This window comes from Gordionus sp. m RMFG-2023, chromosome 2, assembly GCF_954871325.1.
Source record: "Gordionus sp. m RMFG-2023 chromosome 2, tfGorSpeb1-WG-v2, whole genome shotgun sequence".
In the NCBI taxonomy this organism is placed as follows: Eukaryota; Metazoa; Nematomorpha; class Gordioida; order Chordodea; family Parachordodidae; genus Gordionus; species Gordionus sp. m RMFG-2023.
Genome location: NC_088776.1, coordinates 14,985,457 through 15,057,545, shown reverse-complemented (window position 1 = coordinate 15,057,545; position 72,089 = coordinate 14,985,457). Strand labels below are relative to the sequence as shown.

The 72,089-nt window shown below is 26.2% G+C and overlaps 3 protein-coding genes and 3 long non-coding RNA genes across 7 annotated transcripts; 2 read left to right on the top strand and 4 right to left on the bottom strand.

Annotated features, from left to right (window-relative positions):
• The first annotated feature begins 13,221 nt into the window (after positions 1-13,221).
• LOC135923860 (lambda-crystallin-like) lies at positions 13,222-45,728 on the top strand. Its single transcript, XM_065458842.1, has 6 exons — positions 13,222-13,329; positions 37,998-38,259; positions 41,732-41,893; positions 44,351-44,545; positions 45,196-45,301; positions 45,406-45,728. Exons 1-6 carry the CDS (start codon positions 13,292-13,294, stop codon positions 45,609-45,611), a joined length of 969 nt encoding a protein of 322 aa, XP_065314914.1. The 5' UTR covers positions 13,222-13,291; the 3' UTR covers positions 45,612-45,728.
• On the bottom strand, positions 31,717-32,983 carry LOC135924952 (uncharacterized). Its single transcript, XR_010571461.1, has 4 exons — positions 32,841-32,983; positions 32,626-32,717; positions 32,083-32,284; positions 31,717-32,034 (listed from the first exon to the last, which is right to left on the bottom strand). It is a non-coding gene; the product is annotated as an uncharacterized LOC135924952 (long non-coding RNA).
• Positions 45,729-53,003: 7,275 nt separating the features above from the next.
• On the bottom strand, positions 53,004-53,550 carry LOC135924905 (uncharacterized). The gene is made up of 3 exons (XR_010571440.1): positions 53,523-53,550; positions 53,313-53,467; positions 53,004-53,210 (listed from the first exon to the last, which is right to left on the bottom strand). It is a non-coding gene; the product is annotated as an uncharacterized LOC135924905 (long non-coding RNA).
• Positions 53,551-53,569: 19 nt separating this feature from the next.
• On the bottom strand, positions 53,570-54,075 carry LOC135924904 (uncharacterized). Its single transcript, XR_010571439.1, has 3 exons — positions 53,962-54,075; positions 53,818-53,920; positions 53,570-53,777 (listed from the first exon to the last, which is right to left on the bottom strand). It is a non-coding gene; the product is annotated as an uncharacterized LOC135924904 (long non-coding RNA).
• A 46-nt stretch (positions 54,076-54,121) lies between these two features.
• Positions 54,122-55,180, bottom strand: LOC135924927 (uncharacterized). Its single transcript, XM_065460064.1, has 6 exons — positions 55,171-55,180; positions 55,006-55,074; positions 54,841-54,909; positions 54,676-54,744; positions 54,511-54,579; positions 54,122-54,451 (listed from the first exon to the last, which is right to left on the bottom strand). Exons 2-6 carry the CDS (start codon positions 55,024-55,026, stop codon positions 54,140-54,142), a joined length of 540 nt encoding a protein of 179 aa, XP_065316136.1. The 5' UTR covers positions 55,027-55,074; positions 55,171-55,180; the 3' UTR covers positions 54,122-54,139.
• A 1,983-nt stretch (positions 55,181-57,163) lies between these two features.
• On the top strand, positions 57,164-70,970 carry LOC135925363 (dihydrolipoyllysine-residue acetyltransferase component of pyruvate dehydrogenase complex-like). Of its 2 annotated transcripts, XM_065460635.1 has the most exons (11): positions 57,164-57,250; positions 57,759-57,994; positions 58,191-58,380; positions 61,272-61,420; positions 62,949-63,110; positions 67,263-67,348; positions 67,797-67,937; positions 68,579-68,660; positions 68,715-68,795; positions 70,221-70,360; positions 70,617-70,970. In XM_065460635.1, the coding sequence occupies exons 2-11, from the start codon at positions 57,818-57,820 to the stop codon at positions 70,744-70,746; spliced, it is 1,338 nt and encodes a 445-aa protein (XP_065316707.1). In that variant the 5' UTR covers positions 57,164-57,250; positions 57,759-57,817; the 3' UTR covers positions 70,747-70,970. The 2 variants fall into 2 exon arrangements, with proteins under 2 accessions (XP_065316707.1, XP_065316708.1); XM_065460636.1 differs by lacking the exon at positions 70,221-70,360 and having other exon boundaries at positions 70,617-70,735.
• Positions 70,971-72,089: the final 1,119 nt, after the last annotated feature.

Sequence of the window (72,089 nt, the reverse complement as noted above, 5' to 3'; positions counted from 1 at the left end):
GCTAAAGACTTGTTTTTTATCTAAAACCCGTACTTTAATTTGCGATAAAAAAAGTATCTAAGAATGGAATGAAAATTGATATTTATATCAATTTAATCAACATTTATATTACATCAATTGCTTAGGTGCTAGACGAGGTTTAATTATTAGTGTTATTTCACAAGATTTAGCTTTCGATTCAACGTCTAGATAAATATTATGAAAATATTAATCTACATTCATTCTTAAATATGAACCAAATTTAAATTTGGTTTTACAAAGTAGTGTGGTATATATAATGTTGTTAAACGGCTCGTTTTGAACCGATTTTTAAAAACGGCTAACTCAATATTTTCGCAAGAAAAATATTGACTAAGCCTCGAAATTTCGATACTATATATCCCTTTGCTCCTTCTATTAACAAAATTTTCAGGCTTGAGTAATATTTTTCTGGATAAAATACTGTGTTAGACGTTTTTAAAAATCGGCTTAAAACGAGCCGTATAACAACACTAGATAGGAAAATAATTTATTAATGCAACTAGCAGCAAACATAAGCTCTGATTGATATTGCAAAATTTTAACGGGGGAGGGGGGGGGGGGTAAAATTTTTATTAGCTTATATTGATATTTATGAAAACAGTCAAATATGCTGGGGGGGGGGTGATCAATTTCTAATTAATAAACGCCAAGAAAATTTGTTAGCAGAGTTTTCGAACCAATCAATAAAATTTGGTAAAATTTTGGTTTGTGGTGAGTCATAATTATCATTGGTTATCTTTTATTTATTTATCTGTCATATGATTGGTTAAATTTTAATTATTTTATTTTTTAAATATTTTTTTGCTCAATCTAGTATATCCACTTTTTGGTAAAAAAATTTTATTATTAATTTTATGCATTTTTTTGTAAAAAAATTTATATTTTTTTAATTTTAAGCATATATTTTGATCAACGTTTTTTGAAACTAAATAAAAATTGCACTGGTTAAAATTTAAATAAAGGGCAGGGTAAATCGGGTAAAAAATCTTTATGTATTATAAAGATGTCTAGCACATTTTAATTTAGATACCTATTCCAATTGTTTTTCTTACTTATATTGCATACTGTTATAAATTATAAATTTTTTAACAGATGCTTTTTTCTTAATAAGTTTTTCTCTAATTACATATTATTGAGAATACAATTATATACTTCGTTCTGGAACGCCATCTGAATCAATATTTCAACCAAATCCAATAATTTGCAATATTTGGCCTTAGCCCACGTTGGCCACTCTAAAAATACTCCAGCTTCAAAATTAATTGCAATGTTCATTAGGTATAATCATTTTATCACAAAATAATTTATTTAATAAAAAAAACACATGTCGTGCTTTTTATAGTTGAGAGTGACATTCTTAAAAAAGTTACTAATTACAGCTAATTGTTGTTGCATTATTTCAAAAATAAATATTACCGTTAAATTTAAAAATTAATCTAAGGCATAATTTTTAATATAAAATTTTTATTATAAATTTTTACAAATTTTAATCAAAAAATAAAATGTAAATAATTTGCATAAAAAAATAGAAGTAATATGAAAACAATTTACATAAAAAAATAATTGCACCAATTTTTTATCTCACAAGTTATTGCATGGGAATAACATCTATAAATTATTATTCATAAAAATTTTAGCTTAATAATTTTTAATTTGACTTTAACAATATATTATTTTCAAAATCTTCTTTCTTTCTTCTCTTCTCTTCTCTTCTCTTCTCTTCTCTTCTCTTCTCTTCTCTTCTCGAAAAGAAAAGAAAAGAAAAGAAAAGAAAAGAAAAGAAAAGAAAAGAAAAGAAAAGAAAAGAAAAGAAAAGAAAAGAAAAGAAAAGAAAAGAAAAGAAAAGAAAAGAAAAGAAAAGAAAAGAAAAGAAAAGAAAAGAAAAGAAAAGAAAAGATCTTTCTTTCTTTGGTTTAAATTTGGGAAATCTTCATGAAAAGATAATAAATGAGCTATTCAACAAATTTTGAAAAATTAACAACTAGTTATCTTTACACTAATTATTTTAAATAGTGCCTATTAAAAAAATTTTCGTGTTTTAAAATATTAAAAGATAAAAAAACTTTTTTAAAAAATATAAATATTGAAATAAAATTTTCTTATTTTCAAATTTTTATGAAATAATGAAATATTCTCATATTTTTCTTACACTTTTTTAAAATAAAAATTTCCTCACAAATCATATGTGAAAATTAATGTTTCAAACTCTGATAAAGGTATATGTACTATATAATAATTTAACAAATTGTTATTTTTTTAAATATTATTTTAAATATCATTTATACTGTTGTTAACAATAAAAATTATCCTACTTAAAAATTGAATATTAGCCTAAGATTAAATGATTATATTACATAAAATAGAATCTACAACATTTACAAAAACATTCTAAATATAATTTAATTTATTTAAATTAAATTAAATGTTAAATTAAATGTTAAATTTAAAATTTAATTGGATATCTGTTTTATAATTTAATAGGTAATATATAAATATATTATATTAGTTTTATAAATAAATATAATTTAATTATAGCACAAGACGAATGCAATCCGGGCAGTCCGGCGTAACTACCGGAAATCCCGCAACCACAATTAGGCCCTCAGTCAATACCACGTCACCAGGGCGCCCCGTTATCACAATATTCACTAGACCACCTTTTAACATGCCTTGGCCCCCTTTTATTAACTGGGATACTCCTGCTACTCCACCCGCTAAACTTGATGGACATCACGCCGAAGATACAACTAATAAAAGTAAAGGCACGATTTCTGATTGAAAAGTCCGAATTATAAAAAAAAAATCCTTCATTTTAAAATTAGATATCATTATATAATAAAATATATAATATAGTTGAAAATTGTAAATGTTAGAGATTAAATATTTTGGTTAAATCTTAAACCTTCATTTATTATCTAACACAAATAAAATATTAATCATGATTAATAAAGATAATGGTCATGGCATAGTTAGTTTTAACGGGTATTGTTTAATAGGCTTTTCTAAATCAAGATCAGGCACACTTGCAACATATTAAATTAACTAGATAATTCAAAGTAACCCATTAACACAATCTTTAAGAAAACATTTAAATTAAAAAATATCTTAATCCTACTTTCTTACAATTCTTACTAACATCTTATTAAAATTTATTACAATAATTATTTTAAATTCAATTATTTTTATTTCAAATATTAAAACTAAATGTAAAAACAAATTTAATTAACAAATTTTATGTAAATTTCCATAATTTCACATAATGATTATTATCGAAAAAAAAATATATCCTCTGAAAATATTAATCCTCTTATTTATTTTTATCATATTATTCATTTCCGACCAATCAACAATATGCAATACTATTGATGGACGGCTACTCTATAATATACCAAAAATATCGTAAAAATGACGTAAACTGGGACAAAAATCATTAATCCTAAACATAAATTTCTCGTTTTTCCTTTATATAATACTAGCTAATATTCCAAAGAGTGTGATGAGAATTTTTTTGTTAAAAAGTGAATTAGTGTACCCTTATTTTTAAGTGAAGTGATTCAGAAGTTTTCCATTATTTTGTAAAATATTTTAATGAATTAATTTTAGTACTTTCAACAGGAGCGTAGTCCCACGGCAAGGGAATATCCAAGCTACAGGAGCCAAATTATAAGTATGGTCACAAATAATTTATCGGGGATAACCCAGTCTAATAGTGCTTCCCTCCCCCTAACAAAATCTTGACTATTTCGTACCGGCTTGTAATATTATAAAACTTTAGGCCCAAGCCCAAGTTTTTATTTTAGACCCATACCCGGCCCATCATTAATTAATTTTGTTAAAAAATATGATTAACTCTTATGAATATAAATGGGTGCACCGGGAATTAGTCGAAAGACATTTGCCTATACCTTTTTCGCCTAAGGAGCGCCAAAGAGTCTTAACAAACGCCATTGCGAGGTCTAGTTAGCACTCATTAGCGCTGTTGACAACATTTGGGATTTGTTAACAGTCATTGGCGCTTGTTAGCACTCATTAGCAATTTGGCGCTCCTTGGCCAAAAAATCTGCAGGCGAAAAATCTTTAGGCGAAAAGAGCAAAATGTCTATAGGGAAAACATAGTTTGAGTACAATAAAGGTGTTAAAAATTATCTTACATCCACAATGTGTAGCAAAGGTTCGAGCTGTTATTTGTAAGAGTTCAGGTTCGTTTGCCATTTAGAGACTAAAAATTAAAATGTTAGGGTTCAATTACTATTCAGCTGCTTATTTAAAAGTTAAGCTTTTAAAATAATTATAAAGGCTTTTTGGGGTACAATTTTTGTAATATTTATTATATCATTATTGTTATACAAAAGTCTTAATTTATCATTATCTAAAAAAAAGATTTTTTGGAATTAAAAATGATTTACTTCATATCATATAAAGTAAATTAAGAATAACTTGCAAACTATGTATAAAAAAACATATTAAAAATATAATTTAGAATACATCAAAAAATTAAAAAAAGAAATTTTTTGTAAACATACATTAAAAATAGAAGTTAAAAGGAGTTTACATCTAGAGATAGCAAGTAAATATAACCAAATACTTCTAGAGTTGTTTGGTCGAGGGATAGACAATTTTAAACGATTTTATAAGAAAGTAAGAGGCATACATTAAATTTGAATTTATTAACACTTTATTATCAGGTTAAAATTACATCGTCCCTCTAGTAACAATAAAAATAAGGTATTTATATATTATATTTTATATAATATATTTGAATAGCTACATAACACGAAGGCTTTTCCAAAATAAAAATTTAAAATAAGTTTTACAAAGATAAGAATAAGGTTAACAAAAAATAAGAATACAAAAATATTTTGCGATAACAAGTTAAAAAAATAAGAGAAGTCAATTTGAATATTTATAAATTCAAATATCAATATTAACAGATTTTCTAAAATTATCATCTAACAAGATTCCTTTTTTTAAAATCATATATTATAAGTTAAAATGAATAATTGTATTTTTAGAATTAGAATTAATGATGAATTGAACAAAATATTATGACTGATTCATTTTTGCAATTTATTTTATACCTTTTTAACATAAAAATTTTCGCCCTTCGCATGTGGTTGTCGGAGAGGGAAGGGTCAATTTGCATAATATTGAAAATTCTTAAAAAAAAATTTCACAATGAAATTGCTATAAAAATTAAAAAAATTTAATTTTATATCCTTCAGTGTTTTTAAAGGTTTTGCGATACTGTATCGACAATATTGTATCCATTACGATTTTGTGTATCTAATGGTATCGATCATACTTTTGAAATTTTAATATATCGTCATTTTAGCCCGATACGTTACATATAACGGCATCGAAAATTGATGTTTTCATTTGTTTATCCTAAATGATATCAATTTCCTATTTTTCAATAGAAATAATTATAAATAAAAATATATTTAATTTTCTTATAATAATAAAAAAAATTATTTATTAAATTAATTAATAAATTATTTTACATTATATTATATCTTGTATCTTACATATATAAGAATTTAGATTTATAAAAAAATATTTAAATGGTTTATTATTTTATTAAATTAATTAATCCAAGGTATTTTATATTTATACATAAATAAATATTGAATATTATTTGAAAAAAATCATCCATAAAACCAAAACCTTGATAAATATTTTAGCATAAAGAATAAAAATTAATCCATTTTTACAGGGTTTGCCATTATTTACGAACAGAAACTCATATTATTAGTGCATAAAATATATAAGCAATATTTTTTATATTTTGTCCCCATTCAATTCGAACATCATAAAAATCATTAAATTACCCATATTTTAACTATAAATTCATATTTTTCAGCATCTATTAATAATATATAATTTTTTACATTAAATGATAATTTATTAAATAAAAATCCAAGTTTACAATCTCAGGGGACTCAAAAAAAATTTAAAATTATTTTAAAAATTACCTTTTATTTTTTAGTTAACTTACCTTCCTATTTTTAGTTGTAAAAAAAAATCAAAATTATGAGAGGGCACCTTAAATTTTTCAGGAGGCGCAAGCCCTGCTTCCTCCCCCTATAGTGACGCTACTGTAAAAATCAGCTTGATATATATAAAATTATTTTAAATTTTTTAAAATAAATTTATTTGCTTAAAATTTTTATTACAAAACTACCTTTTTGATTTCCAATATCCTTTTTATTTCTAATAATCCTCAAATATTAATAATCCTCAAAAATATTAAATCCTAAAAAAACAATTAATAAATTTTATAATATCAATTTGACATTTCATACAATATATTTTTTAATTAATATGTTCGCCAGCTGCAACACGCCCACCCTTCATACGCCGAGTGTCCATCTCTATATGGTCTCTTTGAAGTTGAAATTTACAATTCTCGGATTCATTCCATTATCGTATCGGTGCCATTGACCCACTATAGTATATATCAAATCGTCCATTTTAATTGCATCGGCCGTTGGTATGTCTGGAACCGTTCATGATACTGATTGAATCGTCCCTTTTTGTTATTGATTTATGGTATACTCTTCCGGAAATGTTTTCTATATATTCACTTTGTGATATATTGACAATGAACGACATGAACCTGGGGCGTCACTAGCCTTTACAATCTCAAAAGGCTCATCTCCCATACCACCCAATAACTCTGAAGAATAAAATATAAACGACTAATTCAAATCATAAAACTATATGGTGGTTAGAGCTTCCTCTTAGATAACTTTATGGAAGCTATATAGGTGATCTAGGAAATTATTGTTAGATATTAAATTTCTAAAAAGATTATCTTCCATTTTTAATGATAAATAAACGACTAGACAGTGACCATTATTATTCATCTAAATTATGCAATCAAATACTATCAGCAGCAGGAGTAATAATCTTAAATTACATAGCCACACAAATAATAGGTGCTGGTTAATTTGCAGTCATAGCCATGACACTCAAGATGTAAACTCATATCAGAATTTATTATGTTAGATAAATTGATAAAATAAAAACACAAAAATCCTTGGAAGAAAGTTATTTACACGGTAAGGATGTCATATTAGAAATGAATCATCTAGTAACTAGAAAATAAGGAACAGAGGGTTATGATGAAAGCAATTAAGATTTTATATACTATTGTCGCACCCCCTCTAGTTGGTATATTATGTTTTAAAATTAAAGTAGTTTGTAATAATATCAAAAATATACTCATATTAAAAATTTAACTCAACTGTTTTTCAAAGAAGAAAAAAATAGCTTTTCTAATAATACGTAAAATAAGATAAGAAAAAAATATAAAATAAGGATTACATCCATTGTGGAATAAATAAGATAATTAATATTTTTTTATTAAAAAAATAGATGGCGTTAAAGAATTGAATGCAAATTGTTACTTATATTTAATATCAAAAGCATTGATTAGTAAAGTTATCAGTGGCGTCGCTAGGGGGGGGCGCAGGGTCTCGAGCCCCCTGAAAAATTAGAATAGCCCACTGAAGCAAAAATATTTTTTTTAATGGCTCCTTAATATTCCCTTGAACTAAAAATAAATTATTTTGACTGCCCACTGAACGATTTCTTTTATAATTCAATTAAGTAATTATAGTTAGAAAATGTTTCATTTCTAATATGGCATTGCCGTGTAAATAACTCCAGGCTTCAATATATTTAATTATTTTTAGTGTTTTTATTTTATCAATTTATCCAACTTAATAAATTCTGTTATTAGTTTACATCGTGAGTGTCATGGCTATCACTGCAAATTAACCATAATCTATTATTTGTGTAGCTACTTAATTTAAGTTTATTACTATAACGGCTGAGAGCATATAATTGCATATTTTAGATAAACAATAATGGTCAAGTGTAGTCGTTTATATATCATTTAAAATGGAAGATACTTTTAGAAATTTAATATCTCACAATATTTTTCTCAATTACTTATCTAGCTTCTATAATGTCATCTAAGAGGAAGCTCTAACCACCATATAGTTTTATGATTTGGATTGGTTTTTTATACTCTCTCCTTCAAAAATTGTTGATTTGGTTTAGGCCTATAAATTTTTCCTTATTAGTCCATTCTATAAAACATTGTCTAAAATGGTTACAGAGATTTATACTAGTTTGATAACCTTATGTCAATATAAGTAAGAATTATATTATTGCATTAGGTGATTTTTTATATACCAGTTTATTTTGTATGCATAATATAATAAATGACAAAATTTGAAAATCAGAATAATTGTTCAGAGTTAACAAATTTTTAAAAAGTATAATATATTTATATAAAATCCGGCCGAAGGCCGGGCAAAAGCGGGCCGAAGGCCCGCAAATTGGAAGGTATGGGGGCTTTTTTAATTGAGCCCCCTGAGAGTGTGAAAGCTAGCGACGCCCCTGAAAGTTATTATAATATTAAATATTTTATAACTGTCAAATATGTCTGTAAAAGTTGCCATTTACCTAATATTATGTAACCAATTCTATATAATGGAGGATTATCAACTATATGTTAATTTACTTATTATAAATAAATTTCTTATACTTGTTTGGAGGTTGGAAATATTTTTAGAAAGAGGCATGGTCAATATATTTAAAAATGATTAACATAGTTAATTAGTGATTTTGAACTCGGCTATTTATTAAACATGTTAATTTTCAATTAATAAATGAATCTATTTATCTAAATAGGGTTATAAAATAATTCAAATAATAAAAATTTAATATGGTGCAAAAAGTTAACGAAAGAAAAGTGAAATTGCGTTTATTGAGTTTATTATATTTTTACATTAATCTAAAAAAAACTAAAAAACTATTATCAAAAAATAAGGTATATATATCTTTCATATTAAATATTAAACAAAAATAAAAAGTATCAAAATATATTACAAAAATATTTTAAACATAAGCAATGTTACAAGCTAAAATAATCGTAAATTTTCATCAACATATTAAATAAGGTTATATTCAAATAATACCAATTAAAGTTATATAAAATATCAATACAAATTTAAATATAAAAAATAAATTCCATTATTTAACATTCTCCCTCTTCTGAGATGTGAGAGCATGTTGTTTAAATGGTCTGTTATTTTGGTTGTTCAAGCAGGGGGTCGCTAGCCTTTACAATCTCAGGGGGCTCGTATGGCGCTGATTAAGATATTGCAGTATTATATTTTAAAAATTTTTTATAGCATTTCTAATCTATTTCGATGATCTTTAAAATAATTTTAATTTTTCATTTCAATGTTATTTGCATTATTGAATTCAGCAACATTTGTTTCACCAAAAAAAAAATGACCAACAGTTTCCAAATTAGATATTAAAACTTGGTGTTATAGTTTGAGATTGATTATATACTACTGGTACTATATATGGGGTTTCTTTTAATAATATAAAAGTATTTTTTTTTATCATCCGACAATTCGAATCTTAAAATATAGTGATAATAATGCCAAAAAGCCTCGTTATATTCATTATCATTAGAAGAAAAAAATTCCCAATCTTTTGTCAATTCCATCTGGGACAACTTTCAATAAAGGTAAACAATATTGCATAAATTTTTAATATTACCTAAGTCTCTTTTAACTATAAATCAGAGACCGGCAGGCCCGGCCCTAAACCCGGCCCGGCTCGATTTTAAATTTTTTAAATATACCCAGGCGGGCCGGGGCTAAAAAAAATTTTTTTAACATATCCGGGCCGGGCCTAAAAAAAATTTTTTTAAATATATCCGGGCCGGGCCTAAGATTGTTAAACCCGGGCCGGGCTGGGCCTTAATATTTTTTATAAAAATTTTTACATTATGAGTTAATGGTTATAAGATTATATTATATTATAGTTATGATTAATATAATATTTGGTGATGGTTAACATTACCTAACAACCCACAGATCGATCTAATTATTAATTTCCTGCGAATTTATTTAAAGTATTAATATATTTTTTTTTATAATTCATATCTAAATTTTTACAACATATTTTACCAAAACAATCAAATAAAGGAATATCTTAAATAAGCCCCAATATTCAAGTATTATTAATATATTTTTTTATAATTCATATCTAAATTTTTAGAATATATTTTACCAAAACAATCAAATAAAGGAATATCACTTCTTAAAGTTTGTAATACCTTTCAAAGCGAAAAGGAGAAATAAAATTGATTTTACTTAATATAAAGCATTTTTTAATTGAAAAATTTGTTTTACACACGTATCATTTTATTTCTCTTTTTCTCTGTCCCAAATTCAAGCAATTACGTATGTAGTCAGGGACAGATCGCAAAATGACGGAAAACTATATAAAAGATTATATTAAATTACAAGAGGCTCAGGAAGTAAATGAAATACCATCGACCAGTCAAATTATGTCTGTTGTTAAACAAACTGAATCGTTTTATGACAAATGGGGTGATGGTAATTCTGGTAATATGTCAATACCCGATGATGAATATTATAATTACATAAATAATAGATAAAACATTTAAAGTGGATAATTTGTTAGAGTGGTGGGCGGCTCATCAAAGCGAATTTCCAATTTTAGCAAAATTGGCAATTCCTGCTTTAAGTGCAAGCTGTGAGCGGAATTTTTTCACTACTGGGAGCATTCTTGAAGAAAGAAGAAGTAATCTTCGACCTGAAAAGGTAGATATGTTTCTCTTTCTTCATGATAATTTTTGAATTTTTAATATCTTTCTTGAGTATAGGGTTTCGTCAATCATGCTGGTTTTTTACTTTGCAAACTGTCAAAGATTTATTGCTTATTATATTTACCTTGAGTCATGAAAGTTTTTAATCCAACATTTTTCATAACTTTTTTTACAATATTATATAATACAATTATCTTTTTTTGTTAAAAATTTATATTATAAAATAAATTATATTAATATTGTGCAATTAGATTATATTTTCAAAATACTATTTATTATACATGCATTTTTTTAAATAGCGATTTATTTTTATTTTATAAATTAAATAGTAAATTAAATACAATATATTATATTCTCAAAATATTTTCCATTTTTATAAATTAAATATTAGTTTTATATTTTTAAATGTAATATAAAATATAGTATATGACAAATATTATTACCATTTTTATGAATATTAGTTTTATTTTTATAAATGCAATATAAAATATAGTATATGCTCAAAATATCCCTTTTTATAAATAACAGTTTTATAATTTTTATAAATTCAATATAATATTCTCAAAATATTAGCTTTTTACATGTATTTTTAAATAATAAGCGATAATACTCGCTGAAAAATATGGTAAAATACCTCATAGGTAAATTTTTGTATATACCTGGTCGAATATTTTATTTTTTTAAAAAAATATCCGGGCCGGGCCGTAAAAATTTTTTTTTTAAATATCCGGGCCGGGCCTTAAATTTTTAAATCCGGGCCGGGCCGTAAAAAAATTTTTTTTTTAAATATCCGTGCCGGGTCTAAAAAATTTAAAACCGGGCCGGGCCATGCAAATGGTACCTCTGCAGGTCTCTGCTATAAATATTATGGGCACTAATTCTTTATTACTCTGCTCTTGTAATTTGTCTTAACAATATTCCTCAATATAAACAATATTTGCTTCTTTAATAATGGGACAATCAATTGTTTCAAATAATAAATTAAAATATGATTTATATTTTAACAGTAAAGTCATACTATCATATAAGTTATTCTATCAACCTGATCATGCATGGAAATTTTAGCCGATTACCACCTATTATCTCCCTTATCTTTTCAGAAGATTTGGACCTTCCGCTTGCTTTTCATAATTTTATAAATTTTTCCATTCATCCATTTCAATTTAATTTTGTATAATTATTGGTTTTATTTTATTAATGGCATTAAATCACGCAAATATACGGGTTAATTTTTTTTTGTATTATTGTATAGTTTGCTTTATATCGGGTATAAATGTCAAGAATGATATTTCTAATTTAAAAAAAATCAATATATAATTATTACAACTTAAAATTATCATATAAATAATAAACTTTAATATGTTTAACAATATTTGTAGAGGATTATGTTAAACCCTTTATCATTTTTTTTGTGTTTACAGGTTTGACATTATACATATTCATTTGACTTGAATTATTTAAAAACGTTTACATCTAAAATTTTAAGATTGAGATTTGATTCAGGGGAACTTATTTCCATAATTTATCATTCACTACATTCTTCACTATCATGAGTGTTAACCATCCTACAAATTAAAAAATATTAGATAAAATTGATAATTATTTTCTTTCGAGTTACATTTAATTTATATAGAAAAAAAATATATTCTTATTTATTTCATTTTGATTTTTTTAATTTTTATCTATCTATCTATCTATCTATCTATCTATCTATCTATCTATCTATCTATCTATCTATCTATCTATCTATCTATCTATCTATCTATCTATCTATCTATCTATCTATCTATCTATCTATCTATCTATCTATCTATCTATCTATCTATCTATCTATCTATCTATCTATCTATCTATCTATCTATCTATCTATCTATCTATCTATCTATCTATCTATCTATCTATCTATCTATCTATCTATCTATCTATCTATCTATCTATCTATCTATCTATCTATCTATCTATCTATCTATCTATCTATCTACTACTCTATCTATCTATCTATCTATCTATCTATCTATCTATCTATCTATCTATCTATCTATCTATCTATCTATCTATCTATCTATCTATCAAATTTTTTATACATGAATATTAAAGAGAATCTTTTGAATAGAAGATTTTAGATACTCCCACTAATGTATCTGTTCAATTCAATATTGCTAAAAATGTTTTTACTTATATGTGGGGATCGATAAATCATTGGAAATAAAATATTTCATTGTTAAAATAAATAATGATATTCAATATATTTGCTAATATTGATACAATATGTATTACTATTTTATAGATGCATTGTATAATTATTAATGAATTATTTACAAATAAAGTATCGATAATTTATCCTTCGTATTAAATATATGTTGGTAAAAAAATTTACCTATATCGATAAACTAGTTTAGAATTTGTATAGGCATGTGTTTCTATACCCTTAGTTAAGAATTATGATTATTCTAAATATTACTAATAATTACAAATAGCTTTATTTTAGATATGTTTAATTAATCATTACGTCAGTCTTGTCATAATTATGTCATTCATCAAAATTTAGCAGACCATTAGATTAAAATTACTTAAGAATTTGCATTGTTGGATATTAATATTTTCTAAATGGAGGCTAAAAATGAAATTATAACTATCATTGGAAGGTAGTTTTATAATTTTTATTTATGGTAAATGATCTAAGATTATCAAATTTTTATAGTATAAGTCTTGAATTATAAAGCATAATAGCTGATTGAATGTTTATTCAATGAAAAATTTATGTATGAAAATATATTTAAATTATATTCATACAATATCTACTATCTATAATACAAAACATTGCTCATTGGCCTAACTAGAAGTGAGAAATATAAAAAAAAACCCTTCCTAAAGCTAATAATAATTATTCATTACACTCCTTGCTCCAAAAATTAAAATATTTAAAGAAATAAAAACATAATAATTTTAATAAATTGAGGGCTAATTTTATATTTAAAAAGGATATGCCATAAGAATTGATGTTTGACTGAGTCAAAAGCTTTGGAAATATTTATATAGATAATAAAGGTGTCAGTTTTAAAAATACGAGCTTTTTCGAGTCTGATCTTTATGGCTGTAATAAGTTCTATTGTATTGCGTCCGCTCTATGAGAACCTATAGATTTATGAGTATTGGTTTCGATAATTTTGATAATATTGTTGAGTTTGAAGGTTGTAAGAATTTTATAAAAGGGGGATGAAAGAGTAATACTTCTATAGTCATGGATTAAAGAAGGATATGGGATTTTGGGGAGGTTAATAATAGTGGATTTGCACCAGTCGAAAGGAATGATAGAGAAAACACCTCAAATTAAAATATTAGTATAATAATGATTCAATAAACCTTAATCAATTATAACATAATAAAAAAACAAGAGGCTATACAATCTTTATCTCCAACCATTCTAATAATCACAATGGTGTGTCATTCATCATAAAATTCAATTTTAAAATTTACAACAAACTTTGTACCTTTAAGTGACAGAATAGCCAGCATTACCTTGAACACTAAAGGTAAAAAATTTATCTAATAAATGTCTATACTCCTGCCAAACTTTTCGATTATCCTTCTTTTATTTTTTCTCTTAATAATTACCTTAAACACATTAGTCCTAATCATTTCATTATTATTGGTGGTGATTTTAATATGAAAATATTAACAAAACTGTTGGCTTCTCTGCATTAGAACAAAATACCAACAAAGATGGTAAACTTAATATAGACCTATGTAATAAATTTAACTTAAAAATAATTAATACTTTCTTCAAACAAAAAAATAATTATTTTACCTTTTTTAAATATAACTCAACATATAAAAGCCAATTAGATTTTTCCCTAACTAGTACCAAAATGTCCTCATATACATAATTTCTCTATTCTCAATGATTTTGTTTTATCTGATCATAGACCTATTTCTTTAAATCTTTTCATCAAATCCTCTCTCTTGAGAAACATTAACATATCCAATTCAAAAAGCCAATTAGATTTTTTCCTAACTAGTATCAAAATGTCCTCATATATTCATAATTTCTCTATTCTCAATGATTTTGTTTTATCTGATCATAGACCTATTTCTTTAATCTTTTCATAAAATCCTCTCTCTTGAGAAACATCAACATATCCATTTCAAAACAACCTTCATACCCATTGAATAAAAGATACAATGTCAATAATTTAAATATTCCTCCTTTAGCATAAATTCCATAATGATTTAAAACTAATATCTAACAATAACCCATGGCATACCATTCATAACTCCATTATTAACATGGCTAATCTACATTTAAATACTAAAACCTTATATCTGAATTGGAACAGTTCACATACTACTCAGCTTATTTACTCTTTACCAGCAAAAAACTTAAAAAGAAGCCCCTTATCAAATCCATATTAAATCAAATTAAAAAGTCAATCAGAAAGGATAAACGGAATTACATTTCATCTAAACTTAACCTCATTTCTGAATTTAAATTTTCAAATGATTTATATAACGCTTTTAAAACGTTAAAATTTATTTCCTCATCCAACGACAAAAAAATTCATAATTTGAAAGTAGGCAAGATTATAATAAAAATTTCAGTTGACCAATTAAATATCTTTATCGATCATTATAGATCCCTGTTCAATAATTAAATTCCCCATTCTAAATCTCTCTCTTCCCTCCAATTATTAATAAACACTCCTTTTCCTTTATATAAACAAGAATTTATTAACATTATCAAAAATATGAAAAAACAAAGCCAATTTAGATAATATTCATAATCAATTACTAAAAGCCTTCCCGGAAACTAATCTTCTTTTCCCTAATTTAAACAATATCTGGAAATCAGCTACCATTCCTCTCGACTGGTGCAAATCCACTATTATTAACCTCCCCAAAATCCCATATCCTTCTTTAATCCATGACTATAGAGGTATTACTCTTTCATCCCCCTTTATAAAATTCTTACAACCTTCATCCTCAACAATAATATCGAAACCAATATTCATAAATCTTTAGCTTCTTATAGAGCTGGACGCAATACAATAGAACTTATTACAGCCCTAAAGATCTGTTAAGGTTAGAAGGGAGTAAAGCAAGATATTACAAAAAGATTTAAAACTTTTATTAAATAAATATATTTTTTAAATATTTAACTACAATTTAACTGAAAAACTATAATAAATTTATCCTTTATATATATAAAAAAAACTATTAAATAATTCAATGAAACCATTAAGTAAAGTTAATATAAATTGTGTAAATTAAATGAATGCGACATACAAAAATTTTCGCTATATAACAACCATTATAATTAAATAATAATCCATGTTTAACAAGATCAGACTCGAAAAAGCTCATATTTTTAAAACTGACGCCTTTATTATCTTTATAGACATTTCCAAAGCTTTTGACTCAGTCAAACATCAATTCTTATGGCACATCCTTTTTAAATATAAAATTAACCCTCATTTTATTAAAATTATTATGTTTATTTATGAAAATAGTCTAATTCATATTAAACATAATTATTTAATTTCCCCTTTCTTTAAAATTAAATGGTTGCCTTTCCCCTTACTTCTTGAATTTATTAATTAGCGACTTGATTAATTCCTGTGATTTTAAAAATGTCAATTGGTTATGCTATGCAGATGATATTTGTATTATTACCGAAGATTTCAATTACATTAATCACATTCTAATTACAATATCTTCCAATCTTCAACTCATGAATATTAAAATTAACTTCAATAAAATTATTCATTTCAAAAACATGTTAAATTATATTGGTATTACAATCAACTCTAAAGGTTCAATTAATCCTAATATCTAATCTGCCACAAAGAAATTTTATTCTCTCAATAAATTCTGGAATTCGAAACTTATCTCAAACAAATTCAAAATTCATGTTTTTAAATCCTTCATCCTCTCATCACTAACATATGGAATTGAAACATGGGATAATTCCAGATCTAATCTGCATAAAACTCAAATTTTTATAAACAAATCTTTAAAAAACATCTTAGACATTAAATATCCTCTTATTATTTCTAACTTTAGTCTTTTGAACACTTGCAACATTCTTCCTCTTTATAGGCTCCTTACCTATAGAAAACTAGAACTTCTATGCCATACTCTCAGACATTATCACCATAGTACCATTTCAGATGCAATCTCCTATAAATCCCCTAAGACAAAAAACAATATTACTTATACCCAGGGTTGCCATGTCTCCCCCCAACAGCCGGAGACTCCCGCAGTTTTTTAGTTTACACGCAGACATTTCTCTCCCGCAAAACTACCGCAATTGGAAATCTCCCGCAAAAATCTACCGCAATTTTTTTAAAAAGTTTTTAATATATAAATAATAATTTTGAGAGACAGTAATTGATTATTTTTATATTTTAAAAATAAATTTTAAATATTTATTCGAAAAACATGTCTAGTTTATAAATTTCTTTCTATCCTGTTTTATTTTTATCCAATAATAAATCAACATCATTTCATTCTTCAGTACAAAGGAGTGTATCAACATTGATTGCAATACAAAAATATTCTCCAAAAATAATAAATAATACAGATGCAATTACAGTTGCGGAAATCGTATACACCTATCATGTGGTTCAACATTCACAGAGCTATATCATCACAATGTGGGTCGAATCTTTTTCCCATGATATTTAACGACTCCAATATAAGTGCAAACCTAACAAAAATGAGCACTATCACAAGTGTTTTAGTACCTGAATCTTAGAGGTCAATTCTAGACGATTTGAAAGATGGGCATCCATATGCAATTCTGACGGATGCATCTAATAAGGGAAATATTAAAACATTTCCCTTGATCTTTCGCTATTTCAACAAGAATAAGAACATTCCAATAAAACTGTTAAATATTTTTCCTTGGATAGTGAAAAATCCAACGATGTAACTAACCACATAATATAAATATATCTGATTCAGGGTTATCAATGAATTGCATGTCCGCTTTCTGCGCTGATAATGCCTCTGTAAATTTTGGCAAAAACCTAAGTGTATTTACCGAATTGAAGCCGCACAATAATGAATTATTACCAATTGACTGTATATGCCATATACTACATGATTCTTGCAAGAAGGCACTATATGTGGAGGTCGAAATAATTATGATGAGATGTTTTAACGAATTTAATTAATCAACTATAAGAGTTAATGAATTAAAAGGGTTGGTGGAGTGCTCTGACTTAGAATGATGTGAGTTGTTGCGATATGTACCTATCAGATGCTTATCGTTAATACCAGCCATCGATAGAATTTTAAAATTTTACAGACCTTAAAAAAATACCTTTTAAATAAAGATTTTAAAAGCTGTCCTAAAATTTTGAAATTTTTTTTATGAAATAGCAGAAGCATATTTGGGATTAGTTTCACATGTAGGAAATCTACTTCATGAAGTTAATATTCAGTTGCAATCAGAATATTCTTTATTAATAAAGATTCACAAAATCATGCTACAGCTCTGTTCATCTCTACAGTTAAAAAATTGATAATAAATTTTATGACACTATTGCTAAAAATATTGAATGTTCAAATAATACTCTAATTATTACATTTTTAAATGAAGCAGATATTTTTATTAAGACAATTTTAGAATATTTACGATCAAAATTTGATTTTAATAACTCTATTTACAAATGTATAAATATTATGACCTTGGAACAGAAACTGTCAATTGATGGATTTTGTAATTTAATAAATATATTAAAAATACCAAAAGACATTGATGTCTTGTTTGAGGAGATTGTAATTCTCTCTATTTTTTATGATTCGCCAGAATACTTAGTTAGATTGTCTAAAAGCAGAGGAGAAACGGGTAGAATTTTTTCGTAATAACATTAAATCAACATGTTTGGAAAAAAATTGCGAGCATGTCTTTACCTCATTCTAATGTCTCATCCGAGAGCATTTTTAGCCTGATGAGGATTGCCTGGGAAAAGGATTGCTTTAACAACATTAGAGGCCTAGCTAATGGTTAAACAAATTTATAATGTTATGCCAGGAATTTTATAAATATCTCAATAACGACTGTAAACGTTTAGTTCCATTATTTAAATCTCAAATAATATATAATTAACATATTTAATTTTCCATATTTTTTTATTTATATATTCGGATAAAACAAATATATTTTTTACATTGTAAATCAAAAATAGAGAGCATTACAATATCCTCAAACAAGACATCAATGTCTATCGGTATTTTTAAAATATTTGAACATTTTAATATAGTTTTAGCAATGGCGCCATAAAATTTATTGTCATTTTTAACTGTAAAGATTAACACATCTGCAGCATAATTTTGTGAATCTTTGTTAAGATTCTTCTGATTGCAACTGCACATTAACAGTATGTAGTAGATTTCCTACATGTGAAATCATTCCTAAATATACCTCTGCCATTCATTACTGAAAAAATTTTTCAAAATGTTAGGACAGCTTTTATAATCTTTATTTAAGAAATATTTAAAGGTTTATTAAATTTTAAAATTCTATGGATGGCGGGTATTAGGAACATATCGCAACCAACATTGTGCTGACTCAATTCTGTATATACACTGGTTTTTTCCAAATTCACTGAGGCATTATCAGATCATAAAGTTGACATGTAATTTATTGATAATCCAGAATCTGCTATATTTACTATTATATGGTTAGCTATGTCTTTGGATTTTTCACTATTTGAGGGGAAAAAATTTTTTCTTGATACGTCCTTAATTTTTTAAAATAGCGAAGGATCAAAAAATTTTTTTTTATATTTCCCTTATTAGATGCATCTGTTAGAATTGCATATGTATGCCCATCTTTCAAATCGTCAAGAATTGACCTCCTGAATTCAGGTTCTAAAACATTGATGATATCCTTGCTCATTTTTGTTCTACAAGTAAAGTTTTCATTTATCTTGGAGTCGTTAAATATTATGGGGAAAGATTCTACCTACATTGTAATGATAAGTAGCTCTGTGAATGTTGTACTACAAGATAAGTAATTACAATTGCTGCAGTTGCATCTGTATTATTTCTTATTTTTGGAGAATATTTTTGTTTTGCAATGGATGTAGATACACTCTCCTGCATTGATTATAATAATGTGATTGAACAATAATAAATATAATTATCATTGAAATGAGTACAATATTACCTTATTATATATTTAAACGTGATACGTGATAATTTAGCGCCTATCCATATAATGTTATACACACACACAAGGAAGATTTCCAATTGCGGATGTTTTGTGGGACATTCGCATAAAATATATTTTTTACATTGTAAAATTAAAATCGTTTATTTTTTTATAAAATTTTATCTTGTTTACATTCTTTTTTTTAAATTAATATATTTTAATAAATCAAGATGTTATTTTATTTCGAAAAATAGTTACCGAATTTGTATTTACATAAACTAATTATAAAAAATAATAGGCGGATAATTAAGTCAATTCAAAATCCCGGTAGCAAATTTTTTATTTCTACCGCAATTTTATTTCTCCCGCAAAATACTAAATTTCTCCCGCAATTTGAAAATTTTGACCTGGCAACCCTGCTTATACCACAATTCTTGGTATGGCCACATCTTATATATTCTAAAACTCAATAATGTCAGCAACCTCTTCCTGATTAATATATCTCAAAACAAATCGGATTTGAAATTTTAGCTAAATCAAGCTATTCTTGATTAATTTATCTCCTTTTTCTTTAATTCCAATAATTTATATAAACATTATCTCATTATACATAATTGTATTAATAATATTGTACATTTATTTTAGTTATCAATACTTAAAATAAAATAATTAAATTTTAATTAAAAATCCAAATTTCTCTATCTTCCTATACTTCTATACTTTCCTTTTTTCCCCCTTCTATTATTATCTTTTATTTATTTTTTAGTTTATACCTTTTAATGGATGCTTGCTGTTCCGTAAAAGGTACTGTCATTCCTCTTTAATTAAACGGGCCCTGATAGTAGGGTAAATTGCTGCCAATTTTTTTAGTGAATCTTTGCTTATTCACGAAAGGTACCGTAATTTCTCTTAAATTAAACGGGCCCAGACAGTAGGGTAAATTTGCCTTCTAAGGAGTGGTGGAGTGCCCACTTAATTGTGGGATGACTCCCCAGTGTATAATATATGATTTGCATTGTTGGATATTAATATTTTCTAAATGGAGGCTAAAAATGAAATTATAACTATCATTGGAATGTAGTTTTACAATTTTTATTTATGGTAAATGATCTAAGATTATCAAATTTTTATAGTATAGTTTGTTAAGTCTTGAATTATAAAGCATAATAGTTGATTAAATGTTTATTCAATGAAATTTATGTATAAAAATATATTTAAATTATATTCATACAATATCTACTATCTATAATACTTAACATGGCTCACTGGCCTAACTAGAAGTGAGAAATAAAAAAAACCTTCTTAAAGCTAATAATAATTATTCATTACACTCCTTGCTCCAAAAATTAAAAAGTATTTTAATACCCTGGTCAAAGGTTATCCTACTCTTACCAATAAAATTTATTTAAAAATTATGTATACACCTATTAGAAGTCTACAATTAATGCAAACACCTCCTCACTCATTGTTTTAAATTATGGCCTGCCAAAATATTTGATTGGTTTGGTAAGGCTATTTATTTTGTACTTATATGAATTAAAAGATTAATTTTTTAATAAGCTTGTACTACTCATTTCTCAAAAAGCTTCAACCCCACTCACACAGTATATTAAAATGTTTTTAACATGTCTACTGAATGTTTATATTTTTTAACCTATAAACCTGCCCATTGCCAATCTATAACACTTTAATATAGCTTTTCTATTTTACATTAGAAGTTAGCCTAAACTGGCTTAGGTTTTTTTTTAGCAAAACAGTTTGTAAAAAAATTATTTTTGGTAATCCCGAGTCCAATACATCTAAAAATGTTATTTAAAAATTTTATTGAAAAACATGTGATGAACCTTTTTTTTTAATGGAAAAAAATGTAGCCAAAACTTTTTTATAAAATTTTCTTAAATTTAATGCTTGTTTTTAAAGTTTTGGACAAATTAAAGTTCATAGATCTATCTAGCTTAACTCAAGTTGGTCAGATATAGACAGACATTCTATTATACTTGTCAATGTTAAATGACTCAATTTAAGCCTTTAAAAATGGCTAACTCAATTTCTCTGCCTAAAATAGTAAGTTAGCTATTTTAAAAAATTGGCCTAAAATCAAGCCATTTAGAAATATTAATTGTCAGCTTAGATTTTAGCTTTGGCATGATTGTCTGTAAACCTGGACAAAATTTTAGTTTTTTTTGTTTTCTTAATGTTTATTACTATATATTTTAAAAATATAACTAAAAAAACCATTTTTTCAACAATTTAATATAAAAAATAGGATTAGACTGGAACTTATAGCTTAAATAAAATCATAAAATTTTAGGCCTGGTTTGATCAGGCATGGATATTAGAAAAAATATTATATTAGATCAATCAGATATTTTATTTTTTCCTTGTATCAAGGGACCTGAAAATAAGTCCAATGCAGTGGATTAATATGAATTATTTAAAAAGGTGGGCTTTCCTACCTCATAAAAGGGTCATTCCATGTCAAATCAATAAAAATATAGGCTTTTTGAATTTTGATTATAACAAATTTACTATACAAACCAGTGGTCTACAAATGGTAAAATTTCCAGACCATGTCCAGTGGGAATTTAGTTCTTGACCCAGCAAAATTTTTGCCTGGCCCAGTTTCCATTTTTACTAAGATTGACCAACTTGGTTTTTAAAATTTTTTTTAAACACAAGGTCTATGTTGTCCAAGTGGTTTATCATTTTTGTAATCAAGTTGTATCACAAATCATCATAACGTTGGCTTGTCCCAATCGTTGGTTTGATCAATTCGATTTTGCACGTTGGTTTGTTTGATCACAAGCTTGATATCCATATCGTAAATTGTCTCCATTAATCATAGCTTGTTAGATAGTACTCAATTGTTATTATCATTTTTCCGAAATTGTTATTATCATAAATAAGTTGCGAATAAGAAATAATAGTTCATCATAAGAATAAATGAAGAATGATAAATCAATAAGATTGTTATATTTTTAGCGTTTTAATATAAGCGTTTTAATATAAGCGTTTTAATATTTAATTTAGTTTATGCAATTTAACATTTATTTTATATTTTAAGTTAAGCAGGTTTTTTTTTAATTCGCACAGGTCTAGAGATAGGTGTTATATCGTTATTATCAGTAATTTTTATATTTTTGTCCATACTTCCCTCCTTAAAAGAATTTTATTCTCCTTCTCCTCCATCGGTTTTAATAAGTCCCATTTAATTCTAATATCTCGATTAAACATTCTCTGTGATGGTGTAACTCCTGTAGTATCATTACGCGTATTTCTGTAATTAAGTAAAAATTTGCTAAGTGCGATATCTGGGTCTATTTTAATATTCCTTTTCATATGTGTTTTGAACGTTCTAACCATGCGTTTAACCTGATCATTGGATTGCTGGTGATAAGCAGATGTAAGCACATGTTTAATACCAAAATTGTTGCAAAATTTTTCAAAATCGTTACTCGTAAAGTTAGTGCCGTTATCAGTAACTATAGTTTCAGGTATTCCGTATAGCGAAATAATTTTAAAGATTTCTTTTAAAGTAACATCAGTCGTAATATTTTTAACAGGAATAATAATTGGAAATTTGCTGTAGGCATCGACTATTATCAACCAATTTTTTGTGAAAAACGGACCCGCATAATCTATATGTATCCTTTCAAACGGTTTGGTTGCCGAAACCCATGGTTTTTGTATCTTTATAGGATTATCATGATATATATTACAATCGTCACAACTTTTCACTTCCATAACGATATCATTATTTATACCAGGCCACCACATGTAATCTTTGGCTAAGGATTTGATTTTTCCTGCTCCCAAGTGACCTTCATGTAATGACTGTAGTATAGTTTTTCTCATAGAAGACGGAATTATGATTTTATTGATTTTGTAAAGACAATCCTTAATTATACTTAATTCCAATTCAATGTTTTTATAAATATTATTCATTATAGATCTGTTGTTATTAATATCATTTATGACTTGTTTTAATTCCGTATCTTTCAAAGTTTCATCACGAATTTGATCAAAGTTAATAGGTAAATCCTCATATTCATTTATTATGGTTACATCTTCAATAGTTTCATCACGACATTCTTGTGGTAATCTTGAAAGGCAATCAGGAACAACATTATATTTACCGGCTTTATACTTTATATTAAAATCATATCCTCCTAATGTAATATTCCACTTCTGGAGTCTTAACGACATGGTGCTATTATCCTTAAGACCCTTGGTGAAGATGTGAACTAGAGGCTTATGGTCAGTAATAATTGTAAATTTTGTGCCGATTAAATATTCCTGAAATCTCTTTATAGCGAACATTATAGCGAGAGCCTCACGCTCAATATTGGTATAGTTCATTTCAGACTTTAATAAAGTTCTCGACGCGAAAGCTATAGGTTTTTCTTTACCATCTTTTTCAATATGAAATAGTACAGCTCCTAAACCACATTTTGATGCGTCAGTGGCTATCCCTATAGGTAATTCAGGGTTAAAATATGTCAAAGCAGGTGGAAGACTAATTAACTTCTTTAGATCATTAAAACTTTTAGAGTGTTCTAGGTTCCAAGCCCATTTTTCTTTACTGACAATCTTATAAAGAGGATCGGCAATTTCCGCAAAATTGTTCAAAAATTTTCTATAGTAGCCAGCCATTTCCAGAAATGTTGATAATTCAGCAGCTGATTTTGGTTCTGGCATATTAATTATTGCTTCAATTTTGTCGTGATTAGCATGAATCCCCTTAGCGTCAATATCATGACCCAGGAACCTCACTTTGTTTTTAAAGAACACACTTTTATTAAAGTTAGGTATTAGCCCAAACGATGATATTCTATCAAACACTTTTTTTATGTTGTTTAGGTGGGCTTCATCGTTTTTTCCAGTTATAAGTAAATCATCAATATAAAATATAACGTCATCCATGTCACCGAAGATTTGATCCATAATCTGTTGAAAAATTGCAGATGAGGTCTTAAGCCCAAAAGGAAGTCTAGTAAATTGGTAATATCCCTTATGCGTAGATATGGTTAAAATATTTCTGCAACTTTTATCAATTGGTATCTGTAAGAAAGCATTTTTAAAGTCAATCTTCGTAAATTTCTTTCCTTCCGAAAGTTTAGCAATTAGATCATTAATTCGTGGTAGAGGGTATCTAAAGTCTTCTAGAGCTGGGTTTACAGTGTCCTTAAAATCAGCGCAAAGCCTAATGCTCCCATCATCTTTGTAGACAGCGGTAACAGGACTTGCCCATCGGACATCATTCACCGGCTCAATAATTTTATCATGTATCCATTTTTTAAGTTCATTACTAACAAGATTAATTTTTGAATAAGGAATACGTCTAGGCGGTATAATTTTAGGTTGGGCATCACTTCTTAAATGTAACTTGACACTTGCTCTGATGATTGGCCCATTAGTCAATTTCGATTCACACTCTTTAATCAATTTTTTTATTTCATCTTCGTAATTAGTGTCAATATTTGCTATAAATTTATTTAAAATATTTTTGAAAGCATTGATCCACGTACGTCCCAACAAGGCATTTTTACTTGATTCAACGACTACCTCTTGTAAATATTTGGAAATATCATCATAAGTCACTTTAACTTGAGTAGTTCCTATGATTTTGATTAAATTCCCGTCATAAGCAGTGAGTTGTAGCTCGGATTTCTTAAGATCTCTAATACCAAGTTTTTTAGCTAGACCATGAGGTATGATAGTGTATTTGGATCCAGTGTCCACTTGCATACAAGTAACAATGTCGTTCACTTTTAAAGTAGTCATAAAAGCGTTATCTTTGTCATTAATCATATCGCCAGATAAATTGTTGACATTAAAATCATTATCATCTTTGTTCTTTGTAGAGTCGCCTTTTTCTTCAATAATTTCTTCAATATTCATGTTGTAATCATTATTGTATTGTATTTGCTTTCTATTATTTTCGTCGCCACTTCTATAATTATTTGAGTTGTTGTTATATTGTATTTGCTTTCTCTGATTGTTGTAATAAGATTGGTAATTGTTACGATTTCCGTCACCGTATTGGATTTGTTTTCTTTGATTATTATTATACCATGTATTATTTCTACCATAATTCGATTGATTATTATTATTATAGCGATAATTGTTATAGTTATAATTATCGTGGTATCGCGAATTATTATTACCATAATTGTATCTAAAATTATTATTGTAATTCCCATTTCTATATCTATTATCATAATTATTTCTAAAATTATTATCATTTCTACTGCAAAAATTTTTATCTTTATCGGACTTGATATCCTTATTTATATAACTTATATCATTATCCTCCGACTTAATATTACTAGAATCCAATTTCACCCCTAATTCCACCATCTGATTCAATGTAAGGTCAAAATTTTTGGAGAATTTGTATTTAATCTTATCGTTTAAGGTAGATGTCCGTAATTTCTCTTTTAATCTACTATCGTCCAAAAAATTACATTTCTTATGAAGTTTCGATACTCTAATGTACCACAGCATAAAACTCTCTGATGAGATTTGTTGAAGAAGATTAAATTTATTAATTAAAGTATTTAAATTTAGCGCTGGTAAAAGATAGGTTAACTTTTTAATCACAATTTTAAGATCTAAAATATCGGTATCAGAACAAATTGCCTTAATGTCGTCAAAAACTTCGTCTGATAAATTATTAAGCAAAGTATTAATTTTAATAGAGTCCGATAATGTACTGGTCGAAAAGTAATTTAATATTCTGTCTAAATAAATTTCAGTAAGAGGACCCACTAACTTAGGGATCTTATGTGTAAATTCTTGTTTAATTTCCATATTTAATTAATAAGACACATAAATAAGCAATTATAACATTTATTATTTTATTAATTCAAGTTTTGGTATAACTATTTATGTTTTAACGAATATACAAATTAATTCAATGAAATCACTATCGCTATAAATATAGTGTTTCCCGTTTAATAATTCAAAGCAATTTATCATGTCTCTTAAATTCATAAATTCAAACAGTACATTCTCCGTACCGTTTATCCTAGAAAAGTTGACATCGCAATTATAAGTTAAATCAAATAGAATATCGTAGATGGAAATTTGATGGGGTACATTTAGTACTTTGAAGGCGAACATAATTGATGAAAATAATTTTGAAATGACTTACCCTTTTTTTTATCCATCTTATATAGAATTGTTTGTACCATTTTATAATTTTTTTTATTAACCATATTTACAAAGGGAAAAAAATTTTATTTTTAAAAAAAAATTTCTATGAGGCGAGTTTCTTTTGCCAAAACTGGAGCACCATGTAGAGTAACATGAATATGTGCACAAAGGTAAAAAGGTGTTTATTTATATTTAACTTTATTAATACTATTAATACTAATTTTTTCCATTTCACACTTCTATTATATACATTTTTTATAAGTCCAAATTAGAATATAAACGAAATACAAAAAAGTAAAATAATATTAAAAAAGTAAGGTTACGCCGTTTATAAAATAAAATTAGATTATAACAAATAACAAAAATTAGATTATATAAATAATAAAAATTAGATTATAAAAAATTCAAAAACAAAAAGTATATAACGCAACAACGTATTAGCATAATATCTTCCAAGAGTTGTTCACTCATCCTCGATCTATGTGGTGAAAGAATGAATTTCAAATGTGAAAAAGATCTTTCAACGCTAACCTATGTTAAATGTATTTATATGTGAAAATATGATAAATTAACTTGGGTTGCAGGAACAGCAAATAAGATTTTAGATAAAATATATAATTCAGGGGGTTCCAGCTTAGCAGACTCCCAAAAATGCAAAATATTTTCCTTCTTATCTAATCTTTTATAATCGCTAAATCCAGTAATTATTGTTCCAATACTTTTCTCAGCAATCGTTGGCCCTCTTTTAAGTATTTTCTCCTGCCTTTCTTTAAGTTGTATCAATTTCTCTAAATCATCTTCTTGTTCAATAACTTCATCGGAACTTATATCATCAGATAAAATCGGCGTTGTTAAGCTTTTAATTCGTCTCCATAAATTGACAAGATGCCTCGCACAAATCTTATCATCATCACTAAGTAATACCTGTAATATTTAAGGATTTATATTGTTTATATTTAAATATTCCATAAAATAACAATTTTAATATAAATCTAAAATAATTAATTTACTAAGCTTTTAATTAACCTTGTATCCTTGGGTCCAGGTATATGGCATCTAAGAGAATTTCGTTCTTTATAAACCTTTCTTCTCTGTTCTTAAGACAAGAATATAGTAATTGAGCAAAATGGTTTGGATTTTTTTCCAGTTCGATGCAGCATCTTAACCATGCTGCATAAAAATCTGTCAGTGTTAACTGTTCAGATTGGAATTGTTTGGTTGCGATTTTTAGCGGTTTTAAAATTTCAACAATCGTTATTATCTCTTTCCAATCTTCAGTCAATAAATAATCAGATTGCTCTGAAAAAAAATCTTCGATATTGGGTTTTAGTAAAATCAGCCTTTCTAACATATCATGGGTTGAATGCCATCTGTGGCAATCTAACACAGGCTTAGGGAGTTTCATATTTTTTAATAACTTTTGGTAAGTGGGATGTCTTAATTTTAAATTTAGGCTCCTAGCTTTTGCAATGGTTTCCACAATAGGTGATAATTTTATAGCATCTTGAAGTGCCAGCTGAAGTGTGTGAGCTGCACACCGTACACTATAAAGCGGATAGGATATAATAGTTGATAAAAAAGTATTTTGTATATCATCAATATCATATTTATATACATTTACATCCATATTTTCTTCATCTGCTGATTCACTCCTTATATCATAATCAGTTTCAGGTTGCAGGAGCTTTATAGCTCTTAAAAAATTACAACCATTATCAGAAGTAATTGTGTATATTTGTTCAATATTAATTTTAAATTTTAGTAAAGTTTTTAATATATTCTCTTTTATATATTCTCCTGTACATCTCTCTTTCAGCTCTACAATTCCAAGAGTCCTCAAATTTATAATGGACTTTGATATAAATTGAATATTTACACCAAGAATTGACCTATCTAGTCGTTGAACTGCATCAACTTTTAAACTTATTAATTTTCCTTCTACCTCTCTCGATATTTTGTCTCTAATTGATTGGGCTGTTTTATTAATAGTTCTGGATAAATTTTCTTTGTTTATAACTAAATTGAGCCCAGATAGGAGTGGATTTATGATTCTTTGAAATCCCGAATCTTCAATAATTGATAAAGGCCGGCCATTTACAGTAGCAAGTTCTAGTATAGAACTCATCAAATTATTAGATGATATATTTATACTTATATGCTTTTTTGGAAAAAAGGTTTCTATATTAATTTTAGGTTTTTTTGCCAATAACAATTCCTGATATTTGGTTTTTTCATTTAAATAATTTAAATATTCATTGTTGTGATTTCTTTCCAGGTGTCTTTCTAAATTTGACAAGTGATTACCAGACATTTTTACTTTGCAATATGAACATATTGATTTTTTTTCTATTGTATTAAGGGTAAAATGCTTATCAAATATGACTTTATCTTTAATCTTAAATCTATAAAAAGAGAACAATTTTTTTAAATAGCAATGATTTCAGAATTAAAAAAGAGATATTTATAAATTTAATTTCATTTATAATATGCACTTCATTAATATCTTGTAAAAATTAATCTGAACCAAAAATAAATGATTAGCATATATAAATTTTAAAATCATTTTAATAAGTTCACAAAAACTGCCCTACATTTAACAATTTTTAAGTTAGATGTTTAGAATTTTTAAAATTAACAATATAATAATTTTTACTTTGATTTGTTAACCATTTTCTTCTAATTAATAATCTTTAAGAATAATAAGATAAAAATTTAAAAATAAATGGCGTAAATTAATTCAATTGTTTAAATTTTTTTAACACTCCAATAGGAATCGAGAATAAATTTAAAAATGGCATAAATGAATTAAGTTGTTTAAAATTTATTAACACTTCATTTAATTGGAAATTTGAAAATATAATATTTGTATTTACATATATTAATATATGATTTTAAATAATACACTGAACCCGATTGAACCCGGGTTCAAATAAAATTCTTGGGTTTGGTTCGGGGTTTTGAAAATTTTATAAATGGGGTTCGGTTCGGGTTCAGAGTTTTTTTCTAAAAACCCGGGTTCACTTCTTCGGGTTTGGTTCGAATCCCAGGTTTTGGAGATATCCGACTCTATGAGTGTTATTTAATTAAACTGCACTAGTAGTAAATAATAAATTTAGTGTTAAAATATTATTTGATAAATTTTCTTACCCAGAACAATATTTAAAAACCTCATACAGAAAAATAGTTTCTGATTTTAAGGATATTTTAGACAAACATTACTTATAGTATTCTATATAAATACAAAAAAATATGAAAATGGTGTATTTCATTTTCTTCTTCTAAATGTTTAATAATATTTCTTTATATTTTTAATAATTACTTATCTAAAAAGATCCTATTACATTTTATTCATTTCTATGCCTGGCACCTAGACAAACTTTGAGGGCCGTGACTGCTACTAACGCCCGTGATATTTAGTGAAAAAACTAAACTAAATATCACACCTGCGATATTTAGTAAAAATACTAAATATCACACCCTCGTTTATTAAATATGTGTTTAATTTAATTCTTCCATTTTTTATAATAATATTTATTTACTTGAGAAAAACTACCAATGTAATATTTTATATTAATAATCTAAATATTTTTATGTAACAATGAAGAGGATAAACTAATCCATATTTTCAAATATTTTTATCATTCATAAAATAATTTCAGTTGAATTATATTAAAAATAATAGCCCAGTGTAATTCTGATATTTCAAATAAAACTATGATATAAATTTAGGAAGCTTGGAAGGATTAGGAAATAACTAATATAAAGTAATTATACCAAGAAGACCTACTTATTAACATAAGTTTATAAAATTAAGTTAAGTATGCACAACGCAATCTCTATAGCAAACAATCCAAATTGAAAAACTAAAAAAAATATGAATATGGGTTTATAAATGCAATAAATACATTTTGATTATGCTTATTAATTGTAAAAAATAATTTGAACCCAAGTTTTTTTTAAAAACACCCTAATATTTAATCAAAGAATATTAATTTATGAAATTTTAATTGCCATACATTAATCTCAAAGACTCTAGTTTTTTTAATAAATAAAAATTACAATTTTTTACATTTATCTGGTTTCTAAGATTTTAAGCCTCTACTTCTAAGGCATTAATTTGCATTTTTTGTTCAAATGAGATATTTACATTTAATAAATATGACCAATAGTCAAAACTGATAATTAACCTTCTAAAATTTAATAATATATTATTCTAACTATTTTTCTTTACTTTTCATAAAATAATTTAAAATGATAAATACAAAAAAAAACTTAATCTTTATAGCATGGAGGGGGGTATGTATGAGGCTAATTGTATAAAAATTGTTATTACTTATTTTTTGTATGGATCTTTTATCTTAATATTTGTAAGTAAAGTATATATCTCAAAATAATTTAATTTTGTTTGATTATTCAGCACTTATAATGGTTATTTGGAACTTGGGAGGAATTACATAGACCCCACCTAATCTTGCCCATTATGTGGGGTTTTTTTATACCTAATTTGAAGAGCTAAACAATAAAAAAATTTTAAAACTGTTATTGAAATGGATTGATAATAATTTATTTACATGTTAAAAATAGGCTTCAACAAATAAACCTTTATGCACAAATACAATTAGTTGACTAGATAATACTTTTTATTAAAATATAAAAAATTATAAATAAATTGATAATTATTTACATGATAAAAATAAACTATAATGATAATTTAAATTTCTTATATAGATACAACCAATAAATTTATTTATATCAGGAATAATAAATAATGGATAAAATAAAAGCCATTTATGATTTAAAAAAACAAAGATATTAGTTTGAAGCAATGTTGCAGCACAGGAAATCTCAATATCTGTTGCCCATGTACCATTGCAACCCATTTTGTTCTTCACAATGTAAGTAATCCATTGTGCTATCCCCTATGAACCCTCTAAAGAAGTTGATGTGCTTTTTTTGAAGCATAAAAGAAATCAGAATAGTCCTGATCATTTCATGATGATGCTCAGCATTGCTGATTTCCTTGCTAAGACATCTATAATAATATTTAGAATAGATTCTATAAGTGTTATTAAAAAAATACCTGAAAAAGCAATTTCCATCACTTATAATTGGATCAATATCATCAGGATCCCCCAAGCTTAATAAATAATGATTTTGAGTACTTTGTGACACAATCAAATTCAGGCCTAATTTATCAGAATGATATTTTTCCCATTCTGTTCTTGTTGGCTGGAAAACAAATGGAATTTTGACAGGTTGATAATTATGAACAAGTTTATTCACTAAAATAAATTTAAAATGTATAGTAGTGTATATTACAACTAACCAAATGCAAAGGACTCTAAAAATTTAAACATCTCTATACCTCATATTGATGTCAACAGACTTTATACAATAATGATTAATAGATTAAAAAATAGTTCATTGCATAACTTAATATAGAATTAAAGTTTCTCATAATGAAGTAAGATATTTGTAAAATATATTATAAAATCTATTAACTAAGCCAGAAATTAGCTTATAAAATTGATAACATTTGGACTGAATTCAACTGACAAAGTATATAGAATAGCATAAAATATCTTTATATCATGTTTAATTATTAGATTTATAAAAAGTTTACCTTTATACTTTCTAATTCTGTGCCTTCCATAGCAGAAAATTTATGTAAGTAGAGAAGTGGAATCAAAATATATTTTGCTCTAACCAGAATACCTATTATTTATATTATAATTTATATAAAATAAATCTGTATATTCTATAAAACAAAACAATAATGCTGAAAGCTGGGTTCAGAGAATATTTAATTAATATATAAAAAATAAATTGTTTATTTACCTTTATTTCTTATTCTGTACTTTCCATATCAGTAAATTTATAGTAGAGAAGTATCAAAAATAGCTTAGAAAATAAAATCCATTTTTTTTATAAAATGGAGGATTTTAATTATCGCGGGAACATGGTGTTAAACAAATTTAATAAACGAGGGTGTGATATTTAGTTTTTTCACTAAATATCACGGGCGTTAGTAGCAGTCATTATCAACTTTGAGATGTGTGATAAACTTTGGATTGAGTCCAGATATTTGACATAAAAATATGACATAGGTTATCTTATTGATTGATTTTTCCCTATTATTAATCAATAAAATTATTTATGTATTTTAAGCATTATACACAGCTCAACCCGCAAGCTGGGCTGGGAAAATTTTTTTATTAGCTGGGCAACTCATGTAATAAATTTAAATTTAAAATAATTTAAATATATGATATTTATATTAAAAATATTTTTCATAATGACCAGATAGCATTTATAAAATTTTAATGGACGATTTGCTGAGCAAGTAAATTGTTGTATAGCTTATTTGTTGAAAAATATATTTATAATAAAACTACTTTAAGTTTTTTTTACCCATCCCACCCCATAAAATCCCGATATGCGGGTAACATTATGAAATTCAATACTTAAATGTATTGTTTGATAATAAAAAGGCATTAATCAATAAAATAACCTATGTAATATTTTTATGTTAGATATTTGCATGACCCAAAGCCAAATCCGCATCCCAAAGCCTCTTTCACAAATCAGACATTAGAAATATTCTGATGGGGACCATTAAGATCATATAATTTAGAAAATATAATGTATGAACATTTTAATTATTTAAAATCTAATAAGATACACCATTTATAGTATAAAAAGGCATTAAACTATTATGAGAACCTATTATATCATATATTATTTAAAGAATATAATGTAAGAACATTAATAATCATTTTATCCAATAAAATATAATACGTCACGTATAATATATAAAATTTTTATTGATTTTATCTATGATGTTGCTGTAAATGAGGGGGGGGGGGGGTTAAGTCTATATAAATCATAGATTCAATTATATTATATTATAAAAGAAACATTATAATTTTATTTAAATGAAAGGTCATATTAAAAACAATTAACGATTATAAAAATATAGCGCATATATATGAAAATTTAAAACAAACAACTGGAGAAAAATTAATTAAGAGATCGATTTTCATTTCTATATGTAACCATGATTAGCAATGCAATTACTTTGTTGAATAGCCAACTACAGAAGGCCCAATTCTATCAACCTAATACCTTGGTTCTTCCAGTAGATTGGGATTACACATGCATCGATTTTTCGGCATCCAATAGAAATGCTTTGGCACATTCAGCTGATTTGAAAATAAACTAATAAACAGACATCGCAACATAATTTTTTTTCCATTTATCACCAATACTCTTGGTATTTTTGATGATGGATTCCTTAAATTTATCACATTATTAGGGAGACAATTAAGCCAAATAAGTAGCTATCATAATAAAGCCTTCTACTTTAAACAAGCCATTACGATGGCTATTCATCAAAGTGATTGCATTATTCGTGGTTCATATAGCAATGCAAATAAACCGATCTCTTGTTTTTTTAATTTTAATAAAGTTGTTTGATTTAAATTTCTACATATATCATGCGCATTATTTTTATAATCATTAATTGTTTTTTTATATGGCATTTGTTTTAGATTCGTTTTAATAATAAACTCATTGAATAATAAATAAATAAAATTTTCAAATGACATGTTTGATGATCCTAATAAACAATTTTTTAACTATATAACAGTAGTTTCATTAAAGTAAGGAGAGGGGCAGAGGCTCGAGACCGCTGAAAAATTTGAAGAGTTCCTTCAAAATTTTGAAAATGTTAGCTTTAAAAAAGAGGTAATTTGGGATAATATTAGCTAAAAAAAAAGATAATTTTATAAATAATTTTAAAAGAAATTTTGAGCCCCCTGAAATTGTAAAGGCTAGTGACTCCCCTGCTATATATATATAACTTGGACTTGATGTTGCGAACAAATAAACCATTTATACAAATTAAATCATTTATATATAGAGATGTAAATTTTCCGGGATAATTAATTCAGGGGAAATAACGGAAATTTAAAAAATAACCACAAAATACACTTTAAACCTTTCAATTTTTTTTATTGAATGACTTTATAAAATTTGGGGAACTAAGGAAAAATAAAATATTTAAACAATATAGACAAAAAAACACTGTAAACATTTCATTTTTTATACAAGTAGCATGTATTATAAATTACATTTAAAATTTATGTAAGCTAATGAAATAGCATCAACATCTTCATGGGATGTGGTTGAAATATCATAATTATCACTTGATATTGATAAATCGAAATCCTTAACATGAATGCATTTATGTAATCCTTTTAATGTATGTTATGCCTGATTGATATTAATTTTTTGACTCTTTCTTTCTTTATTCTATTTCTCATTTTTGAATTTTCCCAAATGCTGACCAGACTCCTTCTGACGAGGTTGAAGGTGGTATCGAAAAACATATTACTGCCACTTGACAAAGGGGTTGATTTGTACACAACCTTTTCCACCATATGAGTAGTTTGGTATGGATTGAGTTCTCCCATATGCCAGCTCCTTTATAGAAACCTTGTTTTGAACTATATTCTGTTAAATTACCCATAATTTTTCCAATATCGCAATTAATTTGCCAATTACGGATGAGATAATTGAAAAATTAGCTCATTCCCAACGAAGATTGAATTTTACATCATAAATATATAATATGTTTCTTAATAATATTTTTTGTGCAATTTTATTTTTTAATGTGTTGTATATTTTTCATGAATACTCTATAAGTTATTACATACAAAATACAATTATTCCTAAGAAACTTGTGTATTAATTTATATTTCCAACATTTAAATTTTTTATACTTTTTATACTTTTTATATATAAATTTTAAAGGCTTAAAAAATTTAAATTTCTATTTTGGGTCATTTATTTTATATGCCGGTTTATATATTTAATTTTTTATAATTCACATTAATAAAATAGTATATTAGAAATAGTTATTAGTCCTAATAAATTTATGCTTTATATTTTTAAATAACAATAATTTTATCTTTAAAAAATTGAATTATCCCCCTCCCCCACACAATTCCTGCATACGCGCCTGTCCTTATATTTCAAATCTAAATATATCATTAATTATTAATAATTTTCTATAATATATCATAATATTATGTATGAGAATATAATGTTTAACATTTTACCTTTGTTTTGTACTTTTAAAAATATAGATTTGAAGAGGTGCACTAATAAAAAAAATAAGTTTAAAGACTCACGAGGAAAATATAAATTATTTTAAAATTTATGATATAATAAATCAAATTATAAATCATAAGTTTTGAAATAAAATATTTCCAATAAATTATTATATTTATATTAAGGAAAAATTCGGGAGATTTCTCGAGGAAAATATATTTCCCGGGAAATTTCCCTACCTTTACATCTCTATCTATATTCGATAACAACATAATAACACAATCATAAACATCCTCATTCCATTCCATAATCATAATCATCAGCAATCATTTTTGAACTTTCCCGCATCTCCAAAACCATATGGTGTGGATTGATTCTTGTCTGTCTATCCTCGTGTTCGGTAGCTAATCACGACATATATACAAAATTTTAAAGTATCAATCAATGCGTTAAAAATTTTAAAGTAAAATCAAACATAAGTATATCTTTAAGATATAAAAAATTTTGACATGGAATTCCCCAAAAAATGTTTTACTCACGATATTTTCTCTAGCCCTTTTTAGTCCCCTTAGTTTATATAAAAGTGACAATATTAATAGACAAGCGAGGTAATTATATATCTGCTTGATATTTACTATTTAATGATAGAAATTAGTCAATTATCATATCCACAATTATATTAAATATAATCAGAATTTTAAGTTTTTAAAAAATATAAGAATTTGCCGCAACAGTTATAGTTTTAAAAGAATTTATAGTTATAATGCATCCCCCCCCCCCAAGATTTCTTATTGATATCATATTATATTGGTTCTTGATTTCAACTATTATTAAATTTTTACATAAAATTGGGTTAATAATTATTTATCATTTTTGTAAAAAAAAACGGTTTATTTTTGCTGTTATTTATATTAACTATTAAATAATAGGGCTGTAACGATCCACAAATTTTTTTAAAGATCATCCTTTATTCACGATGCCCTTCCATTTCAACCAAATGACATAAAAAATTTATTTTTTACTATGTAAAAAATAAATATTGTAAACTGTGGGCAAAACAAGAACCACTTAGAAATTTTTCGTTTCTCTTTAACCAAACATATGCGTAATGTATTAAAAAATATGGACAATATTTATTGTTGTGAGTAGCGATAATCAAGTCGAAAAAAAGAAAAAAAAATATATATTTAAAATTGTCAAAGACGCGTATTAAATGATTTACAATGTTATAGAAACATTTAATTTGAATAGAAAAATTAAGGATAATTGGATTTGTAAAATTAATTGAGAAATTTTGAATAAAAAGAGTGAAATTTATAATTTTATATAAATTAGTTGTTTTAGTAATTGTATATCATATATTTAAAAGATTAATAAATTCGTTTCTTTTGGTGTAATTTTTATGTGAGACGCGTATTAAATGATTTACAATGTTATAGAAACATTTAATTTGAATAGAAAAATTAAGGATAATTGGATTTGTAAAATTAATTGAGAAATTTTGAATAAAAAGAGTGAAATTTATAATTTTATATAAATTAGTTGTTTTGGTAATTGTATATCATATATTTAAAAGATTAATAAATTCGTTTCTTTTGGTGTAATTTTTATGTGTTATAATGGTTGTTAATTAATAAATAAATTAAATTAAAAAAGGTAAGTACAGTTAATCCGGCTTACAATTCACTTTAAAACATTTATGGCTGATACATAAAATCATAAAATAATCAAAAACAAATATCGGATCGGTTTTTTGAAAAATAAAGACCGATATTTTTTTAAACGATTAATAATGGCCCCGCCCCGATTCTATATATAATATTGCCACTGCCCGAAAAAATAATTTTCTTTATTATATTATCTTAAATAAAATAAAATAAGCGGTATAATAGGCAAATCTTTTGCTTGGATATTTGCCTTAAATGGATATACAATTCATATTTTTGACGTTGATCAATCCCAACTCCAAAAATGCATTGATAGTATCAAACAAGATCTAAAGGATATTGGAGAAAAATGCACTGACACTATTAGACAAGATTTAAATGTTATTGTAAATGATATGTATATTGAAAAGATAATAGGAAGAGTGTTTGCTTTCACTGATTTAGCAAAAGCTGTTAACAATGCCTTTTTAATTCAGGTTTATTTTTCAGGCTACTTTTTTTTTAAATTATAGAAGACTATTATTAATATAAGAAATTCCTATGTTTCCAATTTTCATTTCTTGTACGTACCACATTAACTTAAATCATTCGAAGAACTTATTTCTACTAATTAGTGTAGCTAAAAGCCCCGATTTATTTTTAAAAACAGTCGATTAAGATTTTAGCCAAAATAATATTATACATGCTTGGAGATTTCTCAGGATGGCAAAAAGGTTTAAACTTCTATTTGCCAAATCTCGACGTGGCTAAAATCTTAATAGGGTCGTTTCTAAAAATCCACTTAAATTTAGCTTTTTAAGTACTCATACCCTTACCAATAATGGCTCCTAGTTTATGTGGCATATAATTTTTAAATGAGCTTTTAGTAATTAAGACATTATAATAGAATCCCATGGGTTTTTAAAATACGTATTTTTCAGTCATGTCGGAATTTGCACAATAAGGTTTAAAATATATTTATATCACTGTTTGCTTGAATGATATCTATTTGTTATAAGATTTCATTAACTGTTGATAAATCTTTGATACTATTTATTTTATGCTATTTTCTTGAATATGTTGATACAAATCTGCCTTTATAAAGGGGATATTTGTAACATTTAGATTTCCCCATATGTTTCTGATTTAGTTGAAGTTGAAACTTGATGAAAGCGATTCCACATTTAACTCCCATTTTTGTGGACTTTTGGAGGCTTCATCCTTTTGCATCATATATTCTGTAAATAGAATCTTTTTGATTGGAAGCTACTAAACAGACCTGATTCTGGCTTCACCCATTTGAGAGGGGGGGGGCAAATAAAAAAATTTTCCATCACTATAGAACAAATATTTAAGTTATTTGAAAACAAAATTGAAATAAACGAATTTTAAAAATACCAGATATAAATATATACAACTATCAAATATGTTTATAAAATTAGATGGATGATAGGAATTGACTTATAGCTGGAAAGAAATAAGTTGATTTAATGATTTTACAAATATTATATAAAAACATTGATATAGTTTAATTGTGCTTGTATAATACTTGTTAGGGAGTCAATTATAAAATATATGCAATTTAGAAAATATATATAACTATATTACAATTGGTGTTATGTCAATGATTGAGCAGTGTGAAACTAACAAAGATAAAGCAACAACTATATAATTACGGTTGAGATGTATTTTTAAATACCTTGAAAACATTTCCCAAAATTATCGGTTATGTTTTTCGATGTCCTAATAAAACCAAGTTACCCTTTTTTATATCACTACTAGAACGTATATCTGATTTGATAATTCTCTTTAATGGTTAAAAGTTGTCACAACTTGATGTGGATGATCTAAACTGATACCGAATATTTGAAAAACATTTGCATTTTTATAATGGTATATAAATTTGTCAAAATCTGATGTACAATCTTTATAATTTTCTAAACTTTTAACAAATAATTTTAACAATCTCAATTTTAATTACTAATCCCTCTTCAGTAATATAGGTTGCCAATAAAGGTTTTAATTTTTTTATGCCTAGAAAATTAAAATGGCTATCTGATTTAAATTTCCTAATTAGTATATACAAAAAAATAATAAAAATCTTTTAGCCTTATGACCCTCTTCTGTGTATTCTGCAATTATAATGTTCTCAAGGCCCCTGTATACAAGAACATTTTTCCAGTTGGTAAAATCCATTTTAGCATTATAGATTAGATTCACCATTCTTTAAGTTATAGATCTTGCAAGGAAGGCAAAAAACTGCATCAGCTTCAATTAATTATTCAACCTATACGTATTTATAAAACTTTAAAGAAATTCTTCTTCCATTATTAGTAGCAGTCTTTTACCAATATTGTTGTTAAAAGGCCGGATTTGGGTCGATTTTAAAAAACGACCCGATTAAGATTTTGGCCAAATAATATTATGTCGGCCTCGTCATTTTGCAAATGGATGTCCAAACCTTTCTGCCATCTATGAACAAAATCTCCAGATTTACATAATATTATTTTGGTTATAATTTTTATCTGGCCGTTTTTTTATCGAACAAATTCGGACTTTTTAACACCACTAGATCTTGGCCTATTTGGTGATAACTGATTTCAGTTGCAAAATATTTGCAATAAGAATTCTTACAATCCATTTTGTTTTTGCAAGCTTAGGCATTTCCCTTATTCTAAATCTTGGCATCTTGAATTTTCTCTTCCACCAAATTAACTACATTTACATTTTCACCTTCCTCATCACAATATAAGGGCATCAGAAGACATGAATAGTTTTTTTTAAACCGATAGGTTACAGTTATTTCTCCAATACATTCTTATTTTTAAAAAACAGTTATTTCTCTCCCATTACATTCTTATTTTTAAAAAATGTATCTAAAAAATATTCAGGAACTAGGAAATATTTTTGGAGGGGGAGGGGCAGTTTCTAATTCCTCCTAAATAGGCCTAGAATCGGGATTGCTGCTAAGAGGGTAGTTATTAATAATTTTAAAATTTTGCAATTCCTTAACAAACACAAACCCCCCTACACCTTCCCAGTCTTTTAACCTCTCGATTGTACTCTCATTGAATTGCACTGTTTGAAGATTTTTTATTCAACTTCATTTTTCTTTCTAGTGTAATATTTTTTTCCCAATTATATAAGGAAATATATTACTTTAAAATACTGAAATATAATGGTACTTGAAAAAGCATTAAAAAATTAAAATAAATAAATAAAAGAATTTAACAAAAGCATTTAAACAAAATATTTGAAGGTTTCGTCGTTATATGGCAGCGGCCATGAGTCTGATTATTTTGAAATTAAACTGGATTACTTCATAGATATACTTTTTCTTTAATTTTAAATGACCTCGAGAATATGTTATAGGACTTCTTTTACTTATAAGTTTGAAAAGAGATTTAACCTCTTTTACTAATGGAATCAATATTGTATAGGCTGATATATGGAGTATTTTAAGTTTATATATAGCAATTCCTATGGGATCGTGAGGGCTATGAAAGGGGGCAAAAATGTCGATACAGAAGTAGCCCTACATATGTTTGCATTCTACCCCAATGGATCAGTGTATGTCCATCAGGTCGGGTTTGGTTTTTTAACATATCAACCCATTTATTTAGAAATTTTATATACCCGCCCAATGCTTAAAAATTATTTGATTGATTTTTTTTTGGATTTTTATTAATTTATTTTATATTTTTTTTACTAACTTATAAAATATGCAATGTCATAAAATGAAAAAAAATATTTTTAATAAATATAAGGCCCAATGTTTAAAATTTTTTTTTATGGCCATTGCAGACCTCCATATTAGACAATTGAACCAACTCTATTTATTTATGAATATAATTTTTGATTATTTGACGAGTCAAACACTGTCCATTTACCGTATATTTGTCTAACCGATTCCTAACCCTGATTTATACTCATTTTAAAATATGTCTCATTAAATTATAATTATCAAAGGAATGCGTGCCAGAAAATTTGGAGCTAAAACGCAAAGTGTACAAAGAGGTTGATGGTCTAATGACTGTCAAGCAAATTTTATCCTCTTCAACTAGCAGTCTATTGCCATCTATTCTCTCGAAGGATCTTAAACACAAGAAAAGATTTATTGTGTGCCACCCGGTTATAAATTCAATAATAAAACGCATATTTTTTTTATATAATGGTAAATATTACTCTTTTTAACTTATTTAAGGGGAATTTTTTTAGTGAACTAGGGTTTCCACATTCCTTCAAAAAAAATGCGGAGAATCTACTTTTTTCAAAAATTACCACAAAATAAAATCTTATTTTATATTAATTAATTTTTATGTAAAATTAATATTTCTGTTTAAGGTATCCATTATCTATCTCAACCTGCGCTTTCATCGCAAGCCACCTACAGGCACTAATTGCTAGCAGTCCTAGAACCTTTTTTGAGTATGTCTAGAATGGAATGGACAAAGTCCATTCGAATTCTACAAGATAAAAAGATTGGGATTTACCATTTATAAAAAACTGTTGTTTACCTTATTTCTAGTTTCCACCTTTGTCTAGATCCACAATCAATCAACTCATTAAGGATCAGAGATACGAATTCTTAGAGGTTATACTATTTAAAGATCTCGGAATCACATTAGAACCTTCAAGCCTATTTGCTGACAATATACGTCCTTATGGAATTACACTAATTCCATACAGGGAAATTCATAATTTCATTAATATGGATGCAACACAAGCCCATAATTTAAAAATTGCCAAATATTTAGGATCAACACTAACAATATATTAATTTGGCTACGACCTTTTTCAAAGCATTGGTCGTCAAATCATAAAAAAATCCAAGTTTTTAAGACAAAGAATATCAAAGGCGAATTAGGTATGTTTTACTAACTCAACTGCTTCAGGAATTCTATCTTTGACAATCGGGAATTGGTTTTTAACCAATTTTAACTGTCTAAAAGTTTTAGACGTGTAGGAATTATTAGTTTTTTTTATAAATAGTAGCTTTTATTTTGATCGGAGTTGTCATTAATTATTTAAAAGCATATTAGACTGAAGAGCTTTTATATTGGCCGGTTTGAGCCGAGTTAATGCCTTTTATTAAAATTTTCTCATTTTATAGTATTCGCTGTTTTTTGTATCTAAGGTTGTCAGTAATTTGAGCATTATAATAAATATATTCAATTTTCTAAATATCTTATCCTAGAATATCTAGCAATATTTAATCCCAAATAGGCGTTTGCTAAAACGTTTTCAAGTATATTTTTAATATTGGATGATATCTTATTTTTCTTTTTTTTAAGTAGAATAACAACTCGCACCGATAATTTTGAATTATCAGTGTTTCCCTCTTGGCTAAATATATTTCCATATAGTGCTTTCCGCCAATGATGAAATAAAATGAAAATTACTAATTTTTAAATAATTATTTTTTTATAAAAACGCTTGATAAGACAGAGAATAGGATGATTTTTTTTATTTATTAAAATACATATACACCTACAAATATACAAATCGAATCGAATAATAGAGCTATTAGTATTCGATTCGAAAATTTTTATCAAATAATTATGTTTTTCTTATTCGTAAAATACAAATCGAATAACGAATAATACGTTTTAGGTATTAGAATAGAATGAAAAAGTAATAAAAACATTTCTTTTAAAAAAATATCAGTCTGAAAAAATGGGAAAGCAGGGGCGAACTCTTATTAATAAAAAATAAAAATGGTCTAAAAATTAACGATCTAAAAAATTATAAAAATATTTTATTTATTTTGCAAGAAAACATTTTTTTTAGGGTAAAATTGCATCAAAAGGTTATCTAACTAACAAAAGTCGGACTGTCCCGATAATTTTGCCGATATTAAAATGATATGGTTATAAATGTGAATATCTTAGAATTGCCAAGACAGTAAATTTTAAATACATAACCATCTTAGATAAGGAAAAGTCAGCATCGGCAAATGAAATGAACCGATGCTTTGGATCGGGTTTTAACAATTTTTTTTACAATCCATTCCAGAACAAATTTTTGATCATCCAATTCTGACGCCCTTTTATAACAATTATGTTTTATAACAAGGTTTAATATTATATCGATATTCCAATATTTTATGCATAAATAATTAGCTGCCAATCTGATGCCAATTCTAAGATATACACATTTATAAAAGGTCATTTTAATATCGGCACAGCATACGGGTTAAATAATTTAGTAGCGTCTAATAATAAAAAGTATCCTCCCGATACTCGGTATTGGGCAACTATGTAGGAAAATAAAATATTTTGAAAAAAATTGAATATTCATAAATATTGTGATAAATTATAGATTAGCGTGGCGATGATTTATGCCTAAGTGAGAATAAAAAAATAGAGTTTTCAGCCAAGGAATTCTGGCAACCCTAAGTTTAAATTAATATAAATATTTGGACAAGTATCTTTATTTTTAACTTTTCCTATTTATTGCCTTTTCTTTTATTTTTTTTTGTTAACATAATAAAAAATTTTTGGAAAAATGCACCTATCTTGTTATTGTAATATTGATTAATATTATTAGCACTCAAGTTAATTAATTTTATACTTATAACGTGAACAGGTGAACCCCGTGGATATTGTGCCCATAGTAGAAATCGTACCAGCACCCTGGACTGACCTCGATGTTATAAAAACAATGAAAGATCTTTTGAGTGGCATGGGAAAACAACCCATAGTCTTAATCAAGGAAGTTCCTGGATTCATAGTCAATCGACTTCAATACGCCATCTTGAATGAGAGCTATAATCTCGTTAATGTATATTCACGCAATTGATAGTTATTCTTAATTATTTTTTTTGAATCTTGGTTATTTTTATTTTATTAAAATTCTGGTATAACTATATTTTTCTGCTCTACATTAAGTCTATTTAAATACGAATAATAGTAACGAATTTGTATCTAATAATTCGAGTTATCCACAAATTACTAAAAGAGTTCATTTTTTCAGCAAAATATTCGATTAATTCGATTTAATTCGAATCGAATTAATCAGAAAACCTAAACCCTATGAATCTAATGGGTGATGTGATTAACAAGTCGTACATCAGTTGTTTAGGAAATACTTTTCTTATTTGGAACTAATTTGCTGTCATAAAGCTCAGATCTTATAAAGAAGAAACAATAAGAAGAACTCTTTGACTTAAAAATTGGTTTGACATTATAAATTAAATTAATATCCATTTTAATTTCGTAATAACTTGATCGCATGTTCTTTATTTTCAGATTATTTTAAGAATTTTTTTGTGTGAATCATTTTATAATGTTTTTAAAAAATAAATAATTCGTACAAATGCGAATAGCAAATTATTTGATTCATTTTCGTTTTTGAATAGGTCTACTTTATATTATACATATTGCATATATGTATTTAAAATACGACAAATTGTTTTTGCAAATTTTGTTAAGCGCGGAATCGTGTCAGTTCAAGATGTTGATAAAGTAATGTCGGAGGGATTATCCCTGAGATGGGCTTTCTTGGGGCCTTTTCAAATCGCTTCCCTCAACGCTAACGGTAAGACTTTTATATACATTTTAAGTTGTAAAAAAATGAAATACTTGAGAACTTTCCGTTTATAAAAAATAAATCATTTCGGTATATCGATTTTTTAATCAAAGGCTGGAATGATTATTGCGATAAATATAGCAAAATGATCAAAGAGGTTAGTGATACGTTTGATCCACCTCAGTTATACGAAGGGAAAACCTCTGATAGTATTTTTCAACAGTTGCAAGCGATTATACCAATAGGAAAATTGAATCAAGCAAGAGAAAAATTGGCGAATCAAATGAGAACTTTATTAAAGTTAAAAAAACAAAATTAATAAAAAGAGGATATAACAACTAAGAAGAAAATTTAATTTTATGCCCAACTAGTATAATTTTTATTAAATAAATATAATTATTTATTCTCAACCCACGTGTTAATTTATTTGTTTTATTTACCTTTTATGCCTTTTATTTATATTGCTCAATTTATTGATATTTTTTCTAAATATGATATATAATATGGCTTACCAAATAATTATTAAAATCATGATTTGTAATTGATTATGAAATATAACAACTATATCATATAATATTTATATTTTTTATACAAAAAATTGTTTAATAAAGTCATTTTATATTTAGAATTATAATTTAAATTGTAGCATTATAAGTCAAAATCGTGAATATAAATATTTTAAAAGCTCATAAATAGTGTTGTTTATTATTTATTATTCGGGACATAGAAATCTACATTAACTTGATTCTTCTTTCCTTCTTATTTAGGGCAAGTTGGATTCTTACAATAAATTATAATTGACTGGCGTTTGGCTCGTCTCAACCGACATGCAATTATTATGTTATATACACATATTACTATTATTCTTATATAAATTCCTATTAAACTTTTCACAGCATATCGTTCATCGTTATAATAGTGGCACGATATTATATTACTACCAATATCCAAGTATACTAAAGGCCACTTGGGACATTATTAATTTCATATTTTACAATATGAATTACAATTTGTCACTTTAACCATGTTTTATCTTTTATATTAAATAATTTTTATATTGTGCCTATTTTTAGATAAGTTTGTGATATCGCGTATATATATATATATCAATATGACTATTCTTATATTTGTATTAAATAAATTTTATTATTGATTAATAAAATAATTTATATTAGTTACTTTACTTTTATGCTAATCTCTAATTTTGTCTACAATTGATAAAAATTAACTATTATTTTTACATATGAGCATTTTAAGTTTTCATAAAAATTATAAACTCTTCATTGTGTTTATTTAATTTAAATAAAAATCATAAACGTGTTCAGTTAGTTCTTATAAAAATCAATTATAGTGTATAATTAGTTGTTCATAGTTAAAAAGCTCACATTAAAAATGAATTGTTATACGAAAAGTTTTTGTTAGGCAATAAATTATTTTGACCCAGAAAATGTATTAATTTTTTTAAAAAAATGTTTAAAAGGCAGGGTTGGGCAAATTTTCAGAAAATTGTATTCGGATACAGATACAGATACTTTATAAAATTTTGTATTCAAGATACTAGATACTTTAGAAAAATTTCAATAAGATACAAGATACTTGTATTTTTAAAAAAAAGTATCTAAGATACAAGATACTTTTTTTAAAAACTTTAAATAGTCAAAATCAAAATGTATAAAGCTTTATTTTCTTATCTATAATATAAATTTATAAAAAAATATTTAAAATAAATTGTAGAAAATAACAAATTTATTATAAAAGATAATGCGATATTCCATTTAATAATTATATAATTAGTAAATAATAATAAATCAGCATTATTTTTTAATATTATTAATTTTTCAAATGATTTATCGTTCAATCTTTGACGATTTGGTCTATTAACCATATTAGCAAAGCTAAATAATCTTTCAACGGGGGCTGAGGAGAGTAATATTGTGTTATAATTAATAAATATCTTTTATATATTTATAACTATTTAACATATTTATACTCCGCCTGTCATCTTTCATATAATTTAGGACCTCTATTTCAATATCATTTATTGAATTATTAGAATTGGATGTGGTACTTTTAAGGCAAAAGTAATCATCACCTTCATCAATTGAAGATTTTGTTGAAGTATTAATTTCAATATTATTTTTAAAAACAATTAAAACTTCATGTAATAACAGATCCTGAAGGTATTTTTTTCTTTTTCACCATCAATCCAACGATTTTTAAAATAGGGATGAAAAATTGTTGCCAAAAATGCACTTTTAAAATTGTTATCAAAATCATATATATTTTTAAGTCTTTTTTTTAAATAATTTTCTATGGCAATAGCTAATAGTTTGCAAAATTGTAGAATGGTTTGAATTAAATTTGTAATTTTTTTTAACGACATTCAAAATTGGAGCTGATTCTCCATAATAGCAGTTGATTTCACTCTGTATTTCAATCGCTATAGCCAATGGGGCCATTATATTGCAATATTCTTGTAAATGTTGAATTTCAATATCTCAATTTAGGAAATTCTAATTTTTGACATAATTTAGGAAGTTCGCCTTTATTTTAATAAACTATGAAGACTATCATACAAACTATTCCATCTAGTGCAACAGGGTGTGTAATAAATTAATAAATGATTATTTATGTATATTGTATATTAAAAATAGAATCGAACATTCGAAAAACAATAAATAAAAATTTGATATCAAAAATAAATTGAAATATAAATTAGTAGTTTGTTTATAATTAGTAGTTGGTATTACTACAAATGGCGACGATAAATGGAGAAAATAATTCCTTAAATGGAGATAATAATTCCTTAAATGGAGAAAATAATTCCTTAAATGGAGATTCAAAAAAAAAAGCGGATTTAACTACGATTAAATTTGATAAATTCGAGTTGGATACTTCTATCCACAGATATTTTTCTCAATGGGAAGCCAGTTTTCGGTTAAAAAACGTAAGCCCATCTGAATGTCAATATAAAGATATATTTTTAACATTTTTTGGCAATAAGAATATTGAGTTGGTGGACCGTTTTTGTTATCCTGATTCGATCGAAACTTTATCTTTTAAGGAAATTAAGTCAATATGTTTTAAACTATTTAAACCGAGGTCAACAACTTTTGCTTCTAGATTTGATTTCGTTAGATTACGGACGGAGAACAACTGAAACCATAACTGAATTTGCAGATAAAATTAGAACAATTGGCAAGCGTTGTCATTATCTTAATGATATTGACGAGCGTTTACGTGATCAGTTTATGGTTGGCATGGAAATACCGGGATTGGAAAGAGATCTTAGAGCTCTATATCCCGACGGTCTTGATAGAGATAATAATATACTGACTTTTCAATTTATTCTTGATCTGGCATTAGCTTCTGAGCGAGCAGATAAAGAAATGGCAAATAAAAATATGCCAGTTGTTAATAAGATAAATGTTAATAACAAAAGAAATGATAATGATAATAATTATAAACATCCAATAAAAACGACGACTACAATTGATAAAGGCTATAATAAAGTCAAGTATAATAATACATTTAATAAAGAGAATAATAAATACAAATATAATAATGATAAAGATTATAATAAACTTAAATGTTATAAATGTGGTTTTATTCATAACCGAGAAGTGAGATGTCCAGCTACAAATGCGGCATGTAATAAATGTAAAAAAATTGGTCATTTTGCAGTTTGCTGTAAATCAAAGAATTTAAATTATATAAGAGCAGCGTCATCAAGTGATTCTATTCATAATATTTGGAAGATTCAACAAAATCGAGAGAATCGAGCAAAACTAACTGCAGAGATAAATGGGTTAGATGTTGAATTTGATTTTGACACTGGTGCACAAGCGTCATTGATAGGAATTGATATATGGACAAGTATTGGGCGACCAAAAATTAGGCCAACCAGTCCATTGACTGCATATGGTGATCATCCGTTAGACGTCAAGGGCGAGACCCAAGTCAATGTTAGGATTGGATCACAGACAAGGACTCTACCAGTGGTAATAATGAATACAACTGGGGTGCCTCTTTTCGGATTACCATGGATTATAGCATTCAATTTAGAAATGCCTCGTCAGGTTATGATTAAACAAGTACGCAATTTGGTCAACAATATTGAAAAAGAAAAATGTTGCATAACACTAGATTCTAGAATTCGAGATTTGATTAATAAACACCAAGAAATTTCGGAAGAGAATCAAGATTCTAAACATGCTTTGGATATTCGAAGTATTAATTTAGATGATATGCAATTGTCAGAAAATATTCTACGAAAAGAGTCGAAGCAAGATTTAATAATATTAAAAAAAGTAGCAATACATATTGGCGAAACTTTGATCGTCATAAAGATAAAGAAATAGTTAATTTTTATAATCGACGGGAAGAGCTTTCTGTCAATCGTGATATTATAGAATGGAATGGGAGATTGGTTATTCCTAATAAATTAAGAAATGCAGTGTTAGGAATGATTCACTGGGGACATCCTGGGGAAAATGTAATGAAATCTATTTTTAGATTGTATTGTTGGTGGCCCAGATGTGATGTTGATATAGAAAATTTTATCAAAATATGTTCTGGATGCCAGAAAAATAGACCATGGTTAGAAGTTGATCTAATGCAGAATACCTCTGCTGATGCTATGATAAAACGACTAAATAAATGGTTTGCTAGGTTTGGAATACCCAAGTACAGTGTGTCAGACAAAGGACCACAATTCTTATCAGGGGAATTCCGTAGGTATTGTGATTTAAATAACATACGTCATATACGTTCGGCACCCTATCATCCAAAAACTAATGGATTAGCTGAACGTACAGTACGAACTTTGAAAGGTGGGTATTATGCAACGAGAGATTCAATTAGCGATCCCAAAAAAGAAGCTATGACACAGGTTTTAACAACCTACCGATTGGGAGAGCATAGTTCCACAGGGAGATCTCCTGCTAAAATTATGTTTGGGAGGCAATTGAAAACAAGTCTGGATTGGATCCGACCAAATGCCGAACACGAAATAGTAAGGGCTAATGATAAACAAAGCCTTCATCATGATTTACATTCAAAGGAAAGAGAATTTGAAATCTCACAACCTATATGGTTAAATAATGAAAATACCAATGGTTGGAGAGAGGGAGTAATTAAAGAAAGAATAGGACTTTATTCTTATATTGTTGAATCTTCCGGGAAAACATTACGGAAGCATGCAGATCAGTTAAGAAATCGTTTAGTTATCCCAAATCATGAAAGTTCTTTGGAAGTTACAGAAATGGTTGTGCCAGTGAATGAAGCAAATACAAACACAAATACAAATACCACATTACGTTGCTCATCAAGAAACCATAAACCTACAAAGAGGTTTATTGAAGAAATCTAACTTTAAATTGTTTGAAGGAAATGTAATAAATTAATAAATGATTATTTATGTATATTGCATATTAAAAATAGAATCGAGAACATTCGAAAAACTAAATAAAAATTTGATATCAAAAATAAATTGAAATATAAATTAGTAGTCGTATTGTTTATAATTAGTAGTTGGTATTACTACAGGTGTAACTAATTGTTTTCCTAAAACTGCTTTGATAAGTTCTGCAGTTTTAGGCCTATTATTTGCATTCCATAGCTTAGTACATTTAGCTATTGCAGGATGATGAATTTTAGAAATGTTAAGAGATTCCTTAATAGCTCTCTCGACATCTGTTGTGGCAATTAGACTTATCGTATAGCACAAACAACGAATGTGTTATGGCAATGTTATTGAGGCTTCTTTAGACCCTTAAATAAACAAATAAATAATTTTATTTGAATAAAATTTTTTACTAAATTTACAATATCATAATATATTTTAAAGAAGTATTAAATAATACTTTCAATGATTTCGAATTCTACACATTCGTCATCATTGATGTCAAAGTCATTCTCTACAGCTTCCATAGAATATCCAAACTTCTTGAAAGCTTTCAAGTTAGAGCCGTTATCTGTAACAGTTGCTATAACCTTTTCGTCAATACCAAAGTCACGATGAATTTCTTTATTATGATCATCTTGAAGTACTTCAAAAAATTTGCCATTAAGTATGCTTCAATGACATATAATATACCTAGACTGACGATTCATTCCAATTACATATAATATACCTAGACTGACGATTCATTCATTAAAATGCATTTTTAAGCGTCGTTAAAAGCAAAACAGCTGGACCCGCCATTTTGATAACAGAAATCATTATTAAAATTTTAAACGAGAGCTTAATTTATTACTATATCTGAAATTTTTCCTATGATACTTGACAAAGAATTTAAATCCACATCCATCTGCATTAATGGTACCATCAAGGATCCTATCCCACAAATATTCCAAGGCTACTCTTCCAAGAAGATATATATTTAGCAGACCAAATTCAAATAATTTAAAATTATATGACTAAATTATTAAAATTTATATTTTAAACATTTTTTTATACATAGAATATAAAGTATCTAATAAAGTTCCCTCACTTATCATTTGTTTTTCTTAAGACACAATATAATTGTTTTTAGTTTCTATTCTATTCTTAAAATATCTAATAAGGTAGATATATTTAAAATCATTGCTTAAATTTATGTTTATCTTAATATGAGACTTTACTTGCCCTTTTAATATTTCGAATCATACAAGGTGATAAACTGAATCATCAGGATTTTTATTATAAATATTCATATTGTTTGGCTTAAACATCTAAACATAAGTTAATTTTTAAAGAATTCTAGCTAAAAATTTACATTATGATATTAATAAAAAGGTAAAATATAAAGAAATCCAGAATATTAGGCATCCTCTCCAATATTTTTCTTAAATAATAAATGTAAAGTTCTCTCAATTTTAAAGTTGTGATCCTGAATCTTAAAAATAGAGGTATTTCTTTTTTTTAAATATAAAGTAAATTTTTAATCTTCAGATTCTCAATAATATATATATTATAAAAAATATGTTATATTATTAAAGAAATACAATATGAATTTAATATTTTAATCAGTTGTGCTAATTGGATCATATTGATTTAATAGATATATCTTAGGATAAATTATGTATTGCAAATAAAAAATTATTTTTCCTTATATTATATTATCCAGTTTATTTTATCAATAAAAAAAATATAGATTAAAAATAAATTAAAACATTTCTAAGACTTCAGATAAATTTAGCTTAATCTTACCTTTTTATTTTTTGAAGAATTTCATAACTTAATATTATGAGATTATTAATCTTATGATGAAAATCAATAATTGTTTATTATAAATTAATAAATAGAAATAATATTCATGAATTACAAAAAGGATTTATAAATATTATTTATATTTAAATATATATAGTTACAATATATATCTAATATCATTTAAATTAAAAAAGATTATATAGATATATTTATTGTCCTTTAAATAGAATGGTTTTGGTCAGTTTCTGACGAATGTTGGTATTTTCATTTTTATTTTGTTTATCTGCAAAATGATAAAATCTTATGTTTATGTAACGTTCAACTTTTAATCTAATTAATTTTTGATAATGGCTAGATGTTTCTTCTTGATCTAGCATGTGATCAACCAGATTATCAAAAATATTTGTTTCTATCACTTTTGAAATCACAAAAGATACTACGTTTAAATATACAAGGCCTTTTAATTTGATTATTATGTTCAAATGTACGGAAACCACTTTCAGCATATTATTGGCATAATCTAGATACATCTCTGGAAGGAATTATTAATCCCTGATTGTTTTTAATTATAGCTCTCTTGATCTTTACAATTTTTAACAATCATTGCAGAAATACATATATAACACTTTACTTTATCTTCGAATATAAGTTTACGTGTTATATATCCTGATATATAAGTTGCGATGTTATCAACGAATGGCGATAATTTTTGGATATCTGGAACATCTATAAAAGAAAAATCTATAGCTTGTATATTGTCATCATCATTATCATTATCTTGATAATCTCCACAAAAAAAATTTGTATTATCGAGTGGAATACAATTACCTGTGCATAAGGCTCCCATCTTTGCTATCATAACGCCTCTTATAGCTGATCGTAATTGATAGGCAGAAGGGTTATTATTAAAACCTCCTCTGCTTCGTAAACAGCTAAAGAAGAGCTCTAGATGATCTTGAGATGTTTTGTAGGTTAAGAGATATCTAAAATATGAAAAGCAATAAATATACAAAATATATATAATGCTAAATAAAATACTTGAGTTTGGGGTTAGGTCATAATAATAATTCCTTCCCTCCCAATTCCCAAAATGCTTTTCATTGACAAGATTAAGCCTATAATGCAGACTTTTTTTTTGATCTATAAACGTATTTTCCACTTTCAAACTTTAAGGATTTTAAAGTTTTAATGCACATCTCAAAAAAATTTTCATAATAAGAAAGTGAATTTGTAGTTAGTGGTTTTTTAAACCCTTTAGCAACTATGTTCCGTGTATTTAAAAAGTCAAACATTCTATAAAAATATTATTTAAAATATTAATATATTTTAATACTGATCAATCATTTGAATAAAGTCAACTGTGCTCTCACAATTTTCAAACCCATCAATCTTTAGCTCTTGTGCCAAAAGAATACCTTTTGTACAGCAAGTTTAACCTTTAAAAAAAATATAAGTATTGTAGTATTTTTAATTGTACTTTCATTTTTTGTTTGTGATAGTCAATATGAGATTTATTAATTTTATTAGCAGCACGAAGTCCTTCTTTATCTTGTAAATTGTGAAGATTAGCTATATATTTACAATTTATTATCTATTAATTTATAAAAATATATATTTTAATAGTAATTTAATTATTATTGATCCATTATTATAAATTAAAATTTTTTATCACCGAGAAGATTTCTCAACAACTTAATCATGTGGCATACGTAATGGATGCCTGTAAAAAAAATTTCCAATTGATCCTCCCCTTCACCACATATTAAATTTTTATTCTTCAATTGTTTAATAATTGATTTTAAATCGATAATCTTCTTATTTCTTATAGTTTCCCTCTTATAAGAGGCGCTCATTTTTTTTCTTAATTTTAAAATATATTTATCTTGATATTTGATCTTTCTTGATAAGAATGATAAATTGGCTGTATATATATGATCATTGGCTATTGTTTGTGAAGCATATTTTCTCTTAATTAAAATATAGACAAATAATATATCTCACAAGAATTTTAATAAATAGGGCTTACATGACTAGCAGGTTTCTCCAAATCTACATCTTCAAGAATATTAATAGTGTCAATTGTTTTTGAAACATTCTTATAAAAATATGTTTTATAATATAAATATTGTAATAAATATTAAAATATAGACAAATAATAAATCTCACAAGAATTTTAAAAAATAGGGCTTACATGGCTAGCAGGTTTCTCCAAATCTACATCTTCAAGAATATTAATAGTGTCAATTGTTTTTGAAACATTCTTATAAAAATATGTTTTATAATATAAATATTGTAATAAATATTAAAATATAGACAAATAATAAATCTCACAAGAATTTTAATAAATAGGGCTTACATGACTAGCAGGTTTCTCCAAATCTACATCTTCAAGAATATTAATAGTGTCAATTGTTTTTGAAACATTCTTATAAAAATATGTTTTATAATATAAATATTGTAATAAATATTAAAATATAGACAAATAATAAATCTCACAAGAATTTTAATAAATAGGGCTTACATGACTAGCAGGTTTCTCCATATCTACATCTTCAAGAATATTAATAGTGTCAATTGTTTTTGAAACATTCTTATAAAAATATGTTTTATAATATAAATATTGTAATAAATATTAAAATATAGACAAATAATAAATCTCACAAGAATTTTAATAAATAGGGCTTACATGACTAGCAGGTTTCTCCAAATCTACATCTTCAAGAATACCAAAAAATTAGAAAATATATAGCACAGCTTTTTACATGAGAATAATTGCTTTATAGGTTACCAAAATGGCGTCCCCAGCTGATTTGTATTGATGTATACTTTTAATGAATGAATCAATGACATCATTGGTATGCTTAGTTTAAATTTATTGTTATAATTTTCGGTTGAAGAATCATCTGAAGACGAAGATAAACATATTATTCTATTTTCTTCTTCCATAATTTTAAAATAGACAGATATAAAACGATTCAAATATGGTAGTTCTAATTGTTAGCAAATTGCTATATGACAACCAACGTCATATATCAAAAATTATCTTAAAATATCTATATTTTGATTAAATTTTTCATTAAAATCTTAAAACAATATCATTTTACATTTTAATACTATTTAAATTAATCAATATAAATTTTTTTAAAAGTATCTGTATCTTTTTGAATACAAAGTTGGTTAAGATACAAATACTTTTAAATAATATGTATCTTAGATACTGGATACAAGATACTTTCCAAAATTTTAAAAAAGATACAAGATACAAAAGTACCTTGTATCTTAGATACAAATATCCGCGATACTGCCCAACCCTGTTAAAAGGTAAATTTAATAATATTTTAAATAGCGTAAAATATATCCATGTGGTATTTAAATAAATTCTAAAAAATTAATAGAGATTTTTAAATGATAAATATGACTCCTAATTTTTTTGAAGTGTGAAATTAATTTTATGATAAATTATATTAATCGCTGTTATTTTACTTCAGGATTTTATAGCAAAAAAATGGCCGCCAATGTTTTAGAGCGAAAAATTTATGCAGTCATTTTAAACGGCTGAATTTGTTTTGAAATTCCATGGTAAATGACAGCAGTCAAAACTTTAGGGTAGGTTTCCCATTTATTTGTTCCCTTATTGCTTCAGAAAAAATATTAAACTGATATTCCTTATAGAAAAACAATTGGACTCAGAGAGGATTATGTATATATTCATTCTTTTTATTTGAACTAGAGGATGGATCGAGCTAAAATTTTATTTACGCATCACCCATTCACGCTCACACTAGAAATCACGCCCACTCTCGTTTTATGATCAATTTTTTTTAACTTAACCTGCCTCACGAAAGGCAAAATCTTTATCAAGCCCTCAAAGTTTATGGATTATTTTTAAAATATCTGCCTCATTTATTGCTATAATTTTACCCTAAGAATTCACTAATTAATACATTTTTAAATCAAAATCTTTAATTAAAAATGATAAATTCCAGTATTATTTATTCTTAAAGCGTTCAACCTATCTTTAGTAAACGATTATTGGCTATTGAAAATAATCGTTCACTAGAAGCCGAACTTGGCTGGAGGCTGACTAACTGTTACGGCTAATTTTTGAAAAAAATGAATGGCTCAAAATTCGAAAAATTTAATAAAAATAAAGTTAGCTTTTGCTAAAAATAAAAAAATGCTAGAAATTTTAAAAATTCTAAAAGTTTATTCTATTTTTTTGTTAAATTTGTAAAAATTCTTAAATTTCAAAATAGAAAGAATCCTGTTTTATATACAGTTTTTAAAATAGTTTCTTAGTAAAATGTGTTTAACGATATAATAATTATTACATGCCCGTTGATTTAAAAAAGCCAGTCATGCCCAATTACCGTTCAAAATTTATTTGCACTCAGTGCGTATGGGGATTTTTCGGCCAGCGCCAACGTCTAATTTGAACCAAATATAACTATTTTCAAACCGGTCGTTTATTAGAACTATTATATTGTATTTACATTATATCACTTTCATTCATTTCATATATTTTTAAAGTCCTCAATTTTCATTTATGTTGCATATAAGACATTGTAAATATATTATAAGGGTATGCAATCGCATCAATAAACGATCTTTAGTTAGCTTTAATTTTAATAAAAGGTTATTCAAGTTATTAATATGATTAATTACATATTTATAAAGGGCTAATTCCTTAAACAATTATATCACATGTCACGAATCTACCAAATATATATTGCATAACTCATTAAAGAATATACGTCCATATGCAAGTATTTTTATTTATTCAGTTAATACAAATATTTATTGCAAATTTATATAATGTATGTTGTATTTGGAACTAGAATCCATCTGTATTTAGAATTTCTATTTTTAAATTAATTATTGAGGGTGATATTTAAATTTGAAGCCAGCATATGTATATTGATAATTTCAGACAATTTTGCCATTGGCATTTGACTATTTCTTAATTTTTATTAAGAATTTATATAAAATTTAAATTAAGTCTAGTTCTGAAATAAATAGCAAAAGCTTTTGGAATTCACATACTGTAATTTCTGAGCAAATAAAATTTAGAAATCACCTCCCCAGTCAATGGTTTAAAAATGAGTTCCAAATCCCTGTAGATTTTATATCATAATATAACAGACATTTATTATATAATGGACTATAAAATTGGATTCTCATGAGGTTCTTTTTACTTATTGATATTTTCTGAGTTGTTTTTATTCTTTATTAATTCTTAGACATTATTTTAAAACATATTTATACCTATAAAAGCTAATACTGACAATTTGCCACACCACATAAAGATCACATTGCCTGCCCTTTCTCCTACAATGGATAAAGGAACTTTAGCTAAATGGGAAAAGAAGGAAGGGGATCCAGTCTCGGAGGGTGATTTATTAGCAGAAATTGAAACTGATAAGGCAACTGTTGGGTTGGAAGCTAGTGAAGAGGGTTTTGTGGCAAAAATTTTGATACCTAATGGCACCAAAGATATTCCTCTGGGAAAAGTTTTCATATTAATATTCATTAATGAAATAAGGGACTCTCTTTCTTAGTCCAAGGTTTATTACATGAAAAACTGGTTAAATATAAATATAGAAAGTATATCAAACTCACAGAGGTAGTGAACAATATTATTTTTGTTTACTCTATTAAATATTCTTTAAAACTAAAATCACTCATTTTGATTAAAAAATATAACAGTTGTTGTGCATTGTTGTCCCAGAGAAGGGAGATATAGCAGCATTTAAAAATTTCAAACTCAGTGAGGATGATGATATTCCTGAACCCATTAATGTTAAGTTATCACAGGATGAAATCTATATGAGAGGCAAGCAAGAAGAACATAAACCTGAATCATCAAAGCCACCACAATCAATACCCATTCAACAAGGTTTTGATATTTATAATGTTATATTTTAAGATAAAAAAGTAAGAGGATTGAAACAACATTCTAATTTAATAATTGGGTATCAATGGCTTTGGTGAATTTTTCTTAAATATGGCAATAAATAAAAACGTTAACGCTGCAGAAATCTGCAAAGCCAGACCTGTTAGGATTTTTTACACAATTTGGTTGCTATATCCCATTATTTAAATGTTTGTTTGGCCCATCCAGACCCGATAAATTTTTTACTGATTTCTTGCCCTGGATGATTAATCATTAAAATTTTATTTAATATTCATATATACTAATGTTTCCCAGTGTCAAATAAGGTTTCTATGTCTATACTCTATGGCTATCTATTTCTATAACAATCGTTTTTTGAACCAATTTTATTTTGATATCTGTATTTGTAATTGAATCGTTATCATTAATAATTATTTGTTTTATTTTTTGCGAATTTACTTATAGATATAGTATTTTAGTTAGACAACTCTTTATATATGAAGAAATAGATGTACCCTAATTTATTAAATAGTAAAAATATTTCAAGATTTTAATACCAAATAAGTAGTACTGTAAATCGATTTACCTTTTTTGAGGAAAAGGAACGCTATTCGCTACTTGTTTCAAAGGGTAACGAGTAACGCGTTTTTTTGTCTAATAGTAACGCAAAAAGTTACTTGTTACTTGAAATTTTTTCTTTAAAAATATGGAAAAAATATTTTATTTTATTATATGTTATGTTTTTTAAATATAAATAATTTAAGCTGAGTTTTTAATTTAGATCAACCACCAAAGTTTCTTTTCATTTTATTTATTACATTCTTGTTTTTGAATTTTATACAGTCTTGTTATAATTAATATTGAATCAATCAAGATATCGGTCTAGAATTGGAGTGCTACATTTTTAAGATTTTTGATTTAGACGAAGATATTAATTGATTAATTCGCACTAAATATATAAATAAAAATTAGATTAGAATATATAAATTTTTGTCTGCTTTAGAGTACTATCAATTTTAGGCTATTTTCGTAATTTTTGCTATATATGCACTATCTTTGATATTATCATATTTGTAATCACCCATTGTGCAACTTTTTTAAATTTTATAAAAAATATTACTATAAAATATGTATGGGAAAAATTATTAGTATATTGGTATAATTTTTTTATTCAGTTAAATTATTATTTTTATGAACAAATTCGAATTAATAAAGATTTTGTGTCTATATTATATAATTTAATGATTTATAGTAGTTACCTCTGTTTATTTTGCTTTTGCTTAATAAATAAAATTCAAATGGAGCATTTTGAATAAAAAATAATTCATAAAGTGTTTTGTTCTATACTTGTATATTGATTTTATCAAATAAAATTCTCACAAAATAATTATAAATTTATGAGTAAATTTTTTTTAGTCTATCATTTAGAAATGTATTATATAAATTACTCTCAGTTTTTTAGTTTTAACAATTTTGCAATTAAAGCACTCCAATTCTAGACCTATATTAATTTATGTTCTCCAATATTATAATTTATTTTATAAAGAATATATGTCAATTATACTTTTATTCAGATGAAGATGATTTAACTCCACCCTGGCCCCAGTATGAAACATTTTTTGTTCAAATAAAGAAAATTAAGGGCACTAAGTCAACACTTTGTATGTGGATTGTACCCTAATTAAAATATTTCAATGTCTATTAAAAATATGAATTCAGAATAAATTCTGATAAAGATAAAAAATTGATGAGGATGTGAAATTTTTAATAGAATCTTGAAATCCACAAATGTTGCTTCTTCGCTGGAACCATTGACCTCAGCCCTGACAATCCAGACCTGATGAGATGATGCCAGTCCCTTATAACCAAGGTATACTCTCGCTTGGGATTATACTTGTATAGTTTGCCAGATCGACAAAGAATATCAATAGAAATTTGTCGAATGGGTCATTAAGCCCCACTGACCTAACCTAAATATATATATTTTTTAAAGTTTTCTTTCGTTTTTAATCATATATATTTTTTATTCTTTTATATAGATATAGTAATGTTAATATTTATAATCAAAAATTTATTTTATTGTAATCTTTTTTAATATTGAATTTGGAAACAAAAAAGTGTAATATTTTTTGAAAATAAAGATCATTCTTTAAATATTTTTTGATCTTCAAATTAGAATTTTTATTTATTAAATTATATAAAACCATCCCATCCCATCTTCTGCGCCGGTTGAACAGTGCTTAGCGCAGCTAAAGCTGAGCTTAAGTGCTCTTGTTTATCTGATCAAAATTTTGAAAATTAATTGTTAAAAATAAATAAAAAATTATTATAAAAAGAACTTATCTTAAAATATTTTATTTTTGTTATTTATGGGGATAAAATAAATGAAAAGAAACTTTATATATAATATTTGGTATATTTTTTAATGGTTAATTTTTTTGAATAGCGAGTAACGCACTTTTATACAAAGTAACGGTAACGCATTTTTTTTGGAAGTAACGTTTACAGCTCTACTAAAAAGAGATTTCCGAGGCATGGCCCGATTTTTTATATATGGATTGTCCGATCAGCCTCATTAATATTTTTACCCAGCGCTTTTTTTAAAAACAGCGGGTCGGGATTTAGGACGGACCGGGTTTACTTATCTTTAAGGAGCAGTAACAAAATATATTTAAGTTATTAACTTAGGGATTGCTCGTGGACTGAATCCGCCAATTGCAAATTTTTAGCTTATATGATATGAAACCTAGCCACGCTATGGGTGGATTGAGATCTTAATATTAAGATGTCATTTCAGGATTTTCGCGGATGAAAAAAAATAAAACTAGAGAATATTTGAATTTTTTTTGCATATCTATCCATAAAATGAAAAAACTCTTCTAAAACGTTTATAGAGGAAGAAAAGGACGAGAAAATAGAATTTCAGCAGCCGCCTGCTCAATACGGCCAGTCGTCAGGACTGGACTCAAAAAAATCGTCCTTGAAATCCCCCGCTACCCCATTCGCGAAAACATTAGCCGCTCAAAAGGGTGTTGCACTCAGCGTAAATTTTTTTTAAATAGAAAAGAAACCGTATAATTTTGTTATAATCAGGGATCCAAACCGAAACGAATATCGGTTCAGGTTCGGATAAAAATAACGGTTCAGGTTCGGTTCGCAAAAAATAAAAATATCGGTTCGGTTCGAACCTCTAAAAACCGGTTTGAACACATTTGTATTCAAACCTACATTAGGATTATGTATCAGGAAAATTTTTTTTTTATTTCATAATTAAAATAAAAACCTTCATTTTTATTAATTGCACAAATATAACAAATAAATATATCAATGATTAATTTAAATATGAACAATTACTTAAATTTTTTTTACTAAGCTGCACAGTTAATATATTTCCAAAATTCTCTCACTCAAATTACATCTATAAGGAGATAATATAAATTTAATTGTTGATAAACATCCTTCCACACTAACTTGGGTAGCTGGCATTGCCAGTATGATATCAGATTTGATGTGTCATTTATAATACTATATGTAAATAATTTATATATTAGATTAAATTTTTTTCTAGGCATTATAATTTATAAGCTTAAAATATTTAAAAAATATTGCAAAATGGCAATATACTAAAGCTTATAAAAATTATGACTGACGTTTATCAATCGTATGTGATTGATAATAATTTTTAAATCAATTTGAATATAATTAAAATTTTTGCAATATACTACTAGTAATAACTTACACATTATTTTATAAGCATAAAATTATGAGACTCGAACCGGTTCAGAGGCATTTTAGCGGTTCGGTTCAGGTTCGGCTAGGAATTTTTTAGAGGTTTAGGTTCGGTTTAGGTTCGATAAAAAATACAGGTTTTAGCGGTTTAACGGTTCGGTTCAGGTTCGGTGATCCCTGGTTATAATATAATAATTTACAATAAAGATCTGCAAAGTTGGCCTAATATTTTTTAAAAAATTCGGGCCAAGTCGGGTCTGACCTTGGAAATTTTTTTAAATATGTCAATTTTATATTGAATTTTTTATGTAAAATATAAATATTTGATTTTATTTATTGAAACTAAACGACATATAACATATGTCTTTTATTTTGAGTAATTATATAAATTAATTTTATATTTAGATAAATTGGGGGGTCGGGTCGGTAAATTTTTTAAAAAAATTTCGGGCCGGGCTTGAAAAATTAGGCCCAATGCAGATCACTAATTTTCAACACTTTTCTTCATTTTTACATTGAGATGGAATGGGAATTAAATATAAATTAATAAAGCGAAAAAAATTTATCAATTAGAACTAGTGTTGTTAAACGGCTCGTTTTGAGTCGATTTTTAACAACGGCTAACTCAATACTTTATTTAGAAAAATATTACTCACGCCTGAAGATTTTGCTTATAGAAGGAACAAAGGTCCATACATATATTATCGAAATCTCAAGGCTTAGGCTATATTTTTCTGGCTAACATATTGAGTTAGTCATTTTTAAAAATCGGCTCAAAACGAGCCGTTTAACAACACTAATTAGAACTATTAAAATAGCATCATTAATATTTTGGACTTTAGGGTATAGAGGGAACTGGACAAGAAGGAACTATAACAAGTCAAGACATACTTAAGCAGAGCCCTCTTCCGTCTCATTTACAATCAATGAAGTCTTCTCCCGGTTCGCTCAAAACTCAGAGTCATCAATCTTACGTGGACATTGATCTCAGCAATATGCGACAAGTATTATAATTAATGTTTTTTTAAATATTATTTTAATTTATGTTGATTATTAAATTATTAAAAGAAAGAGAGTAATGAATCATTTGAATTTTTTAAAATAAATTTATAGGTATTTATTTGAATAAAAAATATTTAAATATGCGCAAGGCCCCAAGGCTGGACGAGTCTGACCACAGTGTATTTTTGAAAAAAAATGTAGCCATCGTTCTTCAAAATTTTTAAAAATATCTATAGCTTAGCTACAGACTACATTTTATGAAATTTTATATTAAGTCTATAAAGTTGTCGAATTAAATAGAATTTCAAATTAAATTAAATTACCAATTTTAAATTCTTTATTTCAAATTAAAATAAAATATTATTAACAGAGACCAGCAGGCCCGGCCCTATACCCGGGCAGGGCCGGGCCGTATTTTAAATTTTTTAAATATACCCGGGCCGGGCCTGGCCTAAAAAAAATTTTTTTAAACATATCCGGGCCGGGCCGAAAAAATTTTTTTTTAAATATATCCGGGCCGGGCTTAAGATTGTTAAACCCGGGCCGGGCCTTAATATTTTTTATAAAAATTTTTACATTATGAGTTAATGGTTATAAGATTATATTATATTATAGTTATGATTAATATAATATTGGGTGATGGTTAACACTACCTAACAACCCACAGATCGATCTAATTATTAATCTCCTGCAAATTTATTCAAAGTATTAATATATTTTTTTATAATTCATATCTAAATTTTTACAACATATTTTACCAAAACAATCAAATAAAGGAATATCTTAAATAAGCCCCAATATTCAAGTATTATTAATATATTTTTTTATAATTCATATCTAAATTTTTAGAATATATTTTACCAAAACAATCAAATAAAGGATTATCACTTCTTAAAGTTTGTAATTGATTTTACTTAATATAAAGCATTTTTTAATTGAAAAATTTGTTTTACACAAGTATCATTTTATTTCTCTTTTTCTCTGTCCCAAATTCAAGCAATTACGTATGTAGTCAGGGACAGATCGCAAAATGAGGGAAAACTATATAAAAGATTTTATTAAATTACAAGAGGCTCAGGAAGTAAATGAAATACCATCGACCAGTCAAATTACGACTGTTGTTAAACAAACTGAATCGTTTTATGACAAATGGGGCGATGGTAATTCTGGTAATATGTCAATACCCGATGATGAATATTATAATTACATAACTAATAGATAAAACATTTAAGGTGGATAATTTGTTAGAGTGGTGGGCGGTTCATCAAAGCGAATTTCCAATTTTAGCAAAATTGGCAATTCCTGCTTTAAATGCAAGCTGTGAGCGAAATTTTTCCACTACTGGTAGAATTCTTGAAGAAAGAAGAAGTAATCTTCAACCTGAAAAGGTAGATATGCTTCTCTTTCTTCATGATAATTTGTGAATTTTTAATATCTTTCTTGAGTATAGGGTTTCGTCAATCATGCTTTTGCAAACTGTCAAATATTTATTGCATTTATTATATTTAACTTGAGTCATGGAAGTTTTTAATCCAACATTTTTCATTATTTTTTTTTACAATATTATATAATACAATTATCTTCTTTTGTTAAAAATTTATATTATAAAATAAATTATATTAATATTGTGCAATTAGATTATATTTTCAAAATACTATTTATTATACATGCATTTTTTTAAATAGCGATTTATTTTTATTTTATAAATTAAATAGTAAATTAAATACAATATATTATATTCTCAAAATATTTTCCATTTTTATAAATTAAATATTAGTTTTATTTTTTTTAAATGTAATATAAAATATAGTATATGACAAATATTATTACCATTTAATATTAGTTTTATTTTTATAAATGCAATATAAAATATAGTATATACTCAAAATATCCATTTTTATAAATAACAGTTTTATAATTTTTATAAATTCAATATAATATTCTCAAAATATTAGCTTTTTACATGTATTTTTTAAATAATAAGCGATAATACTCGCTGAAAAATATGGTAAAATACCTCATAGGTGAATTTTTGTATATACCAGGTCGAATATAATTTTAAAAAATTCCGAGCCGGGCCTGAAATTTTTAAATCCGGGCCGGGCCGTAAAAAATATTTTTAAAAAATATCCGGGCCGGGCCTTAAATTTTTAAATCCGGGCCGGGCCTAAAAAAATTTAAAACCGGGCCGGGCCTTGCAAATGGTACCTCTGCAGGTCTTGATTATTAACACGTAAAAATTACAAAAATAAACATCGTTTAGCATATATATTATTTCTCTATATTCATGATTTAGATTTTATAATTTGATAATTATATCTATAATTTAACATTAATGGCCTTATTTTTCAAATTTTATATAATAATAAAATTATATTATTTTCATCTTGAAACTAAGTAATAAAAAACCATTCATTTCGGACCACATTATTTACATAAAATAATAACCAATTACAAATTATTTACATAAAATAAAAACCAATTTGCATTCATCGAGCTTAATTAAATAAATAAATCCCTTAATTTGCATCTTCACAACACCCCTTCTCTTAGACACCTGCACCTAGCGAACTGTATTCAAATTCATCCATGCTTGAATCATCAATCTTTGCACCTCATTTTGAACGATCATTAATGTTTCGTTATTTATGGCCGATATCTGGTCAGAACACAACCGCATTAGGTGATCCCCCACATGCCCAGAATTGTTTTCATCGTGGTGGGAAATAAGATGTCCCTCTGGCACTCCTGTCACTCTTCCTATAGGTTCACTAGTACTGTTGCTCACATCGTTTATTAGCTAACCGTATAACCTTGTAGCTTTTTCTCGGGCTAAATTTAACCAATCTCTAGATACTATCGAACGAACCATCTATTGCTTTTATTTCTATTCGTACAATGTAGTTGCCCACTCGTTTATAGGATGCCATATAAATATATGATTAATATTTGTATATACTGCTATTTTTTCTAAAGAAATAATAATATGGAGAAGTAAAATGGTGGTTGTCAATGTTAGCTCATAACACATAGACATCCAAAGGAAGAGCTCCAGCTTAAATATTTTTAGGAAGAAAAACGAGAACTTAATTGGATTTTTTAATGCAAAAAGTATAACCGAAAGAACAAATAAATATTGACAAATTTTTAATAGGAAATTTGATTTGGCTATTGTTATGTGATTGTTTAATTAAATGGGGAAAGGGTATAGTAAAGATAAATATAGGAAAAAAGAAGGTAGGGATTGAGATTAATTATATTACTAGACAATGATATTTAGACATGCATATTATATAATTTTGACAAAAAGCTTGCAAATATTTTTTTTTAATGTAAACTTGGGTGGAATAATATTAAAATAATTTTACCAGTATCTAGTGTATTCAAATCCTTGAACCTCTTAATATATTTTTTCTCTTAGGCTAATGATAAGGTTCTATGCTTTTATTATTTAGAGAATGAGGGCATCTTATTTTTCTTGGTTTAAAGGCCTACCAGCAGTGTTGAAGGTTGATTCGATAAAAAAAATTTTTTTACCAGAGTTATCAACAAATGTATAAAGATTATATAAACATGTATTTACTCCTATGTTTAACTTAAATTATATGTACTAATAAGGATCCCATGTATATTCTGCGGTAAGCATAACATGTATTGTATACCATTCTTCATTTTCATTCATAGTTTAATTTTCAATTCCTACTTCATTAATTTGCCTACTATCGCTAATTTTGTCTATAATTATTATCAATATCAATTTCATCCATTTCAAATTAGTTTTTTATTAAATCCAAAAAAATAATTTAAATAAATAGTTTCTTACATATATTATGATTTGAGATAGTAATCAATAAAAATAAACAAAGCAAAATTTACAATTATATAATAAATAATGTAAACTGAGCCAACTACATACTTGATAAAATATGTAACTAAATTTACTAGTTTTTATAGGGGGATAATTTTTTCCAGGTGATTGATTTAACAACTGCTACCCTTTTATAAAAATTTAGTTTTGTTGTACAGCTATAGTTACTGAAAAAAATAATAACCGTAACCTTATATTTGTGGCTAGCTACTGCTCCAACCTTGCAAGGCCATTTATTTATCAGAGTATTTATCACTTTATTTTAAAAAATTTAATTAAAAAATAGACTATAGCTAGAAGATTACTTTATTCTAAACAATCTATCCCACATTACTACTTGACTATGGAAATAAATATGGCACGAATTGATAAGTTTTATCATTTAAATATATTATAATTATACTTCTTCTTTTTTAAAAAAAAATTATTTAAATTTAAAAATATATAATGGCTAATGTAAATGAAAGTTGATCCCCCTAAGGAAAATTTTTGACCCTAAATCAATTTCGACTAAAAATGGAGTAAAGCAACTAAAAATTAATATTTATAAAGTACTCTATTGACGAACCATATTTTTATTTTTAACAACAACATTTTCATGGTTTAATAATTTGTTGTTTATAAGTTATTTTATTTTAGAGGATTCTTTTATTATACGCATTAAACTTCTTTAAATTATAAAGGGGAGGGTATTAAAAAGATTATCCTTTCTAACCCAATATTTGTTATTTTTAGACTTGAATCCAAAGCACTGAAGCAAAAAAACGATAAAGTTTAAGAGTAAAAAAAATATAAACCATGTATACTTTTTATAATAAAGAGTTCGCAAACAATTCAACGAAATATTGGAAGATGATGATGTTAAATTGTCCATCAACGATTTCATTATTAAAGCGTCAGCCCTGACCTGCTTTTATCATAAGGAATGCAATTCTTCATGGATGGAAACGCAGATTAGACAGTTTTTATTAACTTTTATTTATTTATATCAAAAATATATATTATTTAATATAATAGTTATTATCTTTCTTGCAATTTATATATATACTTATTTTCATAATATCATGAAATGAATGTTGGTTTGATCTAAATGTCATAGTGATTTCATTCCAGATACAGATGAAAGATCTGAATTATTACTTATCGTCACTACTCTACGGCATCAGGAGCGGGTGATGTGCTCTCTAGCTAGGCTCCACTGAAAGAAGAAACCAACACTCAGCTGACGATATTATGATAATTGAAATTATTTTGTTTAACAATCAATTCCTAAGTTTTAAAATAATTAATAGGTATTCCATTATTCAAATAAAAATTCCCATTTTTAAACTGTTAATAATTTAATTTATCTATATATTTTTTTCTAAATTAACCAAATTTTTACGCTTTGTTAAAAAGAATAAATATGAATATCCACCCCCCTCCCACCTACTGTTTAAACGATCCCCACCATTTTTTAAAAATTCCTGATCCACTGAGAAGCTTGATTAGGGAGATCGGTAAGGTGTACAAAAGTAAAAAAATAAGTTCTTAATTTAAAAATTGTTTCGTAATCAATTTAAATTTACTCTTTATGTTATTGCAATTTTAAATCTTATCTAGATACTATAATGTTGACGTTAGCGTGGCTGTTAGTACCTCTGCAGGCCTAATAACTCCTATTATTTTTAACGCCGAATCTAAAGTAATTTTATAAATATTTCATTTTCATTTTTTAAAAATTAAAATTTAAAAAAAGGGATTAAAAACTATAAATCTCGAAATGAAAGATTTAGCCGCTCGCGCCAGACAAGGGAAACTCAAACCTCAAGAATTTCAAGTAACAATTTATTATTACAAATTAGTGAAGGTCAATGGCCTGGTTTGAACTAACCATGGCGGCTTAGTCTTTAATATCGGTTTCGCCATTTGCTATCTTTGCAATCGGTTCAGTTTGGACTGATCAAAAAAATTATATACTATTTTTTTTTAATTTTCAAATTATAAACTATCAAGAAATTTAAAAAATTATTCAAATTTTATTCATACACAAAACTAGTTCCTAAGTTTTTATATATTGTTATGTAATTTTAATAAATACTATTTGCCATTAATCATGTTATGATAAAATATTTAAATGTTAAGGAAAATCCAAATGATTAATCCATTTTATAATCACCTGGTAAAAAAAACAAATTTTATTAACAGGTATATTAGATTAAATTAGTAGCATAATTATGGATATAGTATGTATATATATATATATTATACTTTTCAATGAAATATAACTAAAATTAATCCTACTCATTCCTTGCTTGTAAATTTATGAGTATACATTTATATTTATATAAAATGTATAATTCTTATAATTGAATATATGATATGATGTTCTCTCTATCTTGTTGTTTTTCATTTATGCATATTGATAGGTTCCCTTCTCTATCTTTACTAGCTAGATATTATCTGGCAATTTAAGCAATTTCGGATCCTCGTAAACTATTATTTTTTAAAGCGGGTTACTTAGTAACTAAGAAGAAAAATTATATCAAGCAAAATAATAAAACTATCACTAATCCTAAAAGTGGAATAAAATTGCTTATCAAATCTTATCGAGGATGATATTATTATTTTATGCTAAAAAATAATATTGTTTACCTACTGTTGTATGTTATTTATCATATTTTATTATTCCTTTGCAAATAGATTAAAAAAAATTCCAATTTTATATGATATTTTGTTTTATGCACATATTTAGAACAAATAAAATTGGTCCGGATTACCTTCCGGTTCGATTTTTATATGTGGTCCGCGGTTCGGTTATCTTAATCGGTTCCCCGTGATGTTGTTATTTACCGAACATCATTTGCATAATATAATATAAAACATCTTTATATGACTAATATAATATAAAACATTTTCATATGACTATAATATAATTTAGTCAAGATTAAAAAAAATTGGCCATTGATATTTATATTTTTATAAGAGTGTGTCATAAAATTCGATTCGCACTTTTAAAATTTTATCGAAAAGAAGAAATTAGATTTTTTAATATAGAAATACAAAAATAGGTCCCGTAGTTAAAATAAAATAAAAATCTCCTTCTCGTATAAGAAAATTGATACAACATTGCAGACCGATGTTGTTTAACTTAAATGCATATTGATACATTTTAATTTTACCAAGTAAGAATTATGCATAAAACCATTCATTAATACCATAGAGTTGTTTTAATATGATAATTTGTATTTAAAACAATGCAAAGGGCGGTACTTTTACCATCTCTAATTTAGGAATGTTTGGAATCGATGAGTTTACTGCCATCATAAATCCGCCCCAGGCTTGCATTTTATCTATCGGAACTAGTAATAAAAAATTGATCGAGGATTCTAAACAAGATAATGGGTAAAATAAAAACATAAATCATGAGTATAGCCGATTGAAATAATACATGAATCAATATTTTAATATTTTGAGCCTTGCAGACACATAAGAAATTTAATTTAAAATTCCATTTACAATAAATCATAAAAATAATCCTCTGGTTTACCATGGTTGGCACAATTAAAAACGTTAATAAAGAAAATTACTGTTTTTAGTTAGAAATCTAATTGTCAAAAAATTAAATTTATATACCTTTTAAATTTTTCTTTCTATAAAGGTTTAGGTCAGTACCCGTTATGAAAGTTACTTTAGGCTGCGATCATAGATTGGTTGATGGAGCTGTCGGGGCGAAATGGTTGCAATATTTCAAAAAAATCATGGAAGATCCTGTCAATATGTTATTGTAAACCATAACATATAAAATTATCAATTTTAAAGCATTTAATATTTAAATAAAAACTAATCAATTATTTAAAAATAAAACGGTTTTACTATTTTCATGTTTTTTTGTGAAATTTGCATATTATTATTTATATCCTTTATTTTCTTTTTTTCGACGTTAGTGAAATTTATATAATTATATAAAATTTCTAAATATTTAATTTACAAAATTCCAATATAATTTTTTTCCCAAAACTGATTTATATGTTTATCATATCTTATAAAAAGATAATAAATTTAAATACTCCTAATTTAAGATATGAATAGTTAAATAACATTAATAATGGGCTATTGTAATTTTGCGGATTTAACTACATTTCAGTTTAAAGCGATGTGTCTTAATCTTACCTTTTTTATCCCGTCTTTTTTCAATCTTTACTTAAGATTTAATGGTCCTTCGCTACAACTTATAAAATTATTATTTAAATAGTTGTATTTTCAGCATACGGAAAATATTTAAATTAAATTCTGAAGAAAAAAATATATATTCTATAAGTAGTACTAAAGCTTAATAATTATATAAACTAAATAGAGTTAATCTTTTGTAAATATCAATACAGACTTGTAATCAGGTTTAAAAATTATATATAAAAATATTAAATCGTGTTTTATTTATACTTTTTTTTCGTTATAAATGTAACTAATTTTTTATTTAATTTTGATAATAATATTTATTTCATAGTGAAAAAAAATATCAAACTGGAATTGGTCTTTAATTAATTATTTTTTTTAATATCCTTATAATAAATACATTTATTTTTATGGTTATTTGTAATCAGGATTTATAATCAGGCGCTTACGCAGGAATTTGGTCTGGGGGGGGGGGGGGGGGGGGGGGGGGGGTAATAAATTTTTTTAAGAAATATTATTGTTTTTTAAAAATATCAAGCATAAATTTATTAGGACTAATAACTATTCCTGATACACAATTTTAAATTAATGTGAATTATAAAAAAATTATATGTAAAGAATCACTTAAATGACCCAAAATAGAAATTTGAATTTTTTGAGCCTTTACACAAAAAGTTTCTTAGGAATAATTGTATTTTGTATGTTATATATTAATGTAAAATCCAATCTTCATTGGGATTGAGCTAATTTTTCAATTATCTCATCCTTGCTTGTCGTCAAATGCCTATGAATATTCAAAAGATCCAAAACTTACAATCTACTTTCACATGTTGTACTTCTTGGTATGTTTTTCAGAGACCTGCAGGCCCGGCCCCTAGGCCGTACAGTATTTTAATTTTTTTAAATATACCCGGGCCGGAAATTTTTTTAAAAAAACACCCAGGTCGGGCTGTATTTA

Excerpts from the sequence above, each read along its gene's own strand:
- LOC135923860 (XM_065458842.1), top strand. The coding sequence starts at position 13,292 with ATGGAGGCTAAAAATGAAATTATAACTATCATTGGAAG. Across the intron at positions 41,894-44,350 it reads GATTTATTGTGTGCCACCCG|GTGAACCCCGTGGATATTGT; the intron begins GTTATAAATTCA and ends TAACGTGAACAG. Across the intron at positions 44,546-45,195 it reads AGAGCTATAATCTCGTTAAT|CGCGGAATCGTGTCAGTTCA; the intron begins GTATATTCACGC and ends AATTTTGTTAAG.
- LOC135924927 (XM_065460064.1), bottom strand. The coding sequence starts at position 55,026 with ATGGAGAAACCTGCTAGTCAT. Across the intron at positions 54,910-55,005 it reads TGGAGAAACCTGCTAGTCAT|AATGTTTCAAAAACAATTGA; the intron begins GTAAGCCCTATT and ends TATTTTTATAAG. Across the intron at positions 54,452-54,510 it reads TGGAGAAACCTGCTAGTCAT|AGAAAATATGCTTCACAAAC; the intron begins GTAAGCCCTATT and ends ATTTTAATTAAG.
- LOC135925363 (XM_065460635.1), top strand. The coding sequence starts at position 57,818 with ATGGATAAAGGAACTTTAGCTAAATGGGAAAAGAAGGAAGGGGATCCA. Across the intron at positions 61,421-62,948 it reads AAAAGGGTGTTGCACTCAGC|GGTATAGAGGGAACTGGACA; the intron begins GTAAATTTTTTT and ends TTTGGACTTTAG. Across the intron at positions 68,796-70,220 it reads TCAAACCTCAAGAATTTCAA|GGCGGTACTTTTACCATCTC; the intron begins GTAACAATTTAT and ends AACAATGCAAAG.